The sequence below is a fragment of the Rattus rattus genome, chromosome 18 (genome assembly GCF_011064425.1).
Source record: "Rattus rattus isolate New Zealand chromosome 18, Rrattus_CSIRO_v1, whole genome shotgun sequence".
Taxonomy (NCBI): Eukaryota; Metazoa; Chordata; class Mammalia; order Rodentia; family Muridae; genus Rattus; species Rattus rattus.
In genome coordinates, this window is record NC_046171.1 from 36,310,929 (window position 1) to 36,383,017 (window position 72,089).

Consider the following 72,089-nt stretch of genomic DNA (forward strand, 5'->3'; position numbering starts at 1 on the left):
GAGAGAGAGAGAGAGAGAGAGAGAGAGAGAGAGAGTTGAAGAGAGAGAAAGGGAAAGAGAGAGAGGGGGAGAAAGAGAGAATAAATGCTACTTTTCCGAAGTCTAATGAGAGTGGAAAGAAAGAATTTATTAAAAGTAAAGTAGTCATGAGATAAGACTTGGCTATCAATTGTGATTATATGATTGGAATTTACATTTGTTTATGACATTGTTCATCCATGTTAAGCTGGTAGTGTTAATGAGTTTATCACACTGTTGAGTTCTCAGGGAGACAATGACCCCTGTTCACTTTCTGTGCAACCTTGGATACTCACTGTCCTTTCCAGCCTCAATTTCTCCTACTTGAAAATGAGAATGTTAACATAACCTTAATCGCAATTGTACAAATTGCTGTGTAATGAAGTACTTTATAAACATAAGCATCACTAGGCTGATGTGGTTTACAAATAGAGATAGTGAGCTGCAATGAAGGTATTTGAAATTCTCTTTATCACAAAAGAAAACTGTATATGTTTTCTTGAAATAATGTCTGTAATTTCTCCCTATCTAGGCACTTTGTTTATCAAATATCTACAACAACTGGTGCTAAAATATTTCAGTCCTCGTGCCCAGTATTCTTTGGCATTCTTGGGACACAAGAGAAAATTTCATTATCTAAACTCCACAGTCAGTCACTGATATTTGCATGTTGATTAGACATTCTAGTTGGGAAACATCAGGAATTCTGAGAAGGTAGTGGCAGGGTTTGTGCAAGAAGACTGCAGAACAAAAGAGAACAGAAATAGGTTTATGCTTGGCATCTCATCTTCACAGAAAACAGCAGCAAACACCAGAAGTTGTAATTCAGCCCCTGACAGGAGCCAAGCAAGCAATGTAGTTGGGAAGTAACTTGGCAGATAAAAGATACAAGACAAAGCACTAACAATTCTGCTGTATAAAATATTAAACTCTGCATGGCATCTTGCTGACATTTCCAGCAGTGTAGAGATACTTGAGGAGAAGGAAACAGCATTAAGTTGTAAATTGAAAAAGAAGGGACACCAATGGCTCTTGGAGAGATCATTTCTCTTCTTTGTTGTCTCACAGAGATAAGAAAAATGCTTGATGTGCCTAATTTGGCCAGCAGTGGCCAAGGTGACTTCCTCAGGGAATGGTTAACCTCGGTATAAGCAGTCTGCTCCTCATCCTTGGCCTTTCTTGCTGTATAATGTTTATTGAAGTTCAAGCATTTTTGATGCAACCTTCTGTATCCAAACATAGCTCTAAATGTGAAGAGAAAAACACACTGTAAAGTAAGGAAGAATTGCATCAGAAGTAAATGCTGAGCACATCAATCAAAAGGCGTAAGACAAAAGTTCTGAAAACAAATGGGCCCTTTGTTTAGGAATCTTGGGAACAAAACATTTGCTTTTTTGCCATGTCTCTTCACATTCCTTCTATGTTCTGTACAACAGATAACCAGCAGTAGCCAGGTAGCCTTGGCTTGCTATACAAGGAGCTGTTTGACTTACTCCTCCTTGCTCTCTCTGCAGTAACTTCTCTCTTGACTCTCTTCTCTCTCTGCCTCATTTCTCCCTCTCTCCCCTTCCCCCTTAACCTACCATTCCACATGTTCCTAGCTGGCCTCCCTCCCTCCCTTGCTACCTACCTACCTACCTACCTACCAACCTACCTACCTACCTACCTACCTACCTACCTACCTACCTACCTACCTACCTACCTACCTCCTCTCTCCCTCTCCCTTCCTCCCTCTCTTTCCCTCCTCCCTCCTCCTCCTCCTCCTCTCTCTCTCCCCTTTCTTTTTTTCTCTATTCCCTTCTCAATTTCCCTTCCCATGACCTAAAGAAACTCTATCCCTCTCATAGAGCTGGTACTTCAGGGGGAAGGGATGCTTTGTCATTGGCATGCTGAGGCACCCCCTCCCACCCTACCATACCATGTTCTACAAAGCATATCTTGGCTCTTTTTATAAAACTCAACAGTGTCAGTATCCCCATCTCTAACTTTAACCCCATTACATCATCTGCTCTGTATATGCTCCATTCATCCCTTCAGCTAAGATGAAACGAAAATGTCTAGAATTTATTTCCCTGAGAAGTGGGTACAGCATAGTATGCACCCATTTCCCATGAAGAACAGACAATAAACGATATAGATAAACATGTGCTGTCTCTTTTATCTACCACCGCCATGGGGAACATGCAGGTGTATTCACCCACAGAGCTGCTAAATCTCCCATGGAAGTCCACTCTGCAATTCCAGCCTGTATCTACCAAGCTAAGGACACTCACTGCTGAACTAAGCTGGAGAAGACCATTTCCCCCAGCCTCAGGCTGGATGCTGCCTTCAGTTTGTGACTCTGACTCCATTCTCTGCTCTTCCATGACTCCTAGCAATTCTGGGATCTCCAAGACTCTGTGAACCCCACAGCCCCACCCTCCTCTCATTGCATGCCCAGGGACCCCTGAACAAGCCCGGCTTCATCCCTCATCTCAGACTGTTTCCCATCCCCGGAGTGGTGTCTCAGTGCTCCCCTGGCTGCCAGGGCTTGGCCTAAACTATTGACAGACAGAGGACACTGGAGAATTAAATGTCTCATATTGCCTAAGACAAGGTGAGCCATTTTTCCACAGGAAAAAGCTCCCAGTCTTCTGTGCCTAAAGGCCAGAGTGTTTCTGCCCGAGTTGCCATGGAGACCACAGGGACCTGGAAGCTGTTTAGGTTGTGATGGACCAACCTCTGTCATTTTAATTAATATATAATATCTATATTATAAGTTAATCTTCCCAGATTTCTGATTACATTGACAGCTTGACAGCTAGAAAACAGACCCCTAGCTGCTAACCACAAGGTAATCCACCACCATATTAGCTCATTACACGATTCATTAACTAGTTACACGATTCATTAACTAGCTAAGACTGTCAGATCTCTTATCAAAAGGAACGATAGCTTTGCATTACTCCCAAGCTTCATGATAAAGAATACACAAGTTCAGATGTAAACTTCCGCAGATATAACCTTCTGCTACTTCCTTGTCTAAACTCATTTTCCAGTGACTAAATGCTTCATATTTCCTTCCCTTGTTATGCAACATTAACCTAACATTAACCAATAGAGTTCTTATAAATTAGTTCAGCTCTAATAAATTATCCCTCTATACGATCCAACTTTTAAAATCACAAGTTCAAATTTTAAGCTTCTTTTGACTGGCTTTTAAGTATATAGACTTAAAGTGTTTCCCATTTTCAATGTATATGATCAACTGTCATATTGACAATGTCAAGGTTTTGAGTTTCCTTTGTCTTTTAAATATAAACTTAAAATGCTTTTCATTATGCTAAATTTATATTCAGTCTCCTAGACAGAAGGAAAAATGCCATTTTTGCTCCTTCTCCATGAAAGTTTTTTGTCTTCCCTAAGCTCCCCGAAAAGTCTACTCATAGTTAACAAATTTATCTCTTTTGTAAATTTATAAGCTCAAGGACACTCAGATCTACCTCTCATGAACAAAACAAACCCCATCTGGATAAGTACGCCTGCCAATCAACAGCCCGAGTTTCTACCTACTCCAGAGGGTGGGATTCTTCTCCTGTGCCCTGGAATTGGGACTCAACCCCAACCACCAAAACCTAAGGGTTTCAAATGTACACTTTAGAAAAAAAATTTCTCCCAAAGATACTTAACTTTATGTACTCTACCTCTAATATGTGTGTGTGTGTGTGTGTGTGTGTGTGTGTGTGTGTGTGTGTGTGTGTGTGTGTGTTTCAGAATCTTGTCAAGTTCAGGCATTTACTCAAACTCTACATCCAGGAAAGCTCCAGAGAAGCGAACCACGATGTTCCTACCTGCTCTCACAGACACAGATGTTTCTGCTAGACCTGCTCCTTCCTACCCACAGATGGTTCAACAGACCCTGGACAGCTAGAAAACAACCAACTCACCTAAGACTGGACAAACATCCCCTTCCCCATTTTCTTAGGTTTCCTAGAGACACATTGCCTCAAAGTCAGCAGGAAGTAGCTAAAGATCATGACCTTATTCCTTCTTCATTATTAACTCTTTCTATTTTCTCTGTTTTCAATTAAATCAAAATGGAGGAATCTTGACATTCCTTCTATGCTCTGCACAACAGTTACCTAGCAACAGCCAAATTGGACTGTCTTGTTATAAACAGGGCCCTCCTAGCTCTCTCTGTCCCTTCTCCTTTCTCTGACTCTGCTCTCCCTGACCTCTTTCTCCCTCTCTCTCCTTCCCCCTCTTCCTCAACAACTTCCTCCTCCTCCTCCTCCTCCTCCTCCTCCTCCTCCTCCTCCTCCTCCTCCTCCTCCTCCTCCTCCTCCTCCTCCTCCTCCTCCTCCTCCTCCTCCTCCTCTTCTTCTTCTTCTTCTTCTTCTTCTTCTTCTTCTTCTTCTTCTTCTTCTTCTTCTTCTTCTTCTAGTTTTTCTCTCTCTCTTTCTCTCTCTATCTGTTTCTTTCTCTGTCTCTACTCAATAAACTCTATTCTACACTAAAGCTGTGGTATAGTTGGTACCTCAGAAGGAAGGGATGCTTCAGCATGAACCCACCAAGGCATCCCTTCCACCTCACCATATTGAGCTCAACAAAGCATGTCTTTGATGCTTTATATAAAATACAACAATGTCAATGTCCTCCATCTCTAACTTTAACTCCATTGCATCATCTGCTCTGTATTCAAGCCAGTCATCCCTTCAGTGAAGATGAAACAAAAATGTCTAGAATCTATTTCTCTGAATGGTTTAAAATTGATCTGAGTGCTGGAGAGATTGCTCAGCAGGTAAGAGAACTGGTTGTTCTTCCATAGGTCGTGAGTTCAGTTCCCAACAGCCACATGGTGGCTCATACCCAACTCCAAAAGTCTGATCTGATGCCCTCTTCTATTATGTAGGTATACGTGCAGATAGAGCACTCATAGACAGCAAATTGACTTCACTGTCCCATATGCGTCCTTCCTAACTATGGCCTTCAGAATTGACAACCCCAACTCAGCTTCATTACTGACAACTCAGAGAAATAGGAATCATGGGAGCCACCTGCTGTCATAGACTTCTTTCTCATTTCTAGAGCAACATTCAGTACAATCAGGTTCATGCAAAGTCCAAACCTCTCAACATCTCAATCAGCTTTGTGAGTATTGTCTGGTTCTTTTCTGACCTTTGTTCCCTAGCTTCTCTAACACTAAGGTGGTTGGAAATTTCATCAGATGTGTGTGTGTGTGTGTGTGTGTGTGTGTGTGTATGTGTGTGTGTGTAAATATTTTTATCCATGATATTGATTTGAAACTTCCAGGCCCAAAATCCTGGTAGTTGGGGGAGGAGAGAGAGAGAGAGAGAGAGAGAGAGAGAGAGAGAGAGAGAGAGAGAGAGAGAGAGAGAGAGAGAGATCTTCTCAAAAATAGTCCAGGGAAAATTTAGGAATTTTTTGACCTGTAACTCGACTTATCATTTAAGTTGATCCATGAAGCTTACATGAATGTTTTTAAGTTTATTAGAGAAATAAACTATTTAGAAATGCTAGCTTTACCCATCTCTGTAATCTGTACTGTAATCCATATTGTTGAAAATGTGTTAGACTCACACTTTTGAGTTATAATCGAAGGTTTGGATGTCCCCAAAATAATTCTGGTCTAATGTATTAACACTTTCCCCCCAGGGGGTTGGATTTATAGATCGCAGAGAGATGTTTTTACCACAATTGAGAAGCACTTTTAAGTCTATCCTTAGAAGACAACCAAAGAAAATTCTAAGTCCTGAGCTTTACCAGTTATCAGAATTATTGATTGATGTGGAAAATTTGAACTTCAAAAGTTTTTAGCAATGGGAGGAAGAAAGAAATAGGATTTTTAAAAAAATATAACTTTACACATACCTTAAATCATTTTCATAGACCTTTGCAATTTGCATTTAAACTTCTAAAAATATTGTAGAAAGAATATCTTGTGTATTTCATAGATGTATGATCTGTCAATTAAAAAGTCTATATCCTATGTCTTAGGCCAGAAATACAGGTGAGATAGATGAGAGGAGAAAGAATTCTGAGATAGAGCCAGGCAGGAGAGGTACCCAGAAAGATGTGAGGAGACTGACATTGTACCCGAGCAAAGGTAACCAGCCCCATGACAGAATGCAGGTTAAAATAAATGAGTTACCTCTAGTTATGATCTAGTCAGAGAGGAGCCTAGCTATATGGCCAAGGTATATAAGTCTGAGTCTTATTTCTGGGAACCAGAGAATGGGAAGGAAAACTAGGCCCCAATATCAACAAAAGCACTTTTTTAGATCCTTATAACTTACTTAATATTTCATGCTATCAGACAGTTACAAGTATTTATATACCTACAAACACTTTCTTTGATCCCATGAATGTATATAAGCTCTAACATTTCCTATCCAATCATTTACCATGAGATACAGGTGGCTCATGGTAAAGCAAGTCCCTTTAAATAATGGAGTAATAAAACGTTACTTTGAAAACTGTTTCCTTAGTTTATCCCTTTAGAGTCTAATAGCAAGGTAAACAGTCTTTCTCATCTGAAGACCTACTAGCTCAAGGAGAGTAAGTTCTGAGTCCTGATATTTACATAGAAAGAGAACTAAGAAGACATAACTGAGAAGACAGCTGAAGCCTTGGGGGTAAAGCTAGGTGATTGTTGCTGGTAAAGCTACAGTCAATATCATCAGAGATCTGAGAAGGATAAATTAGGGTAGGTGGTATAATCTATATGGCCTGTGTATCAATTACAGAGATTTATCCATTATCCAGGTGATTGCCCTAGGCGCCCATGTTCTCAATGGCTTCATCGGGTGCAGTGGTCCTCAGTCTTTGACTGTCATACAGGACAGCATTCAGTCTTCAGCTGCCACACGTACCACCAGCATTCGGCTGCCAGACCCAGGTCTCAGAGATTTTCCTGTGGAGAAGGAGGGTGGTAGCCTGACCTTACTTTGATAGTACAAAATAGGGCGATCAACCTGAAAGTGTCCACAGCTTGTGTAGTGCCCTGGCAGCAGGCAAGGGATAGCGTAGCTTTTCCCAGTGGTCAGTATTTTTACAATTCAGGTAGAGGTGTAGTGCCCTATTTATCTTCTTTAAAGATTTCAGTGTTCCTGCTAGAAGGGTTTTTTTTCTCTATAATAGGAAGTTTTCTGACTAAACATTATAAATGCCATATTCAGCAGATATTAAAAGAGTTTAACTACTTTTAAGCATAACTCAGGCTTAATAAGTACAGGATGCTAAAGCTTTTCAATAAGTGAATTAACATAACAATGTATAAGAGTAATATTTATAAGACTAGGAACTTTCAAATTTATCCCTGCTAAGTTTGAGAATAAAATTTTGAGTTAAAGATTTCAATGAAGGTATTTTAGCAACAAAATAAAATATTAAACCGTAAATGCTGTAGGTTTAAACAATAAAGTTCATAAGGAGACTTGGAACTTTTCTTAACCTTTCTAACATTCACCTTTACAGAGTGTCATATTCTCTTATATGACTCAGTTTACCCAAACATACAAAGCTTAAATCAGTTACTATTAGCCTGCGTAGACCTTGCGAATTTATAAACCTTATTTATAAAATATATTATGTTCCTTATTTAAACTTTATATAAGCTTGGTGTTGCCAATGATATAGGTTGTGACACATACATGTTAACTAATCTTTCATTAATTCAAGTAGATAGACCTTTACAAACTTAGAAATTCACAAACCTTAATTGTATTTAATCAGAAAATCTATCCTACTCCAAAATATTTTGGAGATCATGTGTTGCCTCCATAGTCTAAGAGGAGATACCAATAATCAGGGGCTCAGCATAACTAAAAAGTTTTATAATAGTTGTTTTATACTATTTGGCCATCTTGACCAAGATGGTGGCAGTTATATTGCATGTACTCTTTACCCTTAAGAAAGATGAGTGCCAGTCACATAGTTGTTTCTATTCTATTATTTTAAATTTATTTACTTATTTATTTTATTGGATATTTACATTTCAAATGTTATTTCCTGTCCCATTGCTTCTCCCCTCCCCTGCCTCTATGAAGATGTTCCCACTCCCACCCACTCATGTCCACCCACTCCCACCTCAAATCCCTGGCATTCCACTACATTGGGTAAACAAGCCTTCACAGGACCAAGAGCTTCTCTTCCTGTTGATGACAGACAATGCCATCCTCTGCTACATATACAGATGGAGACATTAGTTCATCCATGTGGACTCTTTCGTAGTTTAGCCCCTGGGAGCTCTGGGGGGGTCTGGTGGCTTGATATTGTTTTGTTCTTGTGTGGTTACATACCCCTTCAGCTCCTTCAGTTCTTTCTCTAACGCCTTCATTGGGGATCCCATGCTCCATCCAATGGTTGGCTGCCAACATCCACCTCTGTATTTGTCAGGATTTGGCAAAGCCTCTCAGGTGACAGCTATATTAGGCTCTTGTCAGCATGCACTTCTTGACATGCACAATTGTGTCTGGATTTGGTGACTGTATATGTGATGGTTCCCCAAGTGAAGCAGTCTCTGGATGACCTTTCCTTCAGTCTCTGCTCCATTCTTTGTCCCTGTATTTCCTCCTGTGTGTATTATGTTCCCCCTTCTAAGAAAGTCTGATGCATCCACATTTTGGTCTTCCTTTTTGAGATTCATATGATCTGTGAATTGTATCTTAGGTAGTCCTAGCTTTTGGGCTAATATCCACCTATCAGTGAGTGCATAACATGGGTGTTCTTTTGTGACTGGGTTACCTCACTCAAGATGATATTTTCTAGTTCCATTCTTTTGCCTAAGAATTTCATGTAGTTGTTTTTAATAGCTGCATAGTATTTGATTGTGTAAATATACCACATTTTCTGTATCCATTCCTCTGTGGAAGGACATCTGGATTCTTTTTAGCTTCTAGCTATTATAAACAAAACTGCTATGAGAATATTTGAGTATTTGTCCACGTTATATGTTGGAGCATCTTTTTGGGTATATGCACAGGAGCTGTATAGCTGAGTCCACAGGTAGTACTGTGTCCAATTTCCTGAGAAATCATCAGACTGATTTCCAAAGTGATTGTACCAGCTTGCAATTCCACCAACAATGGAGAAGTGTTGTCCTCTCTCCGCATCCTCTTCATCATTTTCTGTCACCTGAGTTTTTGATCTTATCCATTCTGACTGGTGTGAGGTGGAATCTCAGAGTTGTTTTGATTTGCATTTCCCTGATGACTAAGGATATTGAACATTTCTTTAAGGTGCTTCTCAGCCATTTGAAGAATTCTTTCTTTAGCACTGTACATTTTTAATAGGATTATTTGGCTCTCTGGAATCTAGCTTCTTGAGTTCTTTGTATATATTAGATTTTAACCCTCTATTGGATGTAGGATTGCTGAAAATCTTTTCCCAATCTGTTGGATGCCATTTTGTCCTAATGACAGTGTCCTTTGCTGTACAATTTTATGAGTCCCATTTATCAATTGTTGATCTTGGAGCATAAGCCATTGGTGTTCTGTCCAAGAAATTTTCCCCTGTGCCTATTTGTTCAAGGCTCTTCCTCACTCTCTCCTCTATTAGTTTCAGGGCTTCCATTCCTATGATGGCATTAACCAAGACAGAAGCAAATCATTGTTGTTATTTACACACCCATGCTCCTAGTAGACCTATTTTTTTTTGAATGAGAACTAAATCCAAAGTTACACACATGCGTGTACACACACACACACACACACACACACACACACACACACACACACACACACACACACAAACAAACACACACACACCAAGCAAGACTTGAAACACATATAATATGCTTTGGAAAATTAAGATTGCTTATGCATAGCCTTTTTAGCTATCAACTTTTGTTACAAGGTTTAAGCTAAGTTGTGTTACAGATTTTATAGATTTTTTTAAAGAACCATACTCAATGGATTTACAAATCTGAGACAGAGTTTACATTATGGTATTAAAAAGGTTTTGCTTGTTTTGTCATTGTTGTTTTTTAGGAGCAGAGCACACAGAAACTGTTGAGATAAAGAATTTTTAAATGTCGGAAGTAAAGCATGTGGAGGGTGGAGAAAGTTCAGATTTGAAAGTTTAGATTTAGAGACAACCAGTTTGTGCAATGATAGAAGTCATTATCATATGATAGACTTTGAAAACCTTGCATGCCAATCTTTGACCATTGTCCATATATTCATGCCAAGCAACTTGGAGAGAGATAGTTTTAGGAAAAAAGAAGTCCTGCTGGAAGGAAATTCTATAGGCTCTAAGGTGAGAGAAAATATATAGTCAGCCAGATGGACTCAGGCTTAAAAAAGTTATAGGACTGCAGGCAGGATTACATTTCCTAGGGGCACATGAGAGAAGGCAGCAGGGGAAAATGGTGACAGTAAGTTTCTTTAGTAGAGAAATCCACACGGGTGTAGCAGGCTAGAGCTGAGAGCTGAGATCTGAGTGCCAAGATGGATGCCATGGGGATGGGGGAAGTGTCAAAGGCTTTAGGAACTGGAGAACCAATTACATGCAAAGACAAAGAGACCAATAATTAGAGTATGTGGAAGGAAAAAGTAGTTGAAAAGGCAGACTTTTGATTTGGGGGTCAAATTTGATGGATGGCAGGAGCCAGAAGAAACAAATGATCCATCCATTCCTTAAGAGAGTCAAATCAGCAGTTAGATTTAGAGAGGCCACGTTCCCTAGAAAGGAACATATATATGCCAATCCTGTTTTTAAGCACCCAATGAAGAAAAAATAAGAAAAGGAAGAACATGACTGCCTCTAGGTATAGTGGAGGAGGTGGTTTATTGTAGATATGAGGAAGATCATAGCCAGAAGTAGAGACATCTGCAAGAGTCCAGAGTGAACATGACCCTGAGCTAGGCCATGTGAGGAAGGAAGGGGAAGGAGAAAGGAAAACCATGCAGTAAAGGGTAGAGAAAAGGGACCGGGTAACCCGAACGACTGTATTATATAAGACAGAGTGGCAAAAGAAAATCAGGAAAGACATAGAGAAGGTGTGGAATGAAGGTAAGAGAAAACTGGGATGTAAGTCATCTCTTTCCGTTTTCCCAAGTAGCTTTCAGTACTTGTGAAGGTACAAAATAATATTGAGATCTAGGGTACCATTAGACATTCATTTGGATTGGGATATGGAGGCCAGATTCTACTGCAAATGCAGTCAAGTTTAGAGGCCCTTGAATCGGGCACAAGGAGTTGGAGGTTCTTTAAGAGGCATGTTAAAGGGGAGAGAGAAGGTATGGATAATCGTGTTCCCATGGATAAATGAGAGGAAAGAAAAAAGGTAACAACAGCTTTTAGTCAAGAGCATCCACAGTACTGAAAGAGGACAAACTATTCATTAATTCATCACTGCACTCAACAGCGGTCAGCTTATTACAAGGTACCAGAGCTTCAAGTGAAGGCAAAAGGTAAAAACATATGCTCAGAGACAAAGTCCCACCCAAGGGAAAAGGTCAAGATTAGGATCTGTGAAGAGGGCTAACCATGACCTTAAAGGGTCCTCTGCCTCCAAGAATACCAGCAGGTATCAAATGTTCAGACTCAGAAATATATTTATACTGACCAAGAGAAATCACTTATAAATTGACAGTGATAGATGGACAGCCAAGTGATTGGTGAGCCAGAAAGTGATCTGGAAGTGGGCAGAGCTAGAATTTCTCAATGACTGAGAATCAAGTAATGCCATGGAGCAGACTTCATGCAAGCGATGTATGGTGGGGGGCACAAAATGGCTGTCAGTAAGCGGAGTTGGAGATCGTAACAGCCAGGCTTCATAGAATGTATGAAGCATGCAGATAGGAAAAAGAGGGTAACAGTGAAAATGTGTTGGTCATTAGTGATGGTGGTATGACCAATAATAAAATGAAAAAGAAAAGTAAAAGGCATAAGTATTGAATACATACAATTGCTTACATGCTTTATTTTTAATTGATAGAAGTCAAAAAGGATCTAGTGAGGGCAAAAAGATGTCCCAGTAGCTAGGAGCACTTGTTGCTCTTGAGAAGAACACCTGTTTGGTTCCCCAAGCCCATATTCTAACTTGACTTCCAGGGGACCTCACATCACCTTCTATTTTTACTTTCATGAAAGAGCTATACAAACACACACACACACACACACACACACACACACACACGCAAAGTAATTTTTTTAATTATTTTAAGATAGGGATTGGAGAAAGAAAGTTATAAGGATAGAATAATCATTATATGACCATTAGACAAAATTCAATAGTGTTTCTACATACCAATATTTAGTTTAAGGTTTGTCATAAAAGCCTAAAAACATATCATAATTTATTAAGAAATAGTGAGTGTTTAGCTTACGATTTTTAATATCAGTTGCTTTTTATTGTGACTACTGACAGTTCTTATCTTGATCAGTGAATTTATTTGACAATTGGCAATTTTTAGACACTGACAACTTAGTAGCTTTCAATGGCCAAAGAATTATAATTCACATGTATTCACTTTGTGAATTTAGGTGAAAGTTCATCCTGAACATCCTTCCGTAAGCTAGGGTGGAAAACTACAAAATCATTTTTGTGCATCCTCTAAAATCCAGGAAGTCATGTTCTATATGGTTCATGAGTAGAAGACACACATATGCTTTGGGGGAATCTACATGATAATAATTATAGGAATAGACAACTAAGGGTTATGAATTATGAATATCACATCTCAGCCTTGATAACCACTGTATTTTACAGTCAGAAAATGACTATGGCATACAGAACTCATGAAACACAGGCTTAAGGTCAGAGACTTCCTCCAGCTGGTCTATACTGATTGTGATTGTGTTTTCAGCTTAATTAGTACATTAATGAAGTTGTTGACTTGTTCGTAGAAATGCTACTACTAAAATTACTTATTATGTATAAGTGCTTCTTTTTCACTTTGTGGTATTTTTCAACATGGTTTTTTATTTTCTTTGCTGCATGATCCTCAAATTGGAGCTAAGAATGTTTAAATTCTACTAGAAGAAAAAACTAGGTAAAGTTATTTGATCATAGCTATAGCTTATTAATTAAAATACTAAATTACAGAGATGCATTTTAAGTCACTTCATCCCATTAGTTCTGTCCCTACAATATGGAAAACCAATATTTAATACAGTAGGTTTTTTTTAAGGTTTATGTTTATTTTTGGAATGTCAGATTCAGAATCTTCAATGTGGACCAATGCTATGTTAGGCCAATTCACTACTAATTGGATGGATGAAAATTGGGGATTTTGTTTTTCATGGGAATAAATTTCCTGCTGACTAGAATACTAGGAAGTAAGTGAAGAAAGAAAGCTTGGCCTAGAAAACAGTGCCTCTAATTACTGCTCCCACAAAGGGGTGCTCACACAGATCACTGGAGAGCTTACCTAATGCTTTCCTACCAGCCAACTGATGACACTTTCTCAGATCCCTTAAAAGGAGATAGCAGCAGTTCCCTGTGCTCAGGTGAACATGCTCTGACAGGACCCTTTGATAGACTTAGTGAAGCAGTTGCCAGTACGAAATGACAGTGTTTGGTAGATGGAGAAGGAGAGAAAACAAACAGGTAAAATTGAAGTTTGAACTATCCTCACAAAGGTTTTCTTTGGGAGATCATAAAAACATACCTTAAGTCCATGAACAAGAAGAGCTCCATGAATTATGTAATTTTTATATATTCTGAACCATCAGGTTGGCAGCATCAATGTGCAACCAACTTAAAGACCTTTGGGGATCAGGAAAGTCTTCAAGTATACCTGTATGTCTAATTTAACTTCCTTCCATAATTGAAGAACAGTCTTGATGAATAAATCCTTAGCATTAGCCTGGTTCTTCAAAGAGGATTGAATATAAGAAAGATGCAAAACATGTCATCTCTGTTAAATTTCTAGGCCACAATAATATCTCTGAAATATAAAGGATAGGAAAATGAGATTTTTATTTAATGCAGATATCAGATACGCTACACACAGGAGAAACGGATAGCATATAATGACACATTGATACACCTACTTGATCTGTGCAGGCACTCTGCCTTCCTCTTTACCTTATTATTTTATTTTTATTTTATGTTTTTTATTTATTTGGGTTTTTTTTTGATTTTTGGGTTTTTTGTTTGTTTTTTATTTTTCTGGTTTGCTGTTATTGTTGTTGTTGTTGTTGTTTAGATAGATATCATACTGTATCGCCTGACTGGCTGTGCACTCATTTTATCTCAAATAGCTGAGTGTTGGGATGTCAGACCTGCTTGGCTGTGCATTCTATTATGAACATGATTCAAGTGCCAGACTCAAACATGAACTGGAGACTCATCCCATCCAGTCCATCCCTACTGCTGTTGAAGCATATGTCTTCCCTACCACTCACACCTTTTTTTTAAACCTTCTCCATGCATTGACACTCATTTATTCAAAATTTCAGTGGGACTATATCTTATTTTTGAATATTTATTCATTGAATTTTATTTATAGTCAAGTGTCCATGAGTGTAAGTACACCTCAGGTGAGTGGTAGCAAGTGAATTTCAGATGAAGCATCAAATTACATTGAACTGAAGTTATCATAGTTGTGAGCTACTATGGGAGCATAAATGGGCCTGACACCTGAGTGTTCTCTCTAGCCTCCATATCCTATGTTTTAATAAAACTTATAATTGAAATAAGGCAAAGCAGATTCAAAATATAAGAAAGTGAAAGGGATAAATTTATGGAAGTAATTTTTACTTTTTATTTCTTCCTGGAGGGGTCAGGAATAGGCATGCCATGACTTGTATATGAGGAGAGTAGAAGAGAACTGGCGGGGGTCAGTCCTTGTCCATTCACCATGCTGGTCTCAGGAATCTGACTCAGGCCTGCAAGCTTATCCCTGCTGAGTCATCACTTCAGCCCCTCAAAGATAATTTTAAATGAATCTTTTCACCTCTATTTTCTCTGCTATTGCTTGCACATCTTGTCATTCCCTGCTGTATGAAAGAATCATTGTGAAAACTCCATATTACCTAACTGCTCTATCTATATTCTCAAAGATTTCTTTTTAGAACTGGTTAGCAAACACAATCTTGACTGCCTCTCTGCAACTCAAAACAGTTAACTACCACAAATCTTCATGCAAAAGCATGTAAAAACTTTACATCCTAAGGTCAATCATACCTTCTTTAAAATAATTTACTCTGTATGTGTGCCTAGCTCAAGGTTCACTTGAATAAAACTATGGGATAATTAACTCTTCTTTCAAAATGTGCCAGTATAACTGATTTCCAACATATCTATACATTTCTATGCATCAATAAGTAGGATTTACAGGCATGTTAAGTTTTAATAGGTATATTAAGGTACATACCTTAAGAGTAACCCATGAGTAACATTTTTTTCCATCTTTATTAAATTGGGTATTTCTTATTTACATTTCAAATGTTATTCCCTTACCCAGTTTCCAGGCCAACATCCCCCCTAACCCCTCCCCCTTCCCTTCTATATAGGTGTTCCCCTCTATATCCTCCTACCATTACTGCCCTCCCCACAAGAATCCCGTTAACTGGGGTCCAGCCTTGGCAGGACCAAGAGCTTCCCCTTCCACGGGTGCCCTTACTAGGCTATTCATTGCTACCTATGCAGTTGGAGCCCAGAGTCAGTCCATGTATAGTCTTTGTGTAGTGGCTTAGACCCTGGACGCTCTGGTTGGTTGGCATTGTTGTTCATATGGGGTCTCTAGCCCCATCAACTCTTTCAGTCCTTTTTCTGATTCCTTCAACAGAGGTCCTGTACTCAGTTCAGTGGTTTGCTGCTGGCATTCGCCTATGTATTTGCTGTATTCTGGCTGTGTCTCTCAGGAGAGATCTACATCCGGTTCCTGTCAGCCTGCACTTCTTTGCTTCATCCAACTTATCTAGTTTGGTGGCTGTATATGCATGGACCACATGTGGGGCAGGCTCTGAATGGGTGTTCCTTCTGCCTCTGTTCTAAACTTTGCCTCCCTATTCCCTCCTAAGGGTATTCTTGTTCCCCTTTTAAAGAAGGAGTGAAGCATTCACATTTTGATCATCCGTCTTGAATTTCATGTGTTCTGTGCATCTAGGGTAATTTGGGCTAATATCAACTTATCAATGAGTGCATACCATGTGTGTTTTTCCGTGATTGGGTTACATCACTCAGGATGATATTTTCCAGTTCTATCCAATTGCCTGTGAATTTCATAAAGTCATTGTTTTTGATAGCTGAGTAGTATTCCATTGTGTAGATGTACCACATTTTCTGTATCCATTCCTCTGTTGAAGGGCATCTGGGTTCTTTCCAGCTTCTGGCTATTATAAATAAGGCTGCTATGAACATAGTGGAGCATGTGTCTTTGTTCTATGTTGGAATATCTTTTGGGTATATGCCCAAGAGAGGTATAGCTGTGTCGTCAGGTCATGCAATGTCCAATTTTCTGAGGAACCTCCAGACTGATTTCTAGAATGGTTGTACCAGTCTGCAATCCCACCAACAATGGAGTAGTGTTCCTCTTTCTCCACATCCTTGTCAGCATCTGCAGTCGCTGGAGTTTTTGATCTTAGCCATTCTCACTGGTGTGAGGTGAAATCTCAGAGTTGTGTTGATTTGCAGTTCCCTTATGACTAAAGATGTTGAACATTTCTTTAAGTGTTTCTCAGCCATTCAGCATTCCTCAGCTGTGAATTCTTTGTTTAGCTCTGAACCCCATTTTTAATAGGGTTATTTGTCTCATTGCCGTCTAACTTCTTGAGTTCTTTGTATATTTTCGATATAAGCCCTCTATCAGTTGTAGGATGGGTAAAGACCTTTTCCCAATCTGTTGGTTGCCGTTTTGTCCTACCAACAGTGTCCTTTGCCTTACAGAAGCTTTGCAGTTTTATGAGATCCCATTTGTCAATTCTTGATCTTAGAGCATAAGCCATTGGTGTTTTGTTCAGGAAATTTTCTCCAGTGCCCATGTGTTGAGATTCTTCCCCACTTTTCTTCTATTAGTTTGAGTGTGTCTGGTTTGATGTGGAGGTCCTTGATCCACTTGGACTTAAGCTTTGTACAGGGTGATAAGAATGGATCGATCTGCATTCTTCTACATGCAGACCTCCAGTTGAACCAGCACCATTTGCTGAAAATGCTATCTTTTTCCCATTGGATGGTTTTGGCTCCTTTGTCAAAAATCACGTGACCATAGGTGTGTGGGTTCATCTCTGAGTCTTCAGTTCTATTCTACTGGTTTATCTGTCTGTCTCTGTATGAATACCATGCAGTTTTTATCACTATTGCTCTGTAATACTGCTTGAGTTCAGGGATAGTGATTCCCCCAGAAGTTTTATTGTTGACGATAGTTTTAGCTATCCTGGGTTTTTTGTTATTCCAGATGAATTTGCAAATTGTTCTGTCTAACTCTCTGAAGAATTGGATTGGTATTTTGAAGGGAGTTGCATTGAATCTGTAGATCGCTTTTGGTAAAATGGCCATTTTTACTATATTAATCCTGCCAATCCATGAGCATGGGAGATCTTTCCATCTTCTGAGATCTTCTTCAATTTCAGATGCTTTTTTTTATAAACAAATTATCTCATTTCATCACAGAAGCAAAATGTGAAACATCTGATTCCAATACGCAGTGATTTGAGGGTAGAAGACTGAAAGTTTGAGGCCAGATTGAGCAACACAGAAAGACAGTATCTCAAGAAAAATCCCCATCACTGAAAGATAATTTACATCATGCTATAGTCCAAAGTCTCCTCCAAAGCCAGATCAGTGTGTCTAATTCAATAGACTCCCACACACCAAAGCCTCTCTGCCTTCCAGGATGTCTAGAGTAACCAGGGACACAGGATGCCTGCTCTAAGCAGAGATACACAAGGCCCACCCAAACCAGAGACAGCAGTGCCTGCCTCCAAGGAGGCAGCTCTAGTCAAAGACACCCAAACAGCTAACACCAGAGATAAACAGATGGCCAGAGGCAAGTTTCAAGATCATAAATTACAGAACCCAGTGCAATTCAGCAACATCAGAACCCAGTTCCCCACCCTGGATACCCCAACATGCATGAAAAGCAAGATAGTACCCTAAAATTGCATCTCATGAAGATGATAGAGGCCTTTAAGCAGGATGTAAAGAACTCCCTTAACAAAATAGAAAACACCATTAACAGGTAGAAGCCCTTAAAGAAGAAACAAATAAACCCCTTAATGAAATACAGGAAAAGCCAATCAAGCAGGTGAAGGAAATGAACAAAATGTTCCAAGAACTAAAACTGGAAATAGAAACAATAAAGAAAACACAAGGGGAGGCAATCCTGGAGACAGACAATTTAGAAAACGGAGCAGGTGACTTATTGGTGGCTATCACTAGTTCCCTATCCCCCATTGCTACACACTTCTATTCAAATTCCTGACACACTGTATATCATTCTCATCTCCTCTCATACCTTATCCTACTCCCCTTTTTCCCATCCACATACTCATTTCCTTCCAAGTTCCTCTGACACTCTACTTCTCATGAGTATTTTGTTTCCCCTTCTGAGAAGGACTGAAACATACACATTTTGGTCTTCCTTCTTCTTGAACTTCATATGGTCTTTCAATTGTATCTTGGTTATTCCAAGCTTTTGGGCTACTATCCACTTAGCAGTGAATCCATACCTTGTGTGTTCTTTTGTGACCGTGTTACCTCATTCAAGTATATATTTTCTAATTCAATCCATTTGCCTTAGAACTTCATGATGTCATTGTTTTTAATAGTTGAGTAGTACTCCATTGTGTAAATGTACCACATTTTCTGTATCCATTCCTCTGTTGAAGGGTATCTGGGTTCTCTCCTTCTACTGACTATTATAATTAAGACTGCTATTAACATAGTGGAGCTTTTGACCTTGTTATATGTTGGAGCATCTCTTTGGATGTATGCCCAGGAGTGGTATAGCTGGATTCACAGGTAGTACTATGTTCAATTTCCTAAGAAACTGCCAAACTGATTTCTACAGTGGTTGTACCAGCTTACAATACCACCAACAATGGAGAATTATTTCTCTTTCTCCACATCCTTGCCAGCATCTACTGTCACCTGAGTTTTTGATCTTAGCCATTCTGACTATTGTGAGGAAAAACACCCAACAAAGTGAAGGGAGAACTTGTAGAGATCATATCCAGAGGTTAGGCAAGGCCTCTGGTTGGGAGATGGGGCCTCCTACCCTTATGAAAATTTAACCCAGAATTGCTCCTGTCTAAAGGAAATACAGGGACAAAGAGTGGAGCAGAGACTGAAGGAAAGGCCATCCAGAGACTGCCCCACCTGGACATCCATCCCATATGTGACCACTAAACACAGTCACTATTGCTGATGCCAAGAAGTGATTGCTGACAGGAGCCTGATATGGATGTCTCCTGAGAGGCTTTGCCAGAGCCTTACAGATACAGATGAGGATGCTTGCAGCTAACCATCAGACTAAGCATGGAGACACCAATGGAGGAGTCAGAGAAAGAACTGAAGGAGCTGAAATGGTTTGCACCCTCATAGGAAGAACAACAATATCAACCCACCAGACACTCCAGAGCTCCTAGGGACTAAACCACCAACCAAAGAATACACATAATGGGACCCAGGGTTCCAAATGCATATGTAGGAGAGGATGGCATTGTCTGGCCTCAATAGAAGGAGAAACCTTTGGCCCAGTGAAGGTTTGATTCCCTAGTGTAAGGGAATGCCAGGACAGTGAGTTAGGAATGGGTGGGTGGGAAATGGAGCATCCACAAAGAAGCAGGGGGAGGGGGTATGGGATAGGGTGCAATCATGATAACATTTGAAATGTAAATACATAAAATATCCAAGAAAAAAAGAGGAAAATTCATAGCACTCAGTGCCTTCATAAAGAAATTGGAGAATCCCCCATACAAGCAACCTAACAGCACTGCTGAAAGCTCTTGAGCAGTAAGAAACAAACACACTCAGAGGAGTAGAAGGCAAGAAATAGTCAAACTAAAGGCTGAGATCAACCTGCTAGAAAAAAAGAAAATGATGAAAAGAATCAACAAAACCATGATCTGGTCCTTTGAGAAAATCAACAAGCTAAATCAACCTTTAGCTAAACTAACTAAAGAGCACAGAGACAATACCCAAATTAACAAAATCAGAAATGAAAAGGGAGACAATAATAGAAACTTAAGAATTTCAAAAAATCATCAGAACCTACTACAAAAGTCAATACTCTACAAAACTAGAAATGGATGATTTTCTAGACAGATACCACATACCAAAGTTAAATCAAGATCAGGTAAACTATCTAAAGTGTCCTGTAAACCCTAAGGAAATAGAAACTGTCATCAAAATCTCCCAGCCAAAAAAACCCCAGGGCCAGATGGTTTTAGTGCAGATTCTTCCAGACCTTCAAAGAAGAGCTAATAGCAATACCCCTCAAACTATTTCACACAATAGACACAGAAGAAGCACTACCTAATTCATACTATGTAGCCACAGTAACTAGCACCTAAATCACACAGGTCCAACAAACAAAGATCTTCCGACCAATTTTGATTATAAATATCGATGTAAAATACTCATAAAAAAATCTCACAAGCCAAATCCAAGAACACATCAAAGCCATAATTCACCATGATCAAATAGATTCCATCCCAGTAATGCAGTAGTGGTTCAATAGATGAAAATCCATCAATGTAATGCACTATATAAAGAAACTCAAGGAAAAAAAACAACACGATCATGTCATTAAATGCTGAAAAAGACTTTGACAAAATATAGCACCCATTCATATTAAAAGCCTTGAAGACATCAGAATTCCTGGCACATACCTAAACCCAATAAAAGCAATATATAGCAAGCCCAGATCAACATCAAGGTAAATGGATAGAAGCTAGAAGCAATCCCACAAAAAATTGTGGACAATACAAAGTTGTGCACTCTCTCCCTATTATTGAATATAGTACTCGAAGTTCTAGCTGCAAATATTAGACAAGAAACGCACATCAAGTGGATACAAGCTGTAAAGGAAGAAATAAAATTATTATTATTTATTTTAAAATAATTATTTACTGATAGTATACATAAGGGGCCCACAAAATTCCACCAGAGAATTTCCACAACTGAAACAACTTCAGCAAAGCGGCAGGATATAAAATTACCTCAAACAAATCAGTAGCCTTCCTTTACACAAATGATAATCAGGGTGAAAAAGTAATCAAAAGCAATCTACCATCAATACAATCACCATCAAAATTCCAACACCATGTTTCACAGACATGGGAAGAGAAATTCTCAAATTCATGTGGAAAAACAGAAACCCAGGATTGCCAAAACAATTCTCAATGATAAAAGAACTTTGTGGGGATCATCATCCCTGATCTCAAGCTATACTACAAAGAAATAATGATAAAAACACAAGATATTGGTATAGAAATATACTGATCGATAAATTTATGACCCAGAAGTAAACCCATACATCTATGGATACTTCATCTTTGACAAAGAAGCTTAAACATGCAGTGCAAATAAAGGAAGCATTTTCAGTAAATGGTGCTGGTTTAACTGGTGGTCTATATAAAGGAGAATGAAAATAGATCCATAGTTATCACCCTTCAAAAAGGCTAACTCCAAGTGGATCAAGGACCTCAACATAAAACCAGATACACTGAATCTGACAGAAGAGAAAGTGGAATAGATCCTCCAATTCTTTGGCACAAGAGGAAATTTTCCTGAACAAAATCATAAGTAGCTCGGGCTCTAAGATCAATAAATGGGACCACATGAAACTGTAAAGCTTCTATTATGCAAAGGACACTGCCAATAAGAGACAGTAACCTACAGATTGGGAAAAAAAAAATTCTCACTAACCCTCCTTCTGAAATAGGGCTATTATTCAAAATATATAAAGAACTCAAGAGGTTAACCTCCAAAAAACCAAATAACCCAATTTAAAAATTGGGTACAGAGCTAAACAGAGAATTCACAGCAGACGAAATTTGAATGGCTGAGAAACACTTAAAGAAATGTCCTTAGGCATCAATAAAATTCAAGTCAAAATGACCCTGAGATTCTACCTCACACCAATCCAAATGGCTAAGATCAAAATCTTAAGTGACAACACATGCTGACAAGGATTTGGAGAAAAAGGAATACTCCTCCATTGCTGGTGGGATTGGTACAGAACTGGTACAACCATTCTGCAAATCATCCTGGTAGTTCCTCAGAAAATTGGAAATAGTTCTACTTGAAGACCCAGCTAAACCACTCTTAGACATATACCCAAAAAGATGCTCCACCATACCACATGGATATTTGCTCCACCATGTTCATAGAAATCTTATTTGTAATAACCAGAAGCTATAAACAATCCAGAGATTCTTCATCTGAAAAATGAATACAGAAAATGTGGGTCATTTACACAATGGAATACTATTCAGCTATTTTTTAAAAAGCATCATGAATTTTGCAGGCAAATGAATGGAACTTAAAAAAAAATCTCACCCTGAGTGAAGTAACTCAAACCCAAAAGAACATGCATGGTATGTACTCACTGACTAGTGGATATTAGCCAAAAAGTACAGAAGACCTAGGATAGATCTCACAGACATTAGGAAGTTTAACAAGTAGAAAGTCCCAAGTGAGGATGCTTCAATTCCACTTAGAAGGGGGGAGAAAATAATCATTGCAGAGAGGGAAAGGAGAGAGAGGGGATGGGGATAGGAAAAGGGTAACAGGATCAGGTATGGAGGAGGAACAAGAGAGAAGCCAAAAGGGCCAAGGGAGTGAATGGAGATAAGCCATCCCAGGTTGGGGGGAGAGTTGAGGAACCCTCTAGAGGTACCAGACATCCACAAGGTGAGATAATCTAAGGACTCAATGGAGGTGACCTTATGCATTATATCCAACACTGGGGAGAGGGAACTTGAAGAGTCTACCTCCAGTAGATAAACAGGACCTCAAAAGAAGGGACAGGATTACTAATCCAGAGTCGAAATTTCTGACCCAGGTCCATTCCTATCTAAAAGAATTACAAGGACAAAAATGGAGCAGTGACTAAAGGAAAGGCAGTCCAATCACCAGCCCAACTTGGGATACATCTAATGTGGGGGATGGAGGGGCAAGGCCTGATACAATTACTTATGCTATGATATGCTTAAACACAGGAACCTGTCATGGCTGTCCCCTGAGAGGCCCTAGTAGCATCTAACTGATACAGAGGCAGATAATTACACCCAACAAGAAGCTAAAGATCAACCCCATAGGAAGACCTACTGGTCTTCCCTAGTCTCAACTAACCCGACCCCAGGGAGCTCCATTCACTGAACCACCAATCAGGGGTGTAAACTGGCCAGTCTGAGGCTCCTGGCACTAATACAGCAGAATTCTTCCTGGTCAAGCCTCTGTGAGAGAAGATGCACTTAATCCTGGAGATACTTGAGGTCCCAGGGAAGTGAGACTCAGGCCGGGTGGAGGAGGAGCACTCTCTCAGAGGCAAGAGAGACGAAGAATGGGATAAGGAACTCTGGGAGGGTGCACTGAGCAGTAGAGCAATCACCAGAATGTAAATAAACAAAATAATATTTTAAAATTGAAATAATGCAAATATTGAGAATAATTTAAAAATTAAAATATAAATAAAATAAAGAAATTTACAAAGAATATCAGATAATAAATACTATCTTGAAAATTAGGTAACAAATAACTCTAGACACAATACATGAGAACAGTACACATGTACAAACATTGGTCATTTGTTTTATAAAGAAAATGTTTGCTTCTTTCGTGGATAAATGCTTTCTTTGAGATTCATTCATAATGCACACACAATGTAATCAGGAGAAGTACTGAAAATGCACTATTGGATTCATAACATTTTTCTTTCCCCTAAACAATTGTCTTTTCTCCAGCTTTAGACATTTATAATAAAGTGTTCTGCAACATTAAACTAAGCAGTTTGATAACTTGAAAATACCTATGATTTACCCAAAATATATTTATCAAGTTACTAACTGAAAAGAAGAGAGAGGCCTGAGCTGTGTCAACAGCTGGGGTTGATCTCACATTTGTGCTCTTTAATAACTAGAACCTGCATATGAATATAATGGGATGTTTAAAGACAGACCCCATATTGATAGTCCCTGTGGCTAGGGTAGTTTAATGAGGAAGAATGTGTTGTTCATGTTTAGGTGTAGGATCCACAGAGATATATACTATATTATTTTTTAACAAAGAAAAGAAACTTCTTTTAGAACTCTCAAAGAGCTGGATTTCTTGAGGTCTCATAGTTGAGACAATAATAGAAATAGTAAAATAAATATATAAGATAAATTATAAGACAGTAAGAATCAATTGGAGACTCTTTTAGACCTTTGGCTTTTTCTCAATGTTAAATTTATAATTTGAACGGCCATGCAGTTTGAATGTTCATGATTGCTACAAGGTGTGAACATAAGAAACAGCATTTTTCCATCCGCTGATGAGTTACCAGTTAAGACTTGACACCTCGGTATTCTTGGATATACTTGCAAAACGAATACCAATTTGGGCTAAAATATCAACTTATATTGGGTTATAATTTTCATAACATTCATTTGCTGTGTCTGAGTTATTTAAATTATATGAGATGTAAACACACAACTTATCTATCTAGCCATGTGTCTTGTTTCTAGAACGTTAAATCGTATGGCATGTAACTTGTAGATGTCTTCATGAACTGAAAATAACCTTTACTTATAATAAATTTTAAAATATAAAAGCACTTTTCAGAATGTTACCTATCATTCTAAAATATCTTACTGATTAACTATGTCATTTCACTAAACCACACTGTGGCTATGACATCTACTAATATTTATTAACACCTATACTAATTCTGTTCTTCTTATACATTAGCTAACTGAAGACAGAGAGAGATCAAGTAGCTTGTCCACTTTTACACATCAACCAAGAGCTTATGTGAGATGAATCTAGCATCCCTAGGCCGTACTCCTTCTCCTCGTGCTATTCTTCCCATGACAACCATGTGTCCAAGGATCAGAAAATATATGTACTTTAATTTTGATGAAAACCACTTCATATTTTGACATGCAGCTTCACGAGAGTTGCTTTCTCTTTGCTATTTTTATTCAATGATTTCCTTTCTGCCATGATGAAACACTGTGAGCAGAAGTAGCTTTTTGAAAATGAGTCTATTTTGGCTTATGAATCCAAGTGATTAGAGTCCATCATTGCTGGACATACATGGCAACCATGATCGCTAGGCATAGATGGCAGCCCAAGGTAGGAATGCAGACAGAAGTGGAAAGCTGAAAGTTACATGATCAATTGCAATAGAACAGAGGGAATGAACTGGACATGTGGGGATAGGGAGGGCAGAGTTTCTCAATCCCTGCCTCAGTGAGGAACTGCCTCCAAGATGGTACCTCCAAGGAGTTCCATAACATCCTGAAAACAGCACTATCAGCTGAGAACGATGTGATCAAATGATGAAGCACAGCATTATTTATTCTGAAATCATCTCATAGGGAAACTTTTAAATGAGAGGGTTAGTACTCAACCTGAATATTAGAGAAGCTATTCTGTATTACTGAATGGCTACTTGCTTTTGTTAATTGTAAGACATTTTTATGTAAAACTTCACAGTCCCAGGACATAATTTTTCTTGTTCTTTTTCTATGTTATCTGAAGTGCACCAAACCAAACTTAAGCTCTAATATCAGATAATCCTGTGTTCATGGGATTGGCTACAGAAAATGCTGTTCATCTGCTTTCTTGCAGCCCATAGGGATATCTGAACCCCAAGAACTGCCAGGGGAACTACTCTTCCATAGACTTTGCCTGTGACATATTATCCTTCCACGTATTGCATCTGTCTCTGATATAAGAGTCAATGCAGCCACACAAAACGAAGTGTCTGCTTTCCACTTAAAGAAAGTATAAATGAACTTTAAAGGTCAGTCACAGAGGAATAATTTATTATCCAATCTTCAGTGTCTAATATAGTCTGAGACATATAACGCAATGGTTTATTTGGAAACACTAGGACGTACTTTGTGAGTGGTCAGCATACACAAATTTTAGTCACCGTTCAAAGGGAGCAGCTCATCTCCTTCTGCTCATTCCATGCATCTGATTCCCTCCTGTCCATCCTGGATTATATGGAAAGTAACTAGCCCATGCATATTTTTATGTGTTATTGGATCAATTAAATTGCCAAACTGCAATAAAAGGCAGGTTGTTTCCTACTTCTTTTGAAGCGAAGCATAGTGCACGATTTAAAAATTGACTTTTGCATGATCCCCACAAGACGTAAAAGGAGCTGGACCTCAGATCCTGCTTCTTCCTGCAAAAGAGAACTTGGAAATCCTATAACACATCCCTTACCTCCTTTCACCATGAGACTGTGAAACCATCACCACCAAGAGAGTAAACGAACAGCATTTAGAAGTGACTAAACACAGCTGAGTCAGACATAAAGCTGCAAGACATTGTCCTGGGGCAATGTGTTTACATTTTTCTATGGCCCTGTTTAATGATTAAAACATGAATAGTACCCCTCGGTAAAAGAAAAGTCCTTCCATAAGAATCCAAGAAGGAAAGGTTTTGCTCGTTTGTCTGTGTGTTCTTAATTTCTATAACAAAACAGATTTGAAATGACCTTTTCTTGACTACAGTCTTCAGAAAAGAGTGTTCTGGGGGAGATGTTCATTTTACCAGAGAAAACGTAGTTTAAAGGAGTCACAGGCAGAGAGGATTCTACTTAGCCTTCGGAGTTGGGAGCTACAAGTTCACATAGGTATCTTCAGATTAAGGAAGACAGCTGCCTATGTTTGTCAGTTCTTAAATTTAGAGGAAACAAAATACTCAGAACAAGAATAGAGAACAGATGTTTCTTAATGCTTGAACCACACAAAGGACATAGAGTGTTTAGGAGTGTAGTGAAATATATATATATATTTTTTGCAATTTGTAATTGAGGTGTAAACTAATATGGGCAAGGATCACACACAGTGTCATTTTAGGCTGCTTCACAGCAAATATGGACTTTATCAGAACATGGAGTTAACACTGAGTACAAAGCACTTCTTTTAGTTTTTGAAAATTTAGAAACAAATTTTCAATAGCTCTTTATAATCAGTTTCCTTGGGCATAAAAATGTCGAAAGTTCTCACTTGTTTTCAAGTGAGGTCTTCAGTAGCTTTCTTTATCTCCACTTAAAAAGACCCTCTCTATGATTTCTGTGGATTGATCCTTCAGAATGATTGACTGCTCCACTTAAAATTCTCAATAAAATTGTCTAAAGCCTGACATGTAACAATGGCCTTTGAAAATTCTATCTTTAATTTCACTAGAAAAGTTCAGTGTCCTACTTTGGTGTACGAGCACTTCAAATAACACAAAACCATATGTTCCTATTTTGTTGCTGCAGGAAAATACCCACCAAGTCGGGGAAAAAATGACTTTATTGCAGAATGTAGCCTAAGAAGAAAGTCTAGGTATCTTGTATGGAAGGCGTGCATTTCAGAATCATAAGAATCTGACCACAGTAAGCCAATGTCAGCAGAGAGAGATCAGTGTCGGTGCTCAAAGCTCTTTATGCAATCCAGGACCTAGTCCATGGACTAATACTACCTACACTGGACGTAGCTTTACCATTCTCATTTAATTTTTCTGAAAACGTCTTCACAGACACACCCAGAAATCCGACTTCTAATCCATTTCAAATCCAGTCAAATTGACAAGAAAGAGTAACCATGGTGAGCAAATTCAATGTCTGTTCATGCCCAAAGGTCAAGGGTCTTTAATGCAGCCCAGAAACATCACACTGTTCCTTACCAGTCACAGTTAAATGCTGATACACACACACACACACACACACACACACACACACACACACACACACAGGTTTTCCTTATTATCCAAATCATCCAATGACAGGCATTTCCTTACCTAGCCCAAAACACAATCAAGATTTGGGGTTCTATCATATATATATATATATATATATATATATATATATATATATATGATTAGTTTTATAGGGTTTTATACTCATCTCCCATACAACAGAACTTGACACATTTTGTTCTCTCTACCAGTCAATGCAGAAGCCAAACTTCATGCCTATATGTGTGTACTAAAGCTAGTAACCTTGTATCTAATCAAAGGTATTGTTTCAGTTTAATATCTTCTCCACTTCACTGCTGCTATTACGGCTACTGCTATTTGATGTAGTGCCCCATGTAGCCCACCTTAACCTCAAATTCTCTACGTAGCAAGAGAATGCCTTATACCTTAATGCCTGTATATACTGCTTTTGGGAGTTTAAATTATCATAAGCACCATTGAACTCACTATTGGTTCCTTGAGAGAGTCTAGACATTACCAAAATGTTTCACTTTGTCTTGTGATCAATTCCACTTGTATTATGCACTATATTCTGCCTGTTTCCTGTGGACTCTTTTGATACACAGGATCAAGGAAGGACCACAGCGATATCCTAGTAACAGTGAGGTTACATTAAGATGGTATTCAGGGTCTGTTGCAAATGATATCACCTATATCGCTCCTGGAAAACACAATGTAGTTGGCTTCGTCCTGTTCTAAGTTATTTTATATTATGTGAAACAGCAGCTTTTAAGATGTGCTAAGCTCTCAATGACTCCATTTTCAAAGCAGAATATGCAGATGCGAAATGAGAATGAACACTTCTTTGAGAACATGCATGCCTTTAACTATCTCACACCAACACTAGGCAGACTGCTAAATTATACCTGTGTATAAGTTATACACAATACACTGTGACGCCTAGCGTTTTCGTCAACTTGACACAAGTTAGTGTCATCTGGTAGGAGAGAACATCAGCTGAGAAAATGCTTCCATCAGATTGGCCAGAAAGCAAGACTGCAGGGTATTTTCTTGATTAATTATTTATGACGCTAATGTGGCCAACACCAGCACTAGGCGGGTGGTCCCATATGGTATAAGAAAGCAGACTGAGCAAACCATGGCAAGCCATGTAAACAATATTCCTCCATGGTCTTCAATCCCTGCCTCTAGGTTTCTATACAGTTTGAGTTCCTGCTTTGGTTTCCCTCAGTGATGGGCTGTGGTTGAAACATTTCAGTCAAGCAAACACCCAAAAGATGCTTTTGATCAAAGTCATATTTTTCATAGCAATAGAAAGCAAACTAGAACAGATACCACTTACAACCTTAACAAAACAGATTGGCTTGTGCTCAGACAATAGTTTGAACACATGATATTCATCAGCAAGGTCTCGTAACAATGTAATAGATTTACTGAATTATCGCCAAAATCCTGTGTGCATTTATTGCACATCTGTCCATTCATTAGAACCCAGTACCTTGCCCCAAGGTCCAATTATGGCTTCCCAATAGTTTTCCAACTGAATTACTTGTGCCCTTACCTAAGCGCCTTCTGTGACCCTTTACATTTCTATTATGTATCCAATAAGGCCATTTTGGATATATCTTTTAGCAGTTTTCTAGGCATTCTGTAACTTCCATGTTTACATACATATCTATGTGAGGTATAATCATAATCTGAGGTAATATCATTAATACATTTTAAATAAAATAACAAATCTGCCAATGGCCAACCATCAAGGTAACCATGGGCTACCTGGTAAAATGCAGCTAATTAAGCCAAGGTAGCTTGTGAATTTATTAATATTCAATAATGAGTACACAGCAGCACCTGTATGTTTCTGGAATAGCATGTTAATGACACAGAGACTGAAAGACAGACACAGATTTAGCAATTTTGTCTATTTTGAAATAAAGTATCAAAAATAAAACAATTCTAAAAAACAATCAAACAGAAAACAGGAATTTGACACAAATAAAAGCAAACCAAATGTAAGGAGATTCTTGTTAGCAACTGTTTTGTATGGCGCTCTTAGGTCTGTTTTCCTAGCTTTTAAAGCAATAACAGGACACTGTATATATTAAAAATGGTGAAGAGTCAGCAGTAGGGTTTTAAAAAAAAATTCTCTTGATGCTTCTGTCTTATATTCCTTTGCTTCAATGCAGAGTCCATTTGAAACTAATTTTATGTTAGGACAGCTTCATCTACATCTGCTTTCAATAAGCATTTTTCTTATTCATAATGATACTTGACAGAAAATTCCAAGAGAACACAAACTTTTAGATGAATCAATGCACAAAAGTCAGAATTTAATGTCTGCAGGCCAGCTTGGACAGTTGGAGTTGAGCAGATCACAGATTTGCTGATCTTCTTGTTCCTAACCCAGACAAATATGTATTCAACAGATGACTTCTGGCATTGTCAGAAGGCAGTAATGTATTGAAACTCTGTTTGCTTAGCCCAGCAAAATAATAAATTGTGCTGTATTTATCCTTTTGTTTTTAAGGCCAACTGTTGGCCTTATTTAATACCCTCTTAACATGCTAATAGCCCCTAATGGTCACATCAGCCATCAGTTAAACAAACCATTAGGTTGAGAAAAGAAATTTCAATAAAGGCAATTTACTAATTTGTTGATTGTTAATGGACATTAGCCCGTTCAAGACCTTAGCCTAGACACACAGTTTAATTCAAAATCTATTATAGTCATTTCTCTCTATACAGAAAGAGGCTAATTCAGCATTCTAAGTGCTTCTGTTTTCAAGACATACTACCTACATTGTTGTCTATAAAACACTTATAGTCAGCACTGCAGAAACAAAAGGAAGGACCTGCTCCCAAATAAATTAATGTAAATTATAAAATCTTCCTGTGATTTATGTTGAATAAATTTATGAGAGTTCTTTTAATCATTTTCAGATCATTCTAGCACTGTTACAGCTATTTTTGCCTTAGAATGAAGCATTTCTTTCTTAGATTCAAAGTCTTCTTTATGCAACCAAAACACATCACTGCTGCAGAAAATGAAAGGCAGAGACGTTTTATAAAATTTTGCTGCTCATGTCATCCGTGCCTCCACTGGCAAGTGCCTAGATCTCTAAAAGCATTTTTTCTTGTGTTGCAAGAAATTCTAATATTTATTTATTTATTTTAAATTATTAACCAGATATGACGGCTGTTTTATTTCCTTAAGTGTACTTAAAATCTGGCATTTGAAGATGAGAGAAAAGCCAGTCCGGAGTCTCAGCATGAAAAGGTGTTAAGAGGCTCCCATTGCTTCTTCTCACTCTTGCCCTGTTTCTCTGTGGCAGTTCCAGGACATGTGTAATGCAACCCCAAGCCCTTTACTCCAGCACAAACCCAATTAGAAATGGACAGAGACCAAAGCACACACACGTGACTGCGGAAAATCATTTAATTGTGAGCATATTTTACACAGATGCCATTCACATTACCGAGTAATGAGAAAAGTAGCACACGATTAGATTTGTCATGGACTGTGAAAGCCAAGCAATGAATCTGTTCAAGCTTTAACGTTTTTTCCCATCTGTCCTCAGAAATAAGAGGTTTGAACTTTAGCTGAGGTGTTTAAAGACTTCTAATACTTGAGGGTTTTAAACTTGATCTTAGCCAAAAGGCCGAGAAGTGATACTTGAGGGTTTTAATAATTTATTCTTTGAAAGAATTTCCTGATGAGAAGGCTCAAGTAAGAAAACAACCAAAGATGGAGAGAAATCACATTTTTAAGCTTTAAATTGTAAAGAAATGTCTTGTGGGCAGTGGTTAAACCAAAAAAACATGTGAGTTACAGGTTAATTCTCCCCCATGAATTCTGTTAAATCATTTATCTGCATCAAATAAAGATTTTTCATAGCCTAGCCATGCAATTAACTCTTCACCATGGCTGTTTTTCTATCATCTAACAGTAAGCATGTTGACAATAAGTTACAATGAAAATACATTTATTCCATTTTCTTAAGCATATAAATATACAAACAAAATGAAGTGTCTTGATTTTTTCCTTAAAATATATACTAGTGTACAGAAACCACTGTGTTTAATTATTAAGCATTGAAATATTTACTTTAATATTTCTGTCAATAATACGTCTATTTTAGTCTTTATATAATAATAAACTGTACACATTTGCTATGTGCCACAATTTAATAAAATTATATCAAACTTTTATGTAATATGAATATGAAAACCTTTAATTTAAATAAGTTAAATACCAGCTATACTGGTTCATTTTAATTGTGACCTTGACACAATTTATATTCACCTAAGAAGAGAGTCTCAATGAGGGACAATATTGATCAGCTTAGCCTTTGATCATGTCTGTGGGGTATTGTCTTAAAAATGTTGATTGATCTGGGAAGACCTAGCCTACTATGGGTAGCACCATCCCCTGGATTTCAGTTGTGGATATACAAAAATAGAAAAAGTCAACTGAGTATTAGAATGAATGATTTTACTTCTTTTTACTTCTGACTATGGATACGATGTGACTACCTGTTTTAGGTTTGAGACCCCTTGACTTCCCTACAATAATGAATTGTCTTCTAGAGTTGTGAGCTAAAATAAACCTTTTCTTCCCTAAATAGCTTTATGTGAGTGTATTTTTATCATAGCAACAGACATGTGATTTATTGGAAAAATCAAGTTTCCTAATCTTTGAGTATAATAAATGATTGTCATTTTCAAAAACTCCAAATAATCAAAATAATAACATTACTATTAGTCCAATAAATGTTGATTTAAAATCCAAGTCTTACTGAACTGTTTCAAGAACTAACAATGATATACAATATAGTATAGTGCTGACAAACTAAACTTTTGACAACATGTGATTGAAGGAGGGCTTGGTGTGAAAGAGTGAGTAGAATTCTTTGTGAATGGATATTGTATATTTAGTTTTCTGTCCTTTAAAAAATCAGTTTTCAAAATTGTATGAGATTTTTCATACCCTATTTCATCTGACCTGTAGCCCAACACTGTAGAAGGGTAACATCTCTTATATATTCTTTAGTACAATTTATTTTTAAGTTATAATTTTCTATTTCTACTTATACCTGTGGTCATATATGCTACATGTGTATATGCCTCATGGTATCCAAATGAGGACAAATGGTGCCAAATGAGGACATCACATCCCTTAGACTAGAGTTACAGATAGGTGTAAGTTCGCTGACTTGGGTGCTGGGAGCAGAACTCTTCTTCTGGAAGAGCAGCAAGTGCTCTTAAGCACTGAGCAATCCTGCATCTTGAATTTAACAATTCTAATTAGTCATATATGCTGATTCACAGCTAACATCAGCCTCTCTAATCCATGGCCCTCTGAATCAAGGATCATCAGTGTCCATGTATTGACTGAGGTTTCACTCATCACCCTTTCTTACTGATGAGCTTAGAGTAGCTCTCTCATTCTATTCTTTCCCAATTGGAACCTCCTTTCTAGGAAACCCTTTATCTTAATCACCATCTCAGTACCACACAGTATGGAGACAAAGAATTGCAAATGGCTACATATTCAATACAGCACAAAATTAAAAGGATAAAAACTGGAGGAACTTACTCATTAATAAAGCAAAATGAAAATGGTAATGTAAATGAGAACCAGAACTACTTTCCATATATCAAAGCCAAAACCCAACTTCTACATAGAAAAATAGAACCAGGGGTTGGGGATTTAGCTCAGTGGTAGAGCGCTTGCCTAGCAAGCGCAAGGCCCTGGGTTCGGTCCCCAGCTCCGAAAAAAAAAAATGAAAAATAGAACCAGATTCAATATCTGTACACAAACCAGAACCAGTGTTTGATAATGCATTTTTTTCAGAAAAATATGCATGCAAACTAATGTACCGATTTGAAGCATAAAACATAACTACCGATGATTATGTCTTAATACTTAAAAGAATAAGCCAAGCCATTGACTCTTTTTTTATATATTGGTAAATCTAATTTTACCTACAATTCATAGTTGTATATAAATTGTTAATCTGCTCATGAGGAAACTAACTAATAACATAATGTCTATCTTTCATTCCACTATTGATTGAAATGATTAAGTTGGCAACTATATTTTTTTCTCCCTCATGGCTCATTATGAGATACTATGTTGATCTATTGAGTCATGGAAACACTCAGTTGATTGATTGTAAACTATTATCGGAATCACTGGCCTTAAATTGCCTCCCTTCACAAACAAAATAGGTTAGCTAATAGCACTTTGTTTGATCAGTAGATGAACTTATTAATAAATTAGATGTTAAGTACTGTTGTTCTATAAAGCTCATTCTAGCCATCACTGGTAAATGGTTAATAGACTCACTGGAGGGAAGACAGCAGTGAGTTGTAAGAGCCTACACATCAGAAAGTGTTACCTTTCCAACTCTAAAATCAAAGTCGATTTAGGATCTTCCATAGTTCTCACCATGGGACCTTTGCCCCAGACTATGAAAGATATTTATAAATGAGTCATTCTTTTAAAGGAAGAATTAAATATAATTTATCAATTTCTCAATCATCTCTAATTGTTTCAAATTATGTACTTTGGAGTTCATATATACGACAACCTCCCACTCAGGTTGAAACTAGCTTCTGCCTAGAATATTTTTCCACATTTATTCTTAGAACACATGCCATACTTTCTCCTTATATGCCTAGTGATCATGGTGTATGCATCAGCTATGAGTTCTTACAGTATAGTAATTAGTAATTTACCATCATTATCTGTACGTCTATATTACCTCTCTTCCTTCCATCCATTTATTCACTTGACAAATGCCAGTGGACATCTACTATATCATAGTACTGCTTACAGTAATGAAAAATCAGCCTTGTATTTAAGGGCTGGAGACAGAATAGGAATCAAAGATTATCGTTTTGCATTGTTCAATTAGAGAGACCTGGAGTCAACCTTTTTGAGTACACTTACTTTTCAGGCATCAAATTCCCTCACTGATCATTAGATATGCTGTTACCTTCCTCATAAGGAGCTTTCAGGAACATTTTACAGACTATTTCCTAATTTGGTTACAAAGCTCTGGTAAGATTGTCAAAGTAGCTAAAGACGAGGCTTCTAGATGACTGACAGAAAAAGGATGACATTGTAATACTAGTTCATCCTTACGTATTATAAGAAATAGCTAGGAATTATAACTAACCTCTTTAATTTTAGATTCGATACAAAGTTGGATTTTAAGTAGAGTAAAACAAAAGTCATTTTATGTTATACAACAAAGCCACAAGCATATATTAGATTTCAAAATACCCAAAGGCAGTGAAGTAGACGTGGAACATTTGACTTACCTGTAGGCATATGGGACTGGTTAAAAAAAACTGGTCTTGGGCACATGAAAACTCCTTTCAGATTAGGTGACTTAAAACAAAACAAAGCAAAACAAAAGCATATCTTTTAAATAGAAATGTGCTTGCATGTGTACATGTGTGCATGTGTGCAGTGTATGTAGATGCTTATGCACCCTTCTTCACATGTGTATACAGGCCACAACCTGATATTCACTTTTATTGAATTGCTCTCCCCTTTACTTTTGTAGGGAGCAACATTTTCTCACTGAATCTGACTTATAGCGATTTAATTGTCTGGCTAGCAATGAGCCTCAGGCATCTACTTACATCTGCCTCCTAGGCATTGAATTGTAAGGGGTTGAATAAATGTTGAAATTGTACCTGGGTTCGAGGAATCAAAGACAGAATCTCATGTTTCTGTAGCATGCACATTAACAACTAAGCCATTTCTCCAGCCTGCTATTTAACTGAAATTTTCATATAACATTCCAGAATTGAATTTTTGACATATAGATAAGAGGAACTGATCTATCAATGCTTCCCTAAGATTACTTCCAAAAGTCAAGACCATGGCCACGCCCATATTAGACAGTGTAATATAAGAATCATTCGTTTCATTATATATTTAATGGTAGTGGTGATCGAAACTAAGATCTCATGTATGCCAAGCTACACTCGACTGAGTTATAGCTGCTACTTTACATTCACAGACATCATTCAGTCTACAATTATCAGACCAAGGTACCATCACTCCTTACTAATAGTCATGGTATCTAAACTGCACCTATAACTGAAGTTCTCTAAGGTCACTACAATGGAACCCACAATGAGAACAACCATGAGTGGAAACTGAAAATAAAGTTGAATCAATTTATTGTGTAGTCTATGAAAGGACAGACTCAGAAGGAATCATTGCTCATTATCTTTCCCAGCATTTTTGAGCTGGGGATCCAGCATGGCTCGGAAACTTTTTCTTGGCCAACACTAAGAAAATTGACTTGAGAACCCATCTTAAAGAGCTTGGACCCAAGTTATGCCTCTTTCTAATGTGTCATAGTTCTTCTTCTTACTGTACCAGAAAGTTGAGCTTCTGGTTGCATTCATATGCTCTCTCACTCTCTCAAGCAAATCCACAGTCCACCAAGGTGAGACACATTTTTTCCTGGCTCATTGTCATGTGGAATTTGAATTCATAATCTAACCTTCATTATGGCCTCTAGGATAATGCCAAAAAGAGTTGGCAGCTGAAATTCTTTTTCTTTGAACTTCTGTGATATGGTGAATATCCTTGGATGCTTATACTTCCTTGAACAGTCCTGAGTTTGCACAGTTCCTTAGAGCAATGTACTCTCCCTTGTTGTAGTTGTCAACTGATAGGAGGACATTTCTTTTTCATTTTATGTATTCTTTTATTTTAGCCTGGCTGAAATTTGATGCCTTAGAAGCTAATCCTCAGATGCCTATTCAGGTATCTTTGCTGTTATACATAGAATCATCCCATCTTTTCAAGCACATGAGAGAGAAAGAGAGGGGGGAGAGGGAGAGGACAGATTGATGATAGATAGGCGAGTGGTGGGTGATAGATATATAGATAGATAGATGATAGATGGATAGATGGATGGATAGGATAGATAGATAGATAGATAGATAGATAGATAGATAGATAGATAGATAGATAGATGGATGGATAGATAGATAGGTAGGTAGAGATGATAGACAAAAAGAGAGAAGAAAATATTAACAATCACCCACAATTAAATGAGGCAAAATTAAAATGATACATGATAATTAATAGGAGAAATTAGAAAGTACTGTTTATTAAATTTTGAAAGACAGAATGATCCTGGTATTTTTCTCCATCGGGAATGCAGAAATTAAAAGTGACTCTCATGTATCAGTAGATGTTTTGTCTCAAGAAACTTATATGACAGAGCCAAACCTAATTTTGTATTTTAGTTCTGACTAAGGGCAAGAGGCTTAGGCTAATTGAAATTAGCAGCAGGTGTGTTGGTTCACTAAACTAGAAAGAGTAAGATTCTGCTAGTAAGATTAAAATGTAGAAATCCAACTCTTGCATACCTCAAAAATTAACAGAACTGAATAATAAAACTGACTACTGCTGAAATGAGAAGTAGTACTATTTTCAAAGATATAGTGAAATGAGGATGCATGTACACTGTTGGTATAAATGTAAGAGACATTACTGTGACAAGCATCGATAAAGTTTCTTTTAGAAGGTGAAAATAGAACTAGTAGTCTACTTTTTGATATGAATCAAAAATCAACATATTGATGTACGGTCAAAATAATTAAAGGTAAGACTTACCGTTTCTATGTCTGTGATCAAAGCAGCAATATTTCTAAGACTGTCCCTAGTGAAGACTCCTAATTATGGGGGAAATGGAGCCTGGGACAGGCCATTTTCTGTAACAAGGTAAGGCTTCCTGTGGTGGAACTGGACCACCGACCTAGCCAAAAAGCCTTTAATCTATAATTTGTCCTGCCTGTAAGATATGCTGGGGTAACAGTAACTCAAAACTTCTGGAATGGCCAACAAATGACTGGTCCAACTTGAGGCCTGTAACATGAGAGGGAACTGACTCTTGACATTGCCTAGAGGGCCAGGAACAGCATCTGTATAGTCCAGAGACCTACTATAGAACCAAACATGACTAGCAAATTAAAAAGAAAAGTCAGTGAAATAATTACTAATGGTATTCTGCTATATACATGGATCAGAATCTAACCAAGAGGTTCATCTAGCAACTGATGGTTGCAGATGCCTATAGTCAAACATTAGGCAGAACCTAGGGAACCCTCCAAAAGAGAAGAAGAATGGATTCTAAAAACCAGATAAATCAAGGACTCTATAAAATCCTGGCCCACAGAATTAACTAAGCAGAGTCCTCAGAGACTAAAGTGACAGTCATGAAGCCTGGATGGTTCTGACCTAGGACCTCTGCACATATACTTTGATTATGTAGCTTAGTGTCCTTGGGGGACTCCTAGCAGAGGCAGTGTGGCAGGCAGGGTTATTTCTGATTCTTCTGCCTGCTCTTGGAACCCTCTTCTTCCTAGTGGGTTGCCTTGGCTAGCCTTGTTGTGAGTGTCTGTGCTTAGTCTTAGTGTAATTTGTTATGATTTACTTTGTTGATATTTCTGGGCAGCCTACAGTTTCCTGAATGGAAGCAGATGAGGAGTAGATCTAGAGATGGAGCAGGGAGACTGAGAGGCATGGAGGGAGGGGTAAATGTGGTCAGGATGACAAAATATATGAGAAAAAAATGAATAAAGATAATAAGGTGGGGTTGGGGATTTAGCTCACTGGTAGAGCGCTTGCCTAGCAAGCACAAGGCCCTGGGTTTGGTCCCCCGCTCCAAAAAAAGAAAAAAGATAATAAGGAAACAAACATATAAATAAATAAATAAATAAATAAATAAATAAATAAATAAATTTAAAGAAACCCAAATTCCATTAATAATGAATGGCAGAACAAAACCTCTGATGCACATGAAAAGGAAAATTATTCAAAATTACAAGGAAGAAAATTCTGACATATTAACCAATTCAAAAAAGATTTTCAGTAAAACTGACAGTAGGGTTTACACACAGGCTGAGCCGGCACAAGGCATTCAGGTGCTGAGCTTGAGGACTTCAAAGGAATCAGAAGGATGAGGGTTCAAGACCAAACTGAGTTATATAATAGAACCTGTCCCCAAAATAACACACAACCTGTCTCCATCTGCATGCCTCAGAGTTAAACCTATGGCACAGCTCTTTGTACAAAAATCCTCCCTGGAGAGAGCTAGTCTCCCAGGAGTGCTGCCACTCCTAAGTCCACAGTTGAGACGAATGTTTTTGCTAGAATAACTGACCAAAGAGGGACTGGCCAGGTGACAACTTAGGAACAGCAGAGCAACTGGGAACAGGCTCCTTCCAGTCTCCATCTGACACCCTGGGGTTAACCCTGTGACACAGTTTTCCAGACCCAAATCCTGACCATAGAGAGCTGCCCTCCCAGGAGAGCTGATACACCTAAGATCACAGGAGAGACAGCTACTATCAGGGACAGCAAGACCAACTAGCACCAGAGATAAGAAGATGGTAAGAAGCAAGCTAAAAAACTAAGCAACAGAAACCAAGGCATCATCAGAACCTAGATCTCCCACCACAGCAAGTTCTGGATACCCCAACACACCAAAAAAGAAAGATTTGGAATTAAAAATCACATCTTATGATGATAGAGGACTTTAAGAAGGACCTAAATAACTCACTCCCATAAAGAAAGACAGGACAACACAAGTAAACAAGTAGAAGCCTTTAAAGAGGAAACATAAATATCCATTAAAGGATTACAGGAAAACACAACTAAACTGGTGAAGGAATTGAACAAATATTTCTAGAATCCAGAAATGGAAATAGAAACAATAAAAAAAATCACAATGGGAGACAACCCTGAAGATAGTAAACCTAGGAACAAAATCTGGAGTCATTGATGAGACTACAAGAGATAGAAGAGAGAATCTCAGGTAGAGAAGATACCATAGAAAAGATTGTCATAATAGTCAAATAAAATGTAAAATGCAAAAAGCTCCAAACCCATACTATCCAGGAAACTCAGGACACAATGGACAGAACAAACCTGAGGATAACAGGTATAGAAGATAGTGAAGATTCCAGATTTAAAGGGTCAGAAAATATCTTAACAAAATTATAGAAGAAATTTTCTGTAGTTAAAGAAAGAGATGTGCATGAACATACAAGAAACATACATAATCCAAAGTAGACTGGACCAGAAAAGAAACCACTCCCATCACAAAATAATCAAAACAGCAAATGCACAAAACAAAGACAGAATATTAAAGGCAGTAGGGAGAAAAAGGTCAAGTAACATATAAAGGAAGACCTGTCAGAATTATACCAGAATTCTCAACAGAGACTCCAAAAGCCAGAAGATCCTAGGTATAGGACATACAGACACTAAGAAAACAGAAATGCCAGCCCAGGCTACTATACCCAGCAAAACTATTAATCAACATAGATGGAGAAACCAAGATATTCCATGAAAAAAACAAAAAAACACAATATCTTTTTTTATTGGATAATTCTTTATTTACATTTAAAATGTTGTTCCCTTTCCCAGTTTCCTATTCATAAGCCCCCTAACTCCTCCCTTTCCCCTTCATCTATAAGGGTGTTCCCTTCCCCATCCATTGCCTCTTAATCCCCCAGCATTCCCTTATACTGAGGATCCAATCTGGGCAGGACCAAGGGCTTCTCCTTCCATTGGTACCCAACAAGGCCATCCTCTGCTACATATGCAGTGGAGCCATGGATCAGTCTATGTATAGTCTTTGGGGAGTTGTTTAGTCCCTGGAAGATCTGGTTGGTTGGCATTGTTGTTCTTATGGGGTTGCAAGTCCCTTCAGCTCTTTCAACACTTTCTTTAATTCTTCCAACGGGGGTCCCGTTCTCAGTTCAGTGGTTTATTGCTAGCATTAGCCTCTGTATTTGACACGTTCTGGCTGTGTCTCTCAGGAGAACTCCAGTTCCTATCAGCATGCCCGTCTTAACTTCATCAATCTTATCTAGTTTTGGTGGATATATATATATATATATATATATATATATATATATATATATATATATATTTATATATGCCACATGTGGGGCAGGATCTGAATGGCTGTTCCTTTGCTCTCTGCTCATCTACATTTTGGTCATCCTTCTTCTAGAGCTTGATGTGGTCTGCGGATTGCATCTTGGACAAATCGAGCTTTTGGGCTAATATCCACTTGTCAGTGAGTGCATACCATGTGGGTTTCTCTGTGATTGTGTTACCTCACTCAGGATGATATTTTCTAGTTCAATCCATTTGCCTATGAATTTCAAGAAGTCATATTTTTGATAGCTGAATAATACTCCAGGGTGTAGATATACCACATTTTCTGTATCCATTCCTCTGTTGAAGAGGATCTGGGTTCTTTCCAGCTTCTGCCCATTATAAATAAGGCTGCTATGAACATAGTGGAGAATCTTTCTTAATAAAAGAATTTCTGGGGGAATCACCATCCCTGACCTCAAACAGTATTACAGAGAAATAATGATAAAAACTGAATGGTATTGGTACAGACACAGGCAGAGACAGGCAGATAGGTCAGTGGAATAGAATTGAAGACCCAAAATCTTTAAACAAATCCAGCCCTACAAAGGATAATAGCTGGAAAACACCAATACAAGAAAGGAAACTATATCCTAGAAAAAGCAAGAAAGTAAACTTCTTTCAACAGACCCAAAAGAAGATAGCCACACAAACATAATCCCATGCCTAACAATAAAAGTAACAGAAAATAACAATCATTGCTCCCTAATATCTTCAGCATCAACTGACTCATTCCTCAATAAAAATACATATACTAACAGAACAGATATGTGGACAGGACCCAGGATTTTGCTGCATACACGAAATGCACCTTCATGATAAAGAGAGACACTACTTCACAGTAAATGCTAGAAAAAATTTTCCAAGTGAATGGTCCCAAGAAACAGGCTGAACTAACTAGCCATTCTAATATCAAATAAAATTGACTTCCAACCAAAATTTATCAAAAAGAAAAAAAAAAGATAAGGAACAGCCCGTCATGCTCATCAAAGGAAAATCTACCAAAATGTATTCTCAATTCAAAATATCTATGCTCAAAATGCAAGTGCACACACATTCATAAAAGAAACTTTACTAAAGTCCAAAACACATATTGCACCTCACACAATAAAAACGGGAGAATTTAACACCCTACTTTCAACAATGAAGAGACCATGGAAACAGAAAATTAACAGAGACATAGTGAAACTAACCAGAGTTATGAACCAAGTGGATTTAACAGTATCTAAATATTATTTGATCCTAAAATAAAAAAAAGTACCTTATTCTCAGCACCTTATTATACCTTCTCCAAAACTGACCATATAATCAGTCACAAAACAGGCCTTAAGAAATACAAGAAATTGAAATAATCCCATGAATCCTACCACCTAATCATGGACTAAGGCTGGTCTTCAAAAACAACAAAAACAACAGAAAATACACATATACATGAAAGCTGAAAAATGATACCCAGGTCAACGAAGAAATAAAGAAATTTTAAAATTTAATGAAAGTGAAACATAACATACACAAACTTATGGAACACAATGAAAGCAGTGCTAAGAGGAAAACTCATAGCTCTGAGTGCACTAAAAAGAAATTGGAGAAAGCATACATTAGCAGCTTGACAGCTCTTCTGAAATCTATAGAGCAAAAAGAAACACCCACACCCGCGGATCCCGGCCCGCAGCAGCTCTCTGCTCCCAGAACCCGTGGGAGAGATACCTTACCGCCTGGTCAGGTGGGCACTCCTGAGGCTGCAGAGCAGAAGAGACCACCAACACTGCCCACCCCTGCCCACATCCCTGGCCCAAGAGGAAACTGTATAAGGCCTCTGGGCTCCCGTGGAGAGGGCCCAGGTGAGGCAGGAGCCCTGCCTGAGACACCGCCGGAACCTGAAGGAAACAGACCGGATAAACAGTTCTCTGCACCCAAATCCCGTGGGAGGGAGAGCTAAACCTTCAGAGAGGCAGACACGCCTGCGAAACCAGAAAAGACTGCTCTCTACACACATTGCTGATTCCAGAGGAAAACACCGGAGGCCATCTGGAACCCTGGTGCACGGAGGCTCCCGGAAGAGGCGGCGCAGATCTTCCCGGTTGCTGCCACCGCGGAGAGCCCGTGGGCAGCACCCCGCGAGCGAACTCGAACCTCGGGACCACAGGTAAGACCAACTTTTCTGCTGCAAGTGACCTGCCTGGTGAACTCAAGACACAGGCCCACAGGAACAGCTGAAGACCTGTAGAGGGACAAAACTACACACACGAAAGCAGAACACTCTGTCCCCATAACTGGCTGAAAGAAAACAGTAAAACAGGTCTACAGCACTCCTGACACACAGGCTTATAGGACAGTCTAGCCACTGTCAGAATTAGCAGAACAAAGTAACACTAGAGATAATCTGATGGCGAGAGGCAAGCGCAGGAACACAAGCAACAGAAACCAAGACTACATGGCATCATCGGAGCCCAATTCTCCCACCAAAACAAACATGGAATATCCAAACACACCAGAAAAGCAAGATCTAGTTTCAAAATCAGATTTGATCATGATGCTGGAGGACTTCAAGAAAGACGTGAAGAACTCCCTTAGAGAACAAGTAGAAGCCTACAGAGAGGAATCGCAAAAATCCCTGAAAGAATTCCAGGAAAACACAAACAAACAGTTGAAGGAATTGAAAATGGAAATAGAAGCAATCAAGAAAGAACACATGGAAATAACCCTGGATATAGAAAACCAAAAGAAGAGACAAGGAGCTGTAGATACAAGCTTCACCAACAGAATACAAGAGATGGAAGAGAGAATCTCAGGAGCAGAAGATTCCATAGAAATCATTGACTCAACTGTCAAAGATAATGTAAAAGCGGAAAAAGCTACTGGTCCAAAACATACAGGAAATCCAGGACTCAATGAGAAGATCAAACCTAAGGATAATAGGTATAGAAGAGAGTGAAGACTCCCAGCTCAAAGGACCAGTAAATATCTTCAACAAAATCATAGAAGAAAACTTCCCTAACCTAAAAAAAGAGATACCTATAAGCATACAAGAAGCCTACAGAACTCCAAATAGATTGGACCAGAAAAGAAACAACTCCCGTCACATAATAGTCAAAACACTAAACGCTCAAAATAAAGAAAGAATATTAAAAGCAGTAAGGGAAAAAGGACAAGTAACATATAAAGGCAGACCTATCAGAATCACACCTGACTTCTCGCCAGAAACTATGAAGGCCAGAAGATCCTGGACTGATGTCATACAGACCCTAAGAGAACACAAATGCCAGCCCAGGCTACTGTATCCTGCAAAACTCTCAATTAACATAGATGGAGAAACCAAGATATTCCATGACAAAACCAAATTTACACAATATCTTTTCTACAAATCCAGCACTACAAAGGATAATAAATGGTAAAGCCCAACATAAGGAGGCAAGCTATACCCAAGAAGAGGCAAGAATCTAATCGTCTTGGCAACAAAACAAAGAGAAGAAAAGCACACAAACACAACCTCACATCCAAATATGAATATAACGGGAAGCAATAATCACTATTCCTTAATATCTCTCAACATCAATGGCCTCAACTCCCCAATAAAAAGACATAGATTAACAAACTGGATACGCGACGAGGACCCTGCATTCTGCTGCCTACAGGAAACACACCTCAGAGACAAAGACAGACACTACCTCAGAGTGAAAGGCTGGGAAACAACTTTCCAAGCAAATGGTCAGAAGAAGCAAGCTGGAGTAGCCATTCTAATATCAAATAAAAATCAATTTCCAACTAAAAGTCATCAAAAAAGATAAGGAAGGACACTTCATATTCATCAAAGGAAAAATCCACCAAGATGAACTCTCAATCCTAAATATCTAAGCCCCAAATACAAGGGCACCTACATACGTAAAAGAAACCTTACTAAAGCTCCAAACACACATTGCACCTCACACAATAATAGTAGGAGATTTCAACACCCCACTCTCATCAATGGACAGATCATGGAAACAGAAATTAAACAGAGACGTAGACAGACTAAGAGAAGTCATCAGCCAAATGGACTTAACGGATATTTATAGAACGTTCTACCCTAAAGCAAAAAGGATATACCTTCTTCTCAGCTCCTCATGGTACTTTCTCCAAAATTGACCATATAATTGGTCAAAAACAGGCCTCAACAGATACAGAAAGATAGAAATAATCCCATGCGTGCTATCGGACCACCACGGCCTAAAGCTGGTCTTCAATAACAATAAGGGAAGAATGCCCACATATACGTGGAAACTGAACAATGCTCTACTCAATGATAACCTGGTCAAGGAAGAAATAAAGAAAGAAATTAAAAACTTTTTAGAATTTAATGAAAATGAAGGTACAACATACCCAAACTTATGGGACACAATGAAAGCTGTGCTAAGAGGAAAACTCATAGCGCTGAGTGCCTGCAGAAAGAAACAGGAAAGAGCATATGTCAGCAGCTTGACAGCACACCTAAAAGCTCTAGAACAAAAAGAAGCAAATACACCCAGGAAGAGTAGAAGGCAGGAAATAATCAAACTCAGAGCTGAAATCAACCAAGTAGAAACAAAAAGGACCATAGAAAGAATCAACAGAACCAAAAGTTGGTTCTTTGAGAAAATCAACAAGATAGATAAACCCCTAGCCAGACTAACGAGAGGACACAGAGAGTGTGTCCAAATTAACAAAATCAGAAATGAAAAGGGAGACATAACTACAGATTCAGAGGAAATTCAAAAAATCATCAGATCTTACCATAAAAGCCTATATTCAACAAAACTTGAAAATCTACAGGAAATGGACAATTTCCTAGACAGATACCAGGTACCGAAGTTAAATCAGGAACAGATAAACCAGTTAAACAACCCCATAACTCCTAAGGAAATAGAAGCAGTCATTAAAGGCCTCCCAACCAAAAAAGAGCCCAGGTCCAGACGGGTTTAGTGCAGAATTCTATCAGACCTTCATAGAAGACCTCATACCAATATTATCCAAACTATTCCACAAAATTGAAACAGATGGAGCACTACCGAATTCCTTCTATGAAGCCACAATTACTCTTATACCTAAACCACACAAAGACCCAACAAAGAAAGAGAACTTCAGACCAATTTCCCTTATGAACATCGATTTAAAAATACTCAACAAAATTCTGGCAAACCGAATCAAGAGCACATCAAAACAATCATCCACCATGATCAAGTAGGCTTCATCCCAGGCATGCAGGGATGGTTTAATATACGGAAAACCATCAACGTGATCCATTATATAAACAAACTGAAAGAACAAAACCACATGATCATTTCATTAGATGCTGAGAAAGCATTTGACAAAAATTCAACACCCCTTCATGATAAAAGTCCTGGAAAGAATAGGAATACAAGGCCCATACCTAAACATAATAAAAGCCATATACAGCAAACCAGTTGCTAACATTAAACTAAATGGAGAGAAACTTGAAGCAATCCCACTAAAATCAGGGACTAGACAAGGCTGCCCACTCTCTCCCTACTTATTCAATATAGTTCTTGAAGTTCTAGCCAGAGCAATCAGACAACAAAAGGAGATCAAGGGGATACAGATCGGAAAAGAAGAAGTCAAAATATCACTATTTGCAGATGATATGATAGTATATTTAAGTGACGCCAAAAGTTCCACCAGAGAACTACTAAAGCTGATAAACAACTTCAGCAAAGTGGCTGGGTATAAAATTAACTCAAATAAATCAGTAGCCTTCCTCTACACAAAAGAGAAACAAGCCGAGAAAGAAATTAGGGAAACGACACCCTTCATAATAGACCCAAATAATATAAACTACCTCGGTGTGACTTTAACCAAGCAAGTAAAAGATCTGTACAATAAGAACTTCAAGACACTGAAGAAAGAAATTGAAGAAGACCTCAGAAGGTGGAAAGATCTCCAATGCTCATGGATTGGCAGGATTAATATAGTAAAATGGCCATTTTACCAAAAGCGATCTACAGATTCAATGCAATCCCCATCAAAATACCAATCCAATTCTTCAAAAGAGTTAGACAGAACAATTTGCAAATTCATCTGGAATAACAAAAACCCAGGATAGCTAAACTATCCTCAACAATAAAAGGACTTCAGGGGAATCACTATCCCTGAACTCAAGCAGTATTACAGAGCAATAGTGATAAAACTGCATGGTATTGGTACAGAGACAGACAGATAGACCAATGGAACAGAATTGAAGACCCAGAAATGAACCCACACACCTATGGTCACTTGATTTTTTGACAAAGGAGCCAAATCCATCCAATGGAAAAAAAGATAGCATTTTCAGCAAATGGTGCTGGTTCAACTGGAGGTCAACATGTAGAAGAATGCAGATCGATCCATGCTTATCACCCTGTACAAAGCTTAAGTCCAAGTGGATCAAGGACCTCCACATCAAACCAGACACACTCAAACTAATAGAAGAAAAACTAGGGAAGCATCTGGAACACATGGGTACTGGAAAAAATTTCCTGAACAAAACACCAATGGCGTATGCTCTAAGATCAAGAATCGACAAATGGGATCTCATAAAACTGCAAAGCTTCTGTAAGGCAAAGGACACTGTGGTTTGGGACAAACGCAACCAACAGATTGGGAAAAGATCTTTACCAATCCTACAACAGATAGAGGCCTTATATCCAAAATATACAAAGAACTCAAAAAAGTTAGACCAAGGGGAGACAAATAACCCTATTAAAAAATGGGGTTCAGAGCTAAACAAAGAATTCACAGCTGAGGAATGCCGAATGGCTGAGAAACACCTAAAGAAATGTTCAACATCTTTAGTCATCAGGGAAATGCAAATCAAAACAACCCTGAGATTTCACCTCACACCAGTGAGAATGGCTAAGATCAAAAACTCAGGTGACAGCAAATGCTGGCGAGGATGTGGAGAAAGAGGAACACTCCTCCATTGTTGGTGGGATTGCAGACTGGTACAACCATTCTTGAAATCAGTCTGGAGGTTCCTCAGAAAATTGGACATTAAACTGCCTGAGGATCCAGCTATCCCTCTCTTGGGCATATACCCAAAAGATGTCCCAACATATAAAAAAGACACGTGCTCCACTATGTTCATCGCAGCCTTATTTATAATAGCCAGAAGCTGGAAAGAACCCAGATGCCCTTCAACAGAGGAATGGATACAGAAAATGTGGTATATCTACACAATGGAATATTACTCAGCTATCAAAAACAACGAGTTTATGAAATTTGTAGGCAAATGGTTGGAACTGGAAAATATCATCCTGAGTGAGCTAACCCAATCACAGAAAGACATACATGGTATGCACTCATTGATAAGTGGCTATTAGCCCAAATGCCTGAATTACCCTAGATGTCTAGAACAAATGAAACTCAAGACGGATGATCAAAATGTGAATGCTTCACTCCTTCTTTAAAAGGGGAACAAGAATACCCTTGGCAGGGAAGAGAGAGGCAAAGATTAAAACAGAGACTGAAGGAACATCCATTCAGAGCCTGCCCCACATGTGGCCCATATATATACAGCCACCCAATTAGACAAGATGGATGAAGCAAAGAAGTGCAGAAGTGTAGATCGCTCCTGAGAGACACAGCCAGAATACAGCAAATACAGAGGCGAATGCCAGCAGCAAACCTCTGAACTGAGAATGGGACCCCCCGTTGAAGGAATCAGAGAAAGAACTGGAAGAGCTTGAAGGGGCTCGAGACCCTATATGTACAACAATGACAAGCCACCAGAGCTTCCAGGGACTAAGCCACTACCTAAAGACTATACATGGACTGACCCTGGACTCTGACCTCATAGGTAGCAATGAATATCCTAGTAAGAGCACCAGTGGAAGGGGAAGCCCTGGGTCCTGCTAATACTGAACCCCAGTGAACTAGACTGTTGCGGGGAGGGCGGCAATGGGGGGAGGGTGGGGAGGGGAACACCCATAAGGAAGGGGAGGGGGGAGGGGGATGTTTGCCCGGAAACCGGGAAAGGGAATAACAATCGAAATATATATAAAAAATATTCAAGATAATAAAAAAAAAAAAAAAAAAAACAAATACACCCAAGAGGAGTAGACAGCAGGAAATAATCAAACTCAGGACTGAAATCAACCAAGTAAAAACAAGAATGACTATAAAAAGAATTAACAAAACCAGGAGCTGGTTCTTTGAGTTAATCAACAAGATAGACAAACCCTAAGCCAGACTAACCAGAGGGCACAGAGACAGTATCCAAATTAACAAAATCAGAAATGAAAAGGGAGTCATAACAACAGAATCTAAGAAAACTGAAAAAAAAACATCAGATCCTACTACAAAAGTCTATACCCAACAAAACTGGAAAATCGGCATGAAACAGACAATTTTCTAGACAGATACCAGGTACCAATGTTAAATTAAGATCAGATAAACCATCTAAACAGTCCCATAACCCCTAAAGAAATAGAAGCAGTCAATAACAGATTCCCAACCAAAAAAATTCCAGGACCAGATGGGTTTAATGCAGAATTCTTTCTGAACTTCAAAGAAGACCTACTACAAATATAGTCCAAACTATTCCACAAAATAGAAAGAGAAGAAACTCTACCTAATTAGTATTATAAAGCCAAAATTTCACTCATTATTAACCACACAAAGACCCAACAACAAAGGAGAACTTCAGACCAATTTCACTTCTGAATATTGATGTAAAAATGCTCAATAAAATGATGTCAATTCAAATCCATGAACACATCAAAACAGTCATCCATCACGATCCAGTAGGCTTCTTGCCGCAGATGCAGGGATGGTTCAATAGACAGAAATCCATCAGGCTGACCCACTATATAAACAAACTCAAAAAACATCACTTGATCATTTCATTAGATGCTGAGAAAACATTTGATAAAATTCAATACCACTTCATGATAAAAGTTTTGGAAATTACAGGAATTCAGGGCCCATACATAAACATAGCAAAAGCAATATACAGCAAACCAGTAGCCAAACTAAATGGAGAGAAACTTTAAGCAATCCCACTAAAATCGGGAACTTAACAAGGCTGCCCACTTTCTCCCTACTTATTCAATATAGTACTTAAAGTCCTAGCCAGAACAAGTAGAAAACAAAAAGAAGTCAATGGAATACAAATTGGAAAGGAAGAAGTCAAAATGTCACTATTTGCAGAAGATATACTTATGGGACCCCAAAAATTCCACCAGGGAACCTAATAAACAACTTCAGCAAAGTGGCTGAATATAAAATTAACTCAAATTTTCCTCTACTCAAAGGATAAACAGACTGAGAAAGAAATTAGGGAAATAACAACTTTCACAATAGTCACAAATAATATAAAATATCTCAGTTTGACTCTAACCAAGCAAGTGAAAGATCTGTATGACAAGAACTGCAAGTTTCTGAAGAAAGAAATGGAAGATCTCAGAAAATAAAAAGATCTCCCATGATCATGGATTGGCAGGATTAATATAGTAAAAATGGTCATCTTGCTGAAAGCAATCAACAGATTCCATGCAAATTCTCATCAAAATTTAAATTCAATTCTTCATAGAGTTAGAAAGAGCGGTATGCAAATTTATTTGAAATAACAAAAAATCAAGGATACCAAAAACTATTCTCAGCAATGAAAGAAATTCTAGGAGAATCACCTGACCTCAATCTATACTATAGAGCAATAGTGAAAAAACTACATGTTATTGGTACGGAGACAGGTGGGTAGATCTATGGAATTGAACAGAAGACTCAGAAATGAACCCACACCCCTATGGTCACTAGATCTTTGACAAAGGAGCTAAAACCATCCAGTGGGGGGGAAAAATAGCGTTTTCTACAAACGGTGCTGGTGCAACTGGAGGTCAGCATGTGGAACGATGCAAATCGATCCATTCTTATCACCCTGTACAAAGCTCAAATTTAAATGGATCAAGGACCTCCACATGAAACCAAATATACTCAAACTAATAGAAGAAAACGTGGGGAAGAACCTTAAACATGTGGGAACATGGGAAACTTTCCTGAACAGAGCACCAACGACTTATGTTCTAAGATAAACAACTAACAACTGGGACCTCATAAAATCACAAAGCTACTGTAAGGCAAAGGACACTTTCAATAGGACAAAATGGCAGCCAACAGATTGGAAAAAGATCTTTACAAATCCTACAACAGGTAGAGAGCTAATATCCAATATATACAAAGAACTCAAGTTAGACCTCAGAGAACCAAATAAACTTATTAAAAATGGGGAATAGAGCTAAACAAAAAATTCTCAACTGAGGAAAATCAAATGGCTGAGAAGTACCTAGAAAAATGTTCAACATCCTTAATCTTCAGGTAGAGGATGTAGAGAAAGAGAAACACTCCTCCATTTTTGGTGGAATTACAAGTTGGTACAACTACTATGGAAATCAGTCTAGTGTTTCCTTAGAAAACTGGACATAGTACAACCTGAGGACTCAGCTATACCTCTCCTACTCACATACCCAAAAGATTCTCCAACATTTAACAAGGACACGTGCTCCATAGCAGCCTTATTTATAATAGTCAGAAGATGGAAAGGACCCAGATGTCCTTCAACAGAGGGATGGATACAGAAAATGTGGTACATCTACACAATGGAGTACTACTCGGCTATTAAAAACCATTTCTTTATCATTTGTTTGACTTTAAGCAATTCTGCCTGGATAGTTTTTTCTCCTGTGGCACCTCCTGTGCCTTCTTAAGACCAGTCAATGCATGTTCATATTATTTTAATCCTTGCCATCCTTGCATTCTTCAGTATAGTGCTTTAGTATTTGAAGGGTCCATTTCAAGATCCTCCAAGCAACTGTCAATTGCCCCTGCCTATTTGACATCTCCAATTTACAAGCACCGATATTCAGCACACAAATTAAGGCTATAGGTTGCAGTAGGATATATCTGCTTTCTCAACAACAGAATTTGAACTATGCACATACCTTAAAACTTCACATGTTTTTAATAGCCATCTTCCAGTTCTGAGACTTAAAAAGGTATTTCCAATGTTTTTTTAAGTTCGGATATTAATAAAATTTTATCTATGTCTTTTAAGTCTACATCTGCATCCTCAGGGAAATCTGGATGACTGTCACCAGAGTCATCTTTGGGGAATATTCCCCAGTCATCTCCTTTCAATTCTCCACATCCTGCAATAAGACACAGTTTGGCTTGTTTTTCACCATTCACATCTCCATTTTCAAGCATCCTTGCCACACGTAGTCCTTTTATTACTTGACCAAATACCACATGTTTCCATCCAAGTGAGGGGTTGGAACTGTTGTGATAAAGAACTGAGAATCATTTGTGTTGGGACCTGCATTTGCCATGCTCAGCAAACCCTCCCGATCATGCTTATAATGAAAATTCACATCTTCAAATTTTTCACCAGAAATATTTTCTCCACCTGTCCCATTCTCAAGTCTCTACCCTGAGTCATACGTTTTTTAACAATTCATTGGAAAGGACATCCTTTAAAGTGGAGAGGTTTCCCAGTTGTGGATCCAGTGCCTTTTTCTCCTGTACACAATGCATGAAAATGTTCTGCAGTTTGGGGAACAATATCTGGAAACAATTCTAAAACAATTCATCCAACTCTCTCCCCACTGATGTCCATGTCAAAGAAGACCTGCAGGTTCTTGGAATTAGAAGGGTTGGAGGCTGGTGATGGGTGGGACATCTTCATGGCAGGTGCCCGAAAGTGGGACAAGAGTGCCTCATGGGCAAGAGTGGAGAAGTTAGAGAAAGAACTGAAGGAGCTGAAGGGATTTGCAATCCATAGGAAGCACAACAATATCAATCAACCAGTCGCCCCAGAGCTCTCAGGGACTAAATCACCAACCAAAGAGTACATATGAAGAGATCCATGGCTCCAGCTGCATATGTAGCAGAGGATGACCTTCTCAGGCATCAATGGGAGAAGAGACCCTTGGTCCTGTGAAGACTTTGATGCCCCAATGTACGGGAATGTCACAGTGAGGAGGTGGGAGGGAGTGGGTGGGAGGGTGGGGGAGCACCCTCATAGAAGCAGGGGGAGGGGGAGAGGATGGGGGTTTCTGGAAGGGAAACCAGGAAAGGGGATAACATTTGAAATGTAAATAAAGAAAATATCCAATTAAAAAAACTGCCAGTGGGGTTGGGGATTTAACTCAGCGGTAGAGCGCTTGCCTAGCAGCGCAAGGCCCTGGGTTCAGTCCCCAGCTGGGGGGGGGGGGAACTGCCATAAAGGAAAAAGGCAATGAGCTCACACAAGCTCTTTAGAATAATCAAGTTAATACAAACTGAAAGTGAAATAGTGATCATAAGATCCTTGGACACAAAAGAATAGGAAATTATTTAATGTGTACGACATATATATGTTGTGGTAATAGTTTCACAGCATTTCAAATGCATTTAATACTACTGAACTAAATACTAAATATATGAAAGTGGTAAAATAGTGTTATGTGAATTATTCCACAATTAGTAAAATGGGCTAAAACGTAAGATGATTCAGAAATTTTCAATAGAATCATAGAATAGAACGTTCATTCTCTTTCTTCTTTACAATTTCTTTTATTATTCAGAATAGATTTTTAAAATGAGTTTATATTTATTACCTTTTCAAATTGGAGCTTATGTTTTAAAGTAGTAATCAAAGGAATGTCAGTACATTTTCTAAGAACCAAAATTAGTTTCTTATACCAGTACTAGTGAAGTGTGAATTAAAGAACGAAACATTCCTATTAGCACCTAATCATTACAGTTAAAATCCACTACGAATTATAAAAATCACTGCTCTGAATATTATTATACACAACATAAATGCACACATGCACATACACACACACATGCACACATATGAAAAGAAACACATACCTCACCATATTACACACAGACACACAATACACACACACACACACAAACAAGCTACACATACATGCACAAACACCACACACCTTTCACACACACATGCACACACACCACATACTACACATATGTGCATAAATGTGGCACACATGCATAGCAGAATAAGTACTCCAAAAGCAACAAAATTATGTGGAGGAAAAAAAAACAGTTTTCAAGTGTCTTTGCCGAACTACTGCATACAACATACAATTCGAGTGGTGCCAATAGGGAGCACAGAGCTATTTAAGGTTTCTGTGATGGATAAATATATTCTGGTGTTTATTCTGTGTATATGGATCCCCACTGAGTGCTCAGTGAGTGTATTCCACACAACTTTTCCCTTTTGGGGCAATACTTCCTTTCTAAGGAGAATTACAGGAGAGTCGTACTACTCCCGTGACATTTTCCCTCCAAGGAACTTTCCAGGACCAAGTGGTTAAAATACAGATCCTCTTATTAATCTTTATTTTCTACTCATTATATCTGTCATTGCAGAGACTAGCTTTCTAGTATTTAGCTCCTTTTACTCCCAATATTCTTTGTGGTATCTATAATTAATTTGCTTTGAGACTCAAATTTCCAATTCCAATTTACCCATAATCTTTTTTCTTAGTTTTTCAGGGAACATGTTAGCCTAGGTCTAGGTGAAAACCAAGAACAGTCTGTTAATGTAGCAGACTAAAAAAACTCCTTCGTGTTTCTTCACAACTGACACAGAGCTGAAGACTTGTTTGTAGGTTGTGAATATCAAAACTACACAATTTTTCTAATATGTCATATTTTGAACGTCATCTAGCAGTTATGATTTTCCCCTTTGGCATTATTCCCATTTCCAGAATTCCAGAATTCCCTTTGCAATTAATATACAAAATAATATATAAAAGGAGGAAGAGAGATGGAAGAGAATAAAACCACAGCACTGTGTTCAAGCTGACTGTAGAAAATGCGATGTGTATGTCGTCCACAACCTAGCGTGCAAGATCCTAGGTCCTCCCTCGCAAAGGCATCTTCTAGCCTCACAGTAGACACGTGCTGTAATGAAGGTAAGCTGAGCCGACTTAGCTCCAAGTTACCTTAAAATTTAATCCTTTCCAGTATCTTTGAAAGAGGGTAATCATGTTTCCATTGCCACTGAAATATTTAATAAAGCTGACGTTTGTAATTGTACCCTTTATACATCGAAAATGATTTCATGAATTGCTGGACCAGCATCTGAGTTTCTGCACATGTAGGTTCTTGGTAGAAACCAAAGAAAGGAACCTTGTGAGTAAACTTCAAGCAATTGTGCCCATACGGCTCTGGGCAACATCATATCGAGTTTGAGGAGACAGAACAGAGAGCACTCGATGCTTCCCTTCAGAACTCATGTGCTTAAACCATGCTTTAGAAAGGATCAAGGGACCCTCACACTGTACTTGTAAAAATACATAGATCCATATTTTGTATTTTCTAAAATTGTGAATGAGGATCGGTGTGAATATCAGGCTCTGCGTCTACATGAGAGGAAGAGGATGGGTCAGCTGCGTATACTCTAACATTATTATACTGACAGAGTAAGATAACTTCTAGCATATTATTCTAAGCACATTTTTATTTATGAGACTTTTTATCTCCTGGAAGAGTTTTTAAAAGCACAGCTCTTCTTTTTCACTCACAACTGTTTCTGTCTTCTGTATTCCTAATCAAACACAACATCTAAACATTCAAAGCTAGCATCCACATATGAGAGAAAACAATGTGTAATGTTTATCTTTCTGCATCTGAGATACCTGCCAAGAATGATTAATTCCCGATCCACCTATTTTATCAATAGCTGTCATTAAGCCATTGTGCTAATAAAGCATATTTAAATAGTTTTCCCTAGTAGATAGACACTAGATTGTTTCCATTTCCTGGCTACTCTGAATACAGAAGCAATGAACATAAACGGGCACGTATCTTTGATAGATAATCCTTTGGGTATATGCCCTGGAGTGGTGTTGTATGGTGAATTATTTTAAGTGTTTGGAGGAAGCTCCACATTGATTTATTTAGTGACTCCATGAGCTTTCACACCCAGCAACAGTGAATATGTGCCTCCTTTTCCTACATTCACCTGAGTTTGTCACCAACTCTGACTCCCTTGTCATCATTTGATCTTCGATGTCCTGATTAGGGAAATATAAAGTCACATAGTAGTATAAATTTGCATTTAATTTATGCCTAAGGGTAGTGATCATTTGTTTAAAATATTCCATGACCATTTGTACTTTACCTTTTCAGAACTACCTGCATAGTTCCACGCCCTGATGTCTTAATTGGGTAGTGCTTTCTTGATGTTTAGTTTTTCACTTATTTGTATATTGTAGATATACATCTTCTGTTGGATGCGCTGCTCGTAGATATTTTTTCACTGTATAGCTTGCCTTTTTATTCAAATGCATTTGGCAATTGTTGCTTTTAATGCTTATGATATCAAGGTCCTGTTCAAGAAGAACCTTCTGTGTTTATAAGTTCACATGTATATCCTTATTTTTCTACCCTATTTAGGGTTTCAAGTTTCATATCAATGTTCTTGATCCATTGGAATTTCATCATGTGCTTAGGCTAGGATCTATTCATTCTTTTACATGTAACTATACAGTTAGACCAACAATATTTATTAATGCCACTGTTGTTAATGTGCATTATTGCCTTTGTCAAAAACCGGGTGAATGTGGGCTTCTGTGTGTTTTTGTCACTTTCTATTATTTTTACTATCACAAATCCAAACATTTTGCCTGTTTGAAACCTAACCAACATTTGTGACTGCATCCAAATCTGTATTCCATTTCTGTAGAAAAAAATCTGTATGAAAAAAAAGCAATGCATGTCCATCACTGTACTGTAACTGTCAATGAAGGAGACACCTGAGGAATATCTATATGACTGATTATGCTGCCCTTTTAGCTATTGAGATAAAAGGGTTTGAATGAAAGTCTATTACTGGATTGTCACCTCAGATATTGTCCCAAGATCAATAGTAATGCTTGGTGGATGAGTCTTCCATATGTTATCACCAAATAATTGTTTGAGTTTATCAGCCCCCCACTAACCTACTCTGTGAAGACAGCAGAGAAAGCTCAGTGTTTACTATGATTGCAGGGAAGATGGCTTTAGGTGCAACTCATGGAAGCCACATGGAGTAAACTCTGTCTAGAAAAAAATTCCCATTATATTATTAAAAGAAACAAAGTGAAAATTCGTGGGGAAGATACATCTTCTGAAAAGTAAAGCCAGATTTCAGTGGGACGGGAAAGTTAAGAGTATTTTCTGTAATGCTTTAAAACAGAAAGGTTCTTGAAGATAATGAGCAATGGCGATGTATTACAGTTTTATTACTGTTTGGCTTTTAAAATGCTTTTTCTATTAATTCTATTGAAAAATCCATATTCTGTTCCAAAATAAATTTTAGTAGGTTTTTAAACTATACTAATGCTCCAGCATGTTTAAAATATTATAGCATCATGTATTGTTTTTTGTTTGTTTGTGTGTTTGTTTGTTTGAAGATAAGGGAATAGGACATCAAGTCTTTGTTGCCTTAAGCATATCCTACATGGAAACTGGCAAGCACACAAGTATGCAAACATATAGAGAATGTGTGCCTCTCCTACTTCTAGAAAACATAGCAGAAATAAAAGCGTAAATTGATTAAGTATGGATTTTAGGATGCCACTACCCCAGTCTTCTTTGAAAATCTTCTATAGTACCATAGTGAACTTGATTAGTACCAGAAAGAGAGAGCCAAAGATGTATAGATGATTAAATAAATACAGAATAGAAAAGGAATGCACTTCCTTTGATATGTTTTAGAGGGGGTTTTCTAGAAATATAAGAAACAGAAGATTTAATTCTGAGCTACCAAGGCACTACATTGAACTAGATCCATATGGATGTGGGGGAAAAAAAGAGAAAGAGAAAAAAAATATGTCAGTATCTCTAACAAATTAGCTTATACATTTGTTATATAATTAGTAAAATAGAGAAAGAAGAGAACTGAAAGAAAGGAGAGAGAGAGAGAGAGAGAGAGAGAGAGAGAGAGAGAGAGAGAGAGAGAGGATGAAATTATGCAGGACTCCAATTTAAGTTCAAATTATCCTTACCCTTAAGGGCATGTGTAAATATCTTTTATTTGCCTGAAGCAATTGTCATATCCAAAACTTTTAGACTCGTCTGCTGACTTAGGCCTAGTTCTGGAAGCCTCTAGACTCTGTACAGTCTAATCTAGGCTTAAAATCTTTTCAGCCTCTAAGACTGCCTGCTGAATGAACTCACCCGTTCCAGTCCGTTCTGACCTCTGACTGGCTAGTTGGACTCAGTTTTTCTGGTTCAAACCTCCCTCCGAGCTGCCTGATTCTATCTTGCTTCTCTGGGATTCTTCTAAATTTCCATCCTTGGCCTCAAACTAACTCTGGCAATAAACTTCTAATCTTTTGGTCCCTTCTCATTCTCCGAATCATTCTTTCTTCACCTGCATCTAATTTGTTTTCTCTTTCTCTGCAACCTGTATCTTTAGCTATCCCAGTAAAACTGGTTCTCTGCACTGCTCCTTAAGAAACCTCTCTTTCTCCTCTATTGTCTTGAGAGTTAGGCATATCCTATCAAATCCTTCTCTGATTCATCACTTTGTCTACCACTCAATTAAATAATAACTTCAAACATGAGAACTACTGTCCTTAAACTGACTTTGCCTATATTTGGGATTAAAGGTGTGTACTAAGGGCTAAGCCATACCACAACTAGAAACAGCTTCTTTCAGTAACTAACACAAGCTCTGGGGTACGGGCATATGTCTAGTGATTAAGTGAAGATTGTGTTATTACTGAAAAAAAAAGTGTTTCCAGTTGTGGTGTGGCTCAACTCTTAGTACGCACCTTTAATTCCTCTAACCAGAATAAAGAAATTCCCTTAACACACACCTTTAAGGATAGGAGAAAATACAGGGAGTCTATATGGGATGACCTTTCTACTAGAGGGGGATATAGAGAATGAAATGGCCAGCTACTGTAGTCATGAAGGACTTCCGGAGAAGGAAATGGGATATCAATCCACCCACAAAATCTTCAACCCAAAATCTGTGTAACCTACAAGATGACAGACAACCAATGACTGCCCCAACTTGAGACCCATCCCATGTGAAGAGCAAACCTCAAACACTACCGATAGTCTGCTATTCTTGCAGACAGGAACCTAGCATAACTGTCTCCTCAGAGGCTTTACCCAACAGCAGATGGGACCTACAGACAATTAGTCAGAACTTAAGAAGTATAGGGAAAGAGTGGGGGATACAAGCGGACAAGCCTGAGATATAAGGGACATCATAAGAAGACCTATAGAGCCAAATAATATGGGTAGATAGGGGCTCACAGAGACTGAGCCACTAACCAGGGAGCATGCAGGACCTGAACCTAGACACCCTACACATTTGTAGCAAATGTTTAACTTGGTCTGCATGGATTCCACAACAAGTGAAGTAGAAGCTCACACAGTCTCTGCTTCTTGCCATTGGACCCCTTTCCTCTTGGGACTGCCTGGTTGAACCTAAGTGGGAGACAATGCACCTATATCCCTAAAAAGAAAACTTGTTTGGTTTTGGTTTTGGGGTGTGTGTGTGTGTGTGTGTGTGTGTGTGTGTGTGTGTGTGTATCACATATTATGTCAAAATATGTATTTAAAATTTAGAAAAGTATGTGCTTAGTTTCCTAATAATAGAACAAGTGATAGATAGAGTTGTTCTACATGAAATGCTTTCTTAATTAAGGTTTCTATTGGTGTGATAAAACACTATGACCAGAAGTATAGTTTCTTTATGTTTTTGTGTGTGTCTATGTTCCTGTATTTCTCCCTGGGTATTTATGTATATACGTATGTTCTTATGTAGTTTGTGTTTGTGTGTATGTTTGTATGTGTGTCTGTGTATGCTATGTATACACAGAGTCTATGTTACGGAGTCTATGTTTGTGTTTGTGTGTGTTTTATGTATGTGTGTCTCTCTGTTTGTGTCTCTGTGTATCTTCGCGTTTATGTATATATTTTTGTAGTGTTTACACTACAAAATAGTGACTCCATGATGCAGCTACAAAATTCCAGTCAAGTCCACAGTAGGGAATTGGATATCCGCAATGTTTGCTTTGGCATCCCTTTCTCCAGCACCCTGTTCTATTGTCCTTTGACTCCACATCTTATTCCCCAAACCCAAGGATACCTCAGTCCACCGGGATCTCTCTGAGAACTGAATGTGTTTGAATGTAAATTAGCACATTTTTTGGTCATTTTTGTGAGGACAGTAACTTAAATAAAAGAAACCACAAAAAATAATAGACCTACGTCAATATGAAAGAAGAGGCTGATCTTTGTGTATCTCAACAACTTAAAAATGTTTTCATACATTTTTGATTAAGCAATTTTTGATATGTTAGCCATACATTTATACAGAGCTATGATTTTCACGTGACTCTAATTACCTGTAAAGATGCAGTGTGGAATAGAAAAATGTTAAAATATGACAAACTTTAATTATTTCAATAATAATTGGACACCTACCAACTTATTGAAAAGTAGTACCAAATGACTGTGATTCATAGTGATAATGCTGGCATTACTTATTTCTGTTATTATACATTTATCATTATTTCAACTATTGCAACTCCAACCTGTCCATTCTCCATGCCATTGGTTAATTCAGTCACTCACTGGCACCTGCGTTCTGAGAACCAGGGCATAGCAGTTACTAAAGGTAAAATGGCTTTGTCTGGACAAACCACTCCAGGAAGAAGAGACTTCATTAAACTCCCCTTTCACTGGCCTCTCATACACCTCTAAAGCTTCCCTTCTCATAGACACTACTCTCCTTCAGGAGTGTGTCAGTTCTTCGCTGCTTGAAAAAAAACATAGACAATCTTTTGAGGTCAGACTCTGGTTGATGGTCTGCCTCCTATCTCTTTATGCTGCTTCAGAAATCTAATATTAATGATGTATGTAGAGCTTTCGTTCTTCTATCAGCATATGCAGCTGTGGACGGGTATTACCTAATGACAAAAGCAAGAACCTTTTTTTCACTTCCTGTTTCTTTTCATTTATACATGTATATACTCATTCACACAAACAACTGAACAGTATTGGAAGGAATTCAGTTGCACCAGCTTTCAGTTTAGTGAGCTGCAGTATAAACCGGACAAAAATTATGCTAAGCAATAATCTGCATTCTTTTAATGGCAGTAAAATCAACTTTGACTTGAAAATTTGCATGTTACTAAGCAGTTAAAAGCATCTGCATTCTTGTCATTTATATCACTAGCCATCACTAAAGATATTTTTATATGATGTCCATCATACCACAAATTTAATCTAGACAGACAGGAGATTATCTTTCTCTTAAAAACTGTAAATGGTTAGGAATGATCATGACACTGGCCTCAGCCTATATAGACAAACAGACAATTCTAGTGAAAAGCATAATTATACTACATGGGAATTAATTCCCTAAACATCTCAGTGTCTCACCACACATAAGATGACCTTTATGGCCCTCTAAGGCATGCATGTTCCAGCCTGAAGCACTCTAACAAACAGCACTGCTTAATAAACTAGAGATATATGAAATTTTCTCTTAACTTCGGTAATGTATCCTTTTCTATTTAGGGCAATCCTCTTATTTATTTTTTAGGTTACTTGTATCAGGACTTCACTTCCTACATCTGCTATCAAGAAAGGAATGAGAGTTTTTCATTTTAAAGTATGATGGTTGATGATCTGAAATAGTAGCCTTTATACTACAAGGTATGAATTTGTATGCTACCAGGAATTACCATCTTAATATTAAGGGTTATACTTTCATGTGTTTCCAGGCACATGCCTAATGGGAGAGAAAAAACTTCATAGATTCTTTTTGAAAATGCTTCACACAGGAATCTACCTGCTTAGACTCTCCCTTTAGCTCAACTATTTCCTGCTATAAAGAACACTCATAATTGCCTTTTCAAAATACTAAAAGCAGTGCTATGGCTTTAAGAAGTAGGTTAGTGTTTAGGTTACACCCAAATCTCTAGCAAATAACACCTTTGTCTCCCAGTACCTAAAATAAAATCCATACCCTAAAATTTTGATCTCCTAAAGCTGCTCTAGAGATCCTCTGGTGTAAAAGCTTCAGAGATTAAACCACTGTTCATACTCTAATAAAATAATACTCTAATAGAAACTTGCCAAGTATTTCATGAGGAAAACAATAAAAGCACATGGACAGTTATTTAACACATTGGGAATAATTGCCAGTAGCCCAATGTCATAGAGCCACTGAGTGTGTTGATGGGTGAGGAACGTGAAAGATGAAACAAAGACAAACTCGAATATGAAACATCCCAACTGGCTTTGGGCATCATTCAGAAATGTCTTTGATAGAGAACTTACAATAAAGAATCATAGGAAAAGAGTAGGAGCAAGTGTGTATATATTAAATCGTATGGGTCTTTAACATGAGCAATGACACTATTAATTCCACTTCCACTTCCAATAAGACAAGTGGACGGTGATAATAACTATTTACTGAATGCCTTGTCTTTAAAATCATCATGCTTGAAGCTTTTTATTTATTATCTGTAATCATTAACACTACGATTCAAGATCAGTTACACTCTCATTGTGAGGAGAAAATTGTGGTTAAAGAATGCAAAGGACAAAACAAAACATATCAATTCTTGTCTAAATTCACACAGTGACACAATGACACAGTGCCGAGGCCATAATCTAAACAGATTTCCAAGTTTATTTTTCCTGCACCATTTTTTTAAAAAAAAAAGAACAATGATTAAGAAATGGATAAATCATCTTCTATTTGTATGGGCTTTAAAATATTCAAATAATTGCACATTCAATTTATCTTTAGATCCCAAAACATCATGGAGAAAGAGGTAGAGAATATGCATTTTTCTCTGTCTAGATTTTCTTTTTATTCAAGGTCACATAACGGTCCAAAGTAATGGTAGGTCTTACATCCATTCCTATACTGTCTCTTTGCTATTAGTCACCTCCTGCTTTTCCTCTTATAGCTGTAAAATCCACACATAATCCCAAGCAGCTGGCTAGTTTATGAATGTGATTCATTCCCCAAAGGAGAAATAGTGGAATAGTGGGGATTAAAAGCAGTTCAGTCTAACCCCTAACTAACTAGTTTGATATGTAAATGAATCTACTAATGACACTAATGAATATCTGAAAGAAATCATTCAGAGAGACTTAATTCTCTCTCTCTCTCTCTCCTATTTTCACTCTTACACTCATTCACTCAGACTATTATGCCAAGTTTGTCTTAAGAACATTAAACAGAGGAACAGTAGGAACTAATTTTCTGAACTCTTTTTAGAAGTCTAGTTTTAATTTTAGATCTCATCGGGGATTGAGTTCTTGGGCTTAAATTTTTGCATGAGGAATTTAAGTTAAGAAGAAAGAAGAACATCCTGACTTTGAGAATTATAAAGCATGAAAACATCTTGCCACCAGAGACTGTTACATCCTGCTCTGAAAGACAGTGAACTAGCAAAGGCTGCCCTTTGCCTGAAGTGGTTTAGTGATGGGTTTAAATGGAAGTGGACTCTTTGGGAAAGTGGTAGACCAAATGACCTTTCACGGTCTTTTATAGTCTCTAAATTTCATTACTCTGTAATCTTATTAAAGAGAAAAAATACATGCAATAATGTCTACTTATTCAGAGGTCAAACTCCTGGAAACCTCACAAGTTGATATATTGCCCTAAACTAAAAAGGAAAAAAAGAAGAGAAGTTCTCAAGCATGAAGAAATATTAACTATTCTACTCATACTACTACACTTACTCTACTGAAAAGGTAGAACCACCTTCAGGCCTATTCTAGACAGCTAAGTATAAAATATGGCACAGAAAAAAGAGTAAGGAAAGATGCAAGTGTAAAAAGATTAATCTCCTTACAAAGAACCCGAATAGTTCAAACACCACAAAATTTTCTGAAAGCACAGCCATAATGCCAAACTAAATTTAGTTTATAGTCTTCTAGTTTATAGGCTTCTAGTCAGCACATAGAAAGAGACTACTCTAAATGGCAGAGATATATGCTTTTCTTTGTGGTATTTCTAAATTTACTTGTCTTACAAAAATTTCAAATTAAAAGTCAAACCTTAAGTGGATTATTTCTAAGATATTTCTCACATTTCATTCTATGAGAGGTGCAATTATTCAACTAGGTTTGCTAAGTATATTTGATTTTATGTGTAGGAGTGTTCTGCTACATGGATGTCTGTGTACCATTTACATGTTTGGAACCACTGGAGAGCAGAAGAGAGAGTCATATCTCTGGGAACTTCAATTCAGTTATAAGCTGCTATGTGAGTGCTGGAAATTGAACACAAGTTTACAGGTATTCTACAGGTATTCTTATTGAAGAACAGCAAAACACTCTCTCTCTGTTTCTCTCTCTCTCTCTCTCTCTCTCTCTCTCCATACATACATATATATATATATAATATAGTAATATAAATACTTAGTAATATACATACTAAGTAATATATATAGTATATATATGTTAATATTAATTATATATATATATATATTATATATGATCACATACAACCTTCCTAATACTATGACCCTTTAATACAATTCCTAGTGTTTTTGGCAATCCCCAACTACAAAATTATATAAAATTATTTTGACACTTAATAACTATAATTTTGCACTGTTATAAATTATAGTGCAAATATTTAATATTCAGGATATCTGATATCACCCTCCAAAAAGGAATCATGATTCATGGGTTGAAAACCACTATGTTTGATGAAGTCTAGGAAAAGGGCAAGATAACTATTATTTCTTTTTGCTACCTCTGTTAGTTCAATAATCCCATTTAATGTGCACTATGTTGTTTTAGACATGAGTTTCTCACAACCCTTTCTTTCAGTTATTTTTCACAACTAAATATTTATTCATGGAGTTGACTCTCAACACCCACAGGCTCTGAATCTGCAGTTTCAACAACTGTGGATCAAAGTATTTCTAAATGTCTGTTTGCTGGCAGGGAATATAGCTCAGTGCTTGAGTGGTTTCGTAATATGCAGAGGACAGTCGATTTAATTCTGAAAAAGAAAAGAAAAAAATATATGCATTGAATATAGACTTAGGGACATAGACTTTTGTCATTATTCCATAAATAACACAACATAAAAATTATTTACACAGTATTCACATTGTGCTAAATGTTGCAAGTGATTTAAAGTCCACAGATAGATAATATACAAATCCCATGGCAGGTTTCTCTAAGAGACTTGTGTACAAGTTTGTGGATATCTGCTGGAGACTCTGAAGTTTATTCTCCATGGATACTATGGGATGTTACCATGATACCTTTTCTTTTCAAAGAGGTGAAATGAGTCAAAGATGTTGGTACACAGCTACAGTTTCAGGACTTAGAATTATGAGTTCAAGTCCAGCCTGAACTGATTAAATAAACTTTGTCTCCAAATGAACAAATATATTTGGAAGTACTATGGAAACAATTATAATGAGATAAAAATTATAATATAAAATACCACGATGGAATAACAGGGGTAATGCTACAGAGTGCCACCCAAACCCCATGGATGGAAGGCTTGGCTTCCTGCCTGAGGTGTCCATAAGTGGTGATGGAACCTATAGGAAATGAGTAATAGAAGTTAGGTCACTAACGGTGTGTCCTGGAAAAAATATGTCACCCCAACTCAGTCTCACTCTCATCTCCTGCCCCACCCTCAGAGGCATGAAAGTGAACAGATTTTCCCTGCACATGCTTTTATTTTAATGCACTACTTTTATCACAGAAACAAGAGAAAGGCAACTGTGAATTAAAACGTTTTCCTTTCTTTTTGAGTTGTTTGTTTAGGCTTTTTGTCACATATGGTGTTGGAACATACGAATCAAATTGCAAAATAAGGTGATTTCAGTTAGAAAACTACGACAAAAAACTATACACAGTTATAAAACAAACTGCATACAATTTGATCTTGTGGTTTTGTTTTGTTTTTGTTTTTGTTGTTGTGGTTGTTTTTGTGGTTGTTGTTGTCGTTTTGAGAAGGAAGGAAAATTAATTACATGTTTGGTTGTCATCAATTTTGTTGATCAATTTGGCCTTAACGTTGACTTTTGTTAAATTCTTTTGTGTGCATTCCACAAGAGGATCTGAATATGTATTTCTCATGATTCATTTTGCATATTGTCAGATCACTCTGCAAAGGGAAAACAGACACATGAGGTTTGGAAGAAGACTCAAAGCAAAAACTTTACTTTCTGAAAACAAGGTAGATGTGGAATTGTCCTAATCTTACCACTGACTCTGAGAATTACTCTGTTTCTTCACGTGGAGATCTGTAGTGTCAATCCTCACAACCCACAGAGAGATTTCCAGCAATACATTAACCTCTCATTCTCCAAATTACAAGCATTCTTGCCTAGAAAGTAGAGATTGTTGTCTTCTATTATCTTGTATTGTTCAACTGCTGGCCAGTATAGCTCCATGGGGACCAAAGCAAAGAAGAAATCTATGCACCATTCATCTCACAGCAGCTGTAAGGCCAATACAAACCATTTGCCCCTCCCAATAAAATCTGGTTTCTTCCTGTGGTCGGACATTGAAAGAAATTTCTGCTAGGAATTCGCAGGAGAATGCACTGAATGTTTGACACAAATTTTACAATTACAGATGATAGTGCATTTCCTGTAGCGGCTCTGTACCATGCCTCAGAAAAGGCAGAAGGCATAAATCCAAGTGTAATTCTGTACAAGCAACACTACAAGGGCTGGAACAATGCAAACAACGGCCCAGGTTTCCAATAATCACATGAAATCTGACTTACAAAAAGAACTAAAAGAATGTATTCCTGGTAAAAGCTCTAGAAAATGTTTATAAAGATGTTCAAACAAAAATCTTCATCAGGCTGAATGGCTAGTGTGTGTGTGTGTGTGTGTGTGTGTGTGTCTGTCTGTCTGTCTGTCTGTCCATCTGTCTGCGTATATGTGAGGAGCGTAACGAAGCTTTAAGAACCAGATTTTAAAAATTACAAAAATCTATATTTATAACGTTTCTTATTTTTCTGAGACTTTACAGGTAAAAATTCTTCCTTGCATGGTTTTTAATGACAGTTTTAATATTATTATGTCACCTGTGCCACTGTTAATTACCTACAGGACCTCAGCTTCTCTTTTCTTCCAGCCTTAGCCCACCCATTGCCTGACATTTATACTGAAATAACTATTCCTTTCTCAAAGACTTCTGCTTAGTGTCATACTATATGCGTCACATTATTTGCAGTGATTTGAAAGAGAGTGGTCCCCGTAGGCTCATTTATGTGAATATTTACTTCCTAACTGGCTCAACTGCTTGGTGAGAATTGGGGGGTGTGGCTTTGTCAGAGGAGGTGTGTTACAGAGGGACAGCTTAGAGGTTTCAAAAGTCCACACCTTCCCAAGATCGCCTTCTCCCTGCCTCCTACTTGTTGATCACAATGTAGCTATTACTCCAGTTCTGTGCTTGCCTTCAAGCTCCTATGCTTCCTGTTATGATGTCCATGAAATTTATTACTTCCTGGAACCAATAGTCCCAAATTAAATGCTTTCTTTTAAAAGCTGCCTTTGTCATGGTGTTGGTCATAGCTATAGAAAAAGAACTAAAACTTTACTTAAGATTGTAAAGTTTAAGGTAGGCTAAGTTAACAAAAAGTCACTTATGAATGAACCTTGGATTAAAAGAGGGAGAGGATGGCAAAAGGAAAGAAAAATAAATAAAACTCTCTTAGTTTTTATGAATAAATATTGAGCAAAAAAATGAAGGCTAGAAAGTAGAAAAACTGAAGGATTAGTCAGAGTGTATTCCATTCACATAAATGCTGTCATTCTAATCTTCATAAATTTTGGAAAGAAAACAACAGTTAAGAGGAGGAAGGTGGAAAGTTGGAAATAGGTAGACTGTAAATGGGAGGAAGGTTAAGATCCAAGTCATGGGAAGATACCTATGAAAGTTGTTAGTTTTTAAACCTCTTACTCTATTGTTATATTCTACTTTTCTAAACCTACAGATTTTTGATGTACAACCATTGCATACACTACTGAATATAATACCATGCTACATGGGTTTGTAGCCTAGAATCTGTGCAACAAAGAAGTGATTAAATGATATATTTCTTACAATGTATGCTTGTCATTAAATAATATATTAATTACTTTCTATTATTGCATTAAAATATCAGCAATTTCAATGCCATATTCTTTCAGGTTTTAAATTTACAAACTTAAGATGGCCGCAAAGAAATTATAATAGCTTTAAAGACAGAAAGTAGTGAATAACCACAAGAATTCCACACAGTGTGAGCACATGGGAAGTGTTTGGTTTGAGCAAGAGTCTTAGTTCTTATTGCAGGTTCTTATAATTAATGCTGTTTATATGGCTGCATTAGATGTTAAAACTAAACCGGAGGGATACTTAGACTGCTTGTTTCTAGGGAGCAGAAAGATGTTGCTGCAAACAGGCATCTGTAAAAATGATGTATGGTGTTGATTGCTCAAGATGAACCTTACAGGTATCTCTGCTTTATGGAAGTCAAATAAAGAACAGCCTAAGTTGGGAAGTCATTTCCCACTCTAAATCATTATTTTCCTTCAATCTTCAGAAATAGTTGTTTTAATAAAACTAATTTCAAGGATTATGAAACCCCAACATCTCTGAGACATGGTAAGAGTTTAAACCTCTTCTTCCCAACTCCTTCCCTCTCAGCCTTACTATTGGCACTGGTGGAACTAAATATTCAAAAGAATTTGAAGAGAACTGTACACAAATATAATGCCAATCATGCCCACTTTAAAGATTCATTATCAGTAATTACTGATCATGGTATTTGGGGTAACATTTTCAGTGAGTTCTGTGGATGTCTTTATTTTTCTCTGTAATGTAAGACATAGAGGGAATGGCAAGGAGTATCTTGGCAGGTTGCTAATACTCTTGAGGTGTTTCCGTGGTCCTTATCCACTCATTGGACCTTGGGAACATAGCCTCACAGAAACTGGCCAGGTTTTCCTGTGCTGATGACTCTTCTGAATGTATATCAAATTCCATAGCAAGAATAAGTAACTGGACCAGGGTGCTATGCAGAAAGTGTCTTTAATGAAAACATCTTTCCATCACTACCAAAGCAGAAATAATCAGAAAATGGTTCTTTGGAATAGAGCATGAACAACAAAGTCAAATATTTAAGACAAGGTTCATTCGTCTAGGAAACTCCCAGGGAAAACATATCACAGGTAAGAAAGAGGTCACTCCAATCAGGAAACTCCCAGGGGATGCTCATCACAGAAAAGACAATGGTCATTCACCCAGGAAACTGGAGGGGAAGCATATCAGCTGCTACAAGCAGCTTAATAAACCTGGAAAGTTTGGCAGATGGAAAGTTAAGTAAAGTAAAATGATTTAAGGCCTGTCTCCACACATCATTGAAACGATGATCGTCTACTTGGGGCAAGGGAGTTTCCTATAGTATTAGAAAGGTGTCTTGATTTCATTTCCATGCTTGAACTTCCTATTCTTCATAAAAATAAAAAAAAAAAACTTGGCTTATAGTTGTTACAACACTTATGGTGAAAAATGTTAAGGTCAATCTAATCTAGAAAAAAATCATTAAGTAGTCACAAATCCACCAAATGGTCTCACTTGGACTATGAAATTCAAAGCCAAGCTACAATTGGAAGGAATGGATCCATTGACAAATATCCTTCTGTACTAGATATTTCTACTGCAGGGAAATTATTGCAAAGGAGAGTGAAGGTCACTGTAGATGCACTTTAAGAATAGAGCTATCTACTAGTGCCTATCTATAAATGCCTCCTCAAGCTTAAATTAAATAGAAAATGTTATTCCCGGTGTCAAATTCTGCAGATTACAAGAACATTTTTCAGCAATGCACTTTTCTAAACATGAACATAAACAATTCAGCACTCGATCTATTTGATGCCAAGAAACTTTGACCTTCATGATGCTGACATCTTGTTTTATTAAAGCACAGGAACAGTTTATGCCACAGAAAGACATTTAATTGCATTCTTATTAATTCACATTTTCTGCTGTGTTTGAAGTTTTTACATTTTCCTTGAATTGGAATTTAAAAGGAAGATATGTGCCCATACATGCAGTTGCATGAGTCGCATACGCCCTCCTCTGAGTCATAACACTATTGAGGGTTTGAAAACGACAGATTGTTTACAGGGTGGCATTTTGAAAATCTGAGTCATACTGGATCTTGATGGAATATGTAAATCATAATGATAAGGCTTTTTATGTCACTTCATACTACAAAAAGTCAGTATAGTTTGGATTTTCAAAACACAAAGATAAAACCTAAGGAAAAGTAGATAATGTTATGCAGAATTAGGAAGATATTTCCTGTGCATTCTCTTTTAAATAGTTCCTAAATTAAGTACTATTAGCAATGTAGAGGGCTTGCTACAATTGTAATAAGAATCTAAATTTCACAGAATAGCAAATAATGATTTGTATTGTTTTTAAAGCACACCAATAGCATTATTTGGTAAGATTTAAGAATTCAAACACATACCTCATTAGCCTCTATCACTCCTAACTAGAAACAAACAATAATTTATTTTTGAAGCAAAATAATGCTTTACTTTGCATTAGCTTGAGTCATGAAATAGTTTCAGAATAGAAATAGTAAAAGTAATGTGTTTCACTATATCATGAAAGTAAAAACAAATATAAAATATATATGAAATAAAAGGTCATAAGGTCATTTCATATATATGCATATTTGCTTATGCGGTGAGCATGTTTGCTTATGCAGTTATTGAATTATGCAAGGCAACATTTAAATGCGTAAAATATTTCAACCTGTTATGTATTATTTCTTAGAAGCACCCTACGTAAGTTTAAATGTATATTTTTAATTATAATTTCCTACCCCTTATATAATCTATGCATTACAGGATATGTCAGCATATCAGGAATTTGTTTGCATGACTCATGTTTAAAACTGGATTGTCCACTAAACATCCTCATAAATATGCCCTAAAAAGGTAGCATGAGAATGACTAAAAATTGAAGCAATGTTCCTATATGAGGAGAAAACTTTATGGGCAATCAGCACCCAACTGCAAGTCCACTATAACCAATGAAAAATCTTCCTCTCACAGAACCCATATTCCTCACAAATTTTACAACAGCTTTGGTAGTGATATTACATCACCCACTTTGCAAAACAAACAGAAATCTTTTTTATAGCTCTTCTCCCCTACATTTCATACGTAAGTAACCATAAAGGCGTGTCGATTTTTTCAATTCTTTTCAAAATCACTGCATTATTCCTCTTAGTGCTGGACAATTACCCTTGTCTAGACAATGTGGATTATACTGCAATTGATACTGCTGACCTTCAACTGTTCCTATATGTTCTTCCCAAGCATCCTTCTGAAAAGGCTCTGACCACTGTATATTCTAAGGCTTAAAAATCATCTTGAGGTAAATGAGATAAAGTTGCATGGGGATCTGACCCCTGGTTCCCTCTATATCATTGGTCTTCTCTATTCTTTTCACTGCTGCCACATTAAAGCACATGCATTTTCTTCTTCCCTCTGTCCCAAATGTCCTTCCTTTCTCACCCATCCTGTTTGAAATCAACTTCAATTATGCAATCTGGCCTCAAAGCCCCAGTGTAGGGGAATGCTAGAGAGGTGAGATGGGAGTGGGTGGGTGGGGGAGCACCCTGATAGAAGTAGGGGGAGGGGTGATGGGATAGGAGGTTTGTAGAGGGGAAACCAGGATAGAGGAAAACATTTGAAATGTAAATAAATAAAATAAAAGAGAAAAAAATCTTTCAAGCCTTTACTAAGAGCTACCTCACCATGAGAGCTACTGCTGTGTCTTCATGGCGACTTCTCAAGTACCATAATACCAATGTTCTTACTCTTTTCCTGCTCTCTGTTCAGTGAAACCATGAATTTCTTCCATTTCTTAGAGCAGAGTCCATTATTATTGCTTCTCCCTAACTAAAGCAATGTTCTGTGCACAATGGTAAGGTAGAGAGTACAGATGAGTTGGCCCTGCATTCTAAAAAGAATTTCCTTTTGAAAAAATTAACTAAGGTAGGCAAACTCATTTTTAAATCTACATATGTTTGTGGCTTTCTAAAATATTTAGCACTGATTCATAATTATTACCTATTTACAGGATTTAATTCAAATTACTGCTTTATACAGTCACTCTCTTTTACATGGTTTATCTGTTAGACTATTTGTGACCAGGTCAATTGATCTGTTCCTTCTTGCAATGACGGTATGCAACTGAATTACAAAAGAA

At 37.7% G+C, this 72,089-nt stretch overlaps 1 pseudogene; it reads right to left on the bottom strand.

Annotated features, from left to right (window-relative positions):
- Positions 1–2,443: 2,443 nt before the first annotated feature.
- On the bottom strand, positions 2,444–52,515 carry LOC116886970 (annotated as a pseudogene).
- Positions 52,516–72,089: the final 19,574 nt, after the last annotated feature.